Source organism: Lactuca virosa, chromosome 2, assembly GCF_052849685.1.
Source record: "Lactuca virosa cultivar CGN04683 chromosome 2, Lactuca_virosa_CGN04683_v6, whole genome shotgun sequence".
NCBI classification, from domain to species: domain Eukaryota; kingdom Viridiplantae; phylum Streptophyta; class Magnoliopsida; order Asterales; family Asteraceae; genus Lactuca; species Lactuca virosa.
The window spans coordinates 110,761,292-110,833,380 of NC_136427.1; the positions used below are offsets into that span (position 1 = coordinate 110,761,292).

Sequence of the window (72,089 nt, forward strand, 5' to 3'; positions counted from 1 at the left end):
TATTATGCCATATGTAATCAATCTTATATCCGAAGCATATGGGACTTTGATTCATAATGTGTTACATAAAGACCTGATACTTGATCACTCTCTTGCTATAATATTTCCATATATCGAATTTCCTATGTTGAACCAATTCAACACAATATTCATATATGTCCAAGACTAAGTTTTATTAAAATTTCAATCTAAACTTTTAGATTTGAAATGAAGTATGAATGCCCTCTCCCCTAAATATTTCTGCGGCAAAACAATTTCCAAACTTTGCAACTTGCAAATTTGAAATCTTTGTTTCCTACAATTAGTATTGCCAATCTGCAATACTTGGCATAACAACTATGCTCCCAATAGCACAACAATTATGCTCCCACTAGCTTTGACATGTATCCAAAAAGCAACTGGACTTCTAGAAATCAATACTGTTTGACTTTCTTACTAAAGTACAAATTTCTGATACGTAATGCTTCGATAAGTCTTTAGTCAGACTTCTCAAGCTTATACACCTTTCATTAGATAGCATATGTGTGTGTTGAAACCCTTTCAGAACTTACAGCTATAAGTCCTGAACGTTCAAACTGTACCTTGCCTTTCTCACAATTTGAACTATGAAAAGAGATGTCGTAATCATATTGTGAATTCGAGAATGCAATTATCATAACTACTGACCATAATGATATTAATCAGATTTAAAATCTACTAGCGAAAATGTTTCCTCATAACTATTTTCATGAATTAGAGAGAAACCTTTTGCCACTGAGATTTTTTGGTGTATGTGTTCCCATCTGTGTGAATCTATCATTTCCAGCCTACAATCATAAGACAAGTTTTATGACAAATTCAAATTCTAATTTAGCTTTCATGGATTGAACTTTACTTGTTCTTAATTTCTTGTCTTCTGGTAGCACAAGGGCCTTACCAGTGCTTCCATGTTGCTAAGAAGCTCACCCATATTGATCAATGTACTTTCACTGACCAACGTGCTCTTCCTTTTGCAGTCAAATGTGAACCATAGAACTCATAAGAATTTCCAACTCAACTGGAATGGGCACATAAATAAGAATGTTTCAATTTAACACGATAGGTTATCAACCTCAGGTCGTGTGCTAGTGATAACTAAAAAGGTTTATTCTTGATTGACTCCTGAAACTCTTCAAGATCAATAAGACTCCCACTGACTTCTTGACATATAAGTTTCTTTCTTCAAGGAACATTCCTTGACGAACTAAAACAAATATTCAAAAGTTAGTGTGAATTCCCATCAACACTTCATATAATTGGTTTTAGTTTCTCCTTTGTTTTAACCAAAACATCACAACTGCCAATTCCAAATGTGCTAGAGTAAGAAAACATTATTACTCCACATTTCATGAGGTGTTATAAACCTAATTAGTACGAAACAAGCTTCAAGATACGATTTATAGTTACTAGAGTATGACTCTAAAATTTTAATTAAATACAAAGTATGACTCATCTCATGATTAAACCATTTCAACAATATCTGATTCCTCTTCTTCGTCAAACAATCGTACTAAGATGTTCTTAGAAGATCAATTTGTGACATAGTACCACAATCATTAAGATGATCACAAAACACGATACTAAAGTACTCTCCTTTCCTTTCAGATTGGAGAAACTTTTATCTTTCTGCCTAATAGATTCTCTTATTCTTTCTGCTACTCTTTGAATCTTTTTAAAGTGTCAGAATTATGCTTAATCTTATAAACACAACCATGTTTACTGAAGTATCAGTAAACCATGACGAATAAAGTTATCATCCTTTGTGGCGGATCTGAATAGTCCACACCAATGTGTACTAGATCCATTAGTCCTTCACTTGACTCACATAAATATGTGATCAACGAATTAGTCATAATCTTCCAAAGATCCTACAAAACATCAAAATGTGATCATCACATCATGTATTAAGAATATCGAATAGGAACTTACTAAAAATAATTGAGTTAGATAATGGATCTACCTGAAGTGGAGCCACACGACTTGACCTCACCATCTCTGAGATCCTTCAGGTAGTCAGGGCAGCTTCGCAACCAATGCCCCTCCAATTGGCCATAGAAACATATGGACTCCTTGGGGTTAGCACATGGAACTATCTCAGAGCTAACCTTTCTCTTTACTATATGGTCAAACCGTTTGACCTTGGCCGATCCCTTTCCATTGGGAAGAGAAATCTGTTCTGAACTACCATTGTTGCCATTGTTAGTGTCCATAGAAATTTGGGAGACAGATCCTTCAAACACTTTTTCTTGACTTGTGCTCTTAAGCATTTCTGCTTCAGCAACAATCAACATATGTGTCAGATCAATTAGGGTCACGTCGTGGTCTCTCATATAGTAGTCTTTAATGAACTGACTATATGACTTAGGAAGCGAAAGTACAACAAAGTCAATGGCTAGCTCCCTTGGGAAAACGACACCCAACATACCCAATCTGTCAATGTACTATTTCATATTCAGAACATGCGTACACACTGATTTTCCCTCTTGATGTTTTCATGCCAATAGGGCTTGAGTAACTTTGTACTTTTCAATTTGAAGGAAACATGACTTGGGGAGAGTCACTGGAGGAGGAGGTGGAAGAGTTGAAGAAGCATGTATTCCATTTCAACCATTGCTTGAAGAAGGGAACATTCTTTCACCTTGATCAACATGTGGAAGATCATCTTCAGAAGAACGAGGAAGACTATTGTTGTCTAAACTTGACATCTAAAATAGGAGAAAAGAAAAATTCAAGTTATATGATTTTAATCCTTAATTATTAACCCATAAATTTAAATTAAGGCTATGATCCATATTTTCGATTCAAACTTTGAAGAGGGATGTCGTAATCAAATTTGGATCTGTTTTAGGTAGGTAAAGAATTTACCAATTTCAATCTCATGAAACTCCAAGATCATATGAGATTCATTGAATCTAATCAATGGCATGTTTAATCTCGATTATGCTCTCACTTTTTGACTGGGATGCTGAGGATCACAAACGAGATGTGAATAACCATGCAAATTAGCTTGGTACTCTCGATGTCATTTATCATCTAATCACTGTGTCGGTTAACCACACACGCCCCATTAATCAACGATAATTTTCGAGACATCTGTTACCACCCTTTATTAGTCCCATATTAGTGTGCCGGTTAGCCACACACGCTCCACTAACGAATCATAAAGTGTAATGTGAAATTTCATGGATTAGCATACAAATTCACATTTTCCTAAAGTAACTAAGAGTGGGATTTAAAATAATTTAGTTACTTTATACTTTTAATGAGATTAATTTGTCCGATCAAACCCGTTCGGCTAACGACCCTCCACCAAATAAGAGAGTGGTGGGTAAGAATGGATACCCAATGACGGTCATTTTATAGGCCGCTTCCTTAAACTCTCATTATAGTATGGCTTCGTGAATGAGGCGTACTAGCGGTTCGACTGACTTGTCTTATATATATATATATATATATATATATATATATATATATATATATATATATATATATATATATATATATATATAGTAGTATTAAACTTTTAATGTTACATATAATATAAGGGTGTATTTTAAAACATTTTAAAATAGAAAGGGTTTAATCTTTTAATAAATTAAACTTTTAATTTAATTAAATATAAACCAATTATGGATTTATTAATCATCCTTTAATTAATCAATTAATCAAATTAATAATAACATTCACAAAGATAATTAAAATAAAATAAATTCATCATTATCTAATGAGTAATTATCTCCAAACATTTAGGTCTTATTTAATTATCTTTGATTACCAAAATTCGGATTATGGCAGATTTAATAGAAGATAATTACCAAATAACAACCAAGTAAATCAAGTTAGGCAAGAAAATCTGAAAATAGGATCTGACAGCAAAACACGACGTGTTAGAAGATCAACATGTCATGTTGCAGGCCAGCACTCCGTGTTGCAGTCCAACACTCTGTGTTGGAGGCCAACACTCCATGTTTGAAGAACAGAATGACGATTATGTTTTCTCCTCTTTGTTCAAGTTCACCATTGTATCAATTCAATAGAAAACTAAACCTAGGCTCTGATTCCACTGATGGGTTTTGAGCATAACAAACAATCATATGTGTGCATGCAATCCTAAATAATTTGATCTACGTTTTCTCTAATTGAACATACAAATTGAACAACAAAACATAAACCCTAGCACGCTTCTATAAAATTTCAAAATCAATAAATAGGGTTATAGAATCATACCTAGATTAATATGTAGTAATAGTAATCTTAATCCAAGCTTGAAAACCTTTGGTAGCAAGCGCCACAAGTGTCGCGCCTCTAATGGTTCACACTCAAAACCTAGCAACCAAGGAAAACTATAGAGAGAGAGAGAGAGAGAGAAGAGAGGAGAATTTCAACCCTAAGCCTCTTGTAAGAGTATGTCATGAAATTCTAAACCATAATGGGTTTATATAAGAGTCTAGGAAGGTGTTGGATATGGAAGATATCTTCAAGATAACCCTAATCCCTTAGCTTCCTCCCTAAGGCACCCAAGGCACCCTTAGAGCCCAAGAAAACCCTAGAAAGCATCTATAATTCGTCCACCCCTTATGGGAGGTTCTAGAATTTCTCAATGCTCAATTATTGAGCATTGTCACCTTTAGACCTCCTACTTTTAATTAATCCAATTAATCCCAAAATTAATCCAATTAATTTCTGATTAATTATTAATTAAATAATATTATTTCCAATTAATATATTATTTTCATAATACATTAATAAATCATTTATTTTGACTTCTAATTAATTTATTAACCAAATAATAAATTAATAAATCAATCTTCTCTCTCTAAAAGTCATCATATTCAATTGCCAGGTTTGAGGGCAACCCAAAAGGATTGTGCTACCATCAATTCAAGTTTATACCAGTTATAGTTAATGGCTTAGATACCTAATCCAACACAGTACCGTTTCCTCTCAGGGTTGTAGTCATTCGCATGGAGGAGAGACATTGAGATTCAGACACATGTGAGAGAGAAAAGGAAAACCCCGGTTCAAACTCAGCCTACAACAAAGTGGTTCAAGCCCGCCGATTCATGATCTAGAGGCCAGAGGTGCCGCACTTGTGGAAAGTGTGGGAATACACATGAGGGAGCGTGTCGATCAGCGACTGGGTGCCACAAATGTGGCGATGATGCCCATTCTGCGAAGGAGTATCGTCAGCGGTTTTCGCCACCGAGCTCCAAGATATGTTTTCATTGTAATCAGCTTGGCCATGTGAAGGTCAACTTTCCATTGCTCATTTCTAGACCAGTGTAGGCACCAGCTCCGACTACCCTTTCGGATCACGGATGACCATCAAGGGAGGGTTGAGGCCCCGAATACCAGGGTCGTGCATTTCAGCTTACTACAGAGGAAGCCAGCACGGTGCCTGATGTCGTTACCGGTATGTATTCATTTATTATTATCTTAAGTTAAATTTTTGTATGCTTATGTTTGTGTTCCTGATAGGTATCTTCTTATTGAATTCCTTGCCTGTTCTTGTGCTTTTTTACTCGAGTGCGAGTCGGTCTTTTATATCTCAGCCTTTCAGTAGGGATTTTGATATGATCCTTCGGGAGTTGGAATGTCCGTTGCGAGTTTACATCGCCAACGAACACAAGGTTTCTGCATCGATCGTTTTTTGTGATTGAACTTTGGAGATATTGGGGGTGCCCTACCTGATTGACCTGATTCACATCCCTATAGGAGATGTGTGCATAGTCGTAGGGATGGATTGGTTAAGCATATTTGGAGCCATGATTGATTGGAAGAGGCAGTTGGTGGTGGTTCGAACCCCAAGTAGGGAATAATTAACCATTTATGGCATGGGACCAGGGTTGGTTCAACTTTTTGTTCAGCTTCTAGGACTAGGCAGTATATCCAACATGGATGTTCGGGTTATCTCGTGTATATGGTTGACACTCTAGTTGATAGGAAGAAGTCGGTTTTGGATGTGCCAGTGGTTAGGGAGTTTCCAGATGTTTTTCCGGAGGAATTACCCTATGTGCCTCCGGTGAGGCAAGTAGATTTTAGGATTAATCTAATCTCAAGTGCGGCCTCGATTTCTAAGGCGTCGTATTGTCTCACGCCACTAGAGATGTGGGAGTTTTCCTCTCAGGTCCATGAATTGTTAGGCAGGCAGTTTATCCGACCGAGCAGTTCACCTGGGGATCGCAGATTTTATTTGTGAAGAAGAATGATGGTTCTCATCGGATGTGCATAGATTATAGGGAGTTGAATAAGTTAATGATGAAGAACCATTACCCACTTCCTAGGATTGATGATCTTTTCAATCAGCTAAAGGGTGCATCTTGGTTTTCCAAGATTAATTTGAGGTCGGGATACCACCAGATGAGGGTCCGAGAGGATGATGTGGAGAAGACAGTTTTCAGACTCGTTATAGGGACTATGAGTTCGTGGTGATGTCTTTTAGGCTCACCAATGCACCTACAGTATTTATAGATTTGATGAATCAAATCTGCAGGCCGATGGTCGACCAGTCGGTCATTATCTTCATTGATGATATTATGGTCTACTCCAAGACCATTGAACAGCAAGAGGAGCACCTACGAGAGTTGTTGGGAGTGTTGAGGAAAGAGAGATTGCATGTTATGTTCTCCAAGTGTGAGTTCTGGTTGCGATAGGTCTAGTTCTTGGGACACATTGTCAATCAGAACAGGATTTTGGTCGATCCAGCCAAGATTGAGGCAGTTATGCAGTGGGAGGTCCTGAAGTCTCCATATGGCAGTGGGAGGTCCTGAAGTCTCCATATGATATCTAGAGTTTTCTTGGATTGGCAGGTTACTATCAGAGTTTTATACAGGATTTGTCCAAGATTGATGTTCCTCTTACTCGTTTGATGAAGAAAAGTGTGGGTTTCCATTGGGGGCCCAAGCAGCAGGCTGCATTCGAGACTCTGAGGCAGAGATTATGAGAGGCCCCAGTATTGACCCTTCCAGAGGGTGTTGAGGATTTTCTGATATTTTGTGATGCTTAAATCACAGGTTTGGGGGCGGTATTCATATATCAGGGTAGAGTCATTTTTTATGCTTCCAGGCAGCTTAAGCCTCATGAGATTAGGTATCCGACGCACGACTTGGAGTTGGGGGTAGTGGTGTTTGCCCTCAAGATTTGGTGACACTATCTTTATGGGGTAGGTTGTACCAATTACACGGATCACATGAGCTTGAGATATCTTATGAATCAACTGAATCTGAATATGAGGCAGCGTAGATGGCTTGACCCGATCAAGGATTACAATTGCGAGATTCATTAGTGTGACAACCGTCAAAATTCGAGTCGGTTCTATATTTGACTAAACTTAGGTGCACATATAGGCACGACACATACTTACTAGACTTAGTAACTAGATGCTAATTTATAACCTACTAAAAACTAGGAAACAATTATAAACGATTGACAGTGTACTTAGATTTCACATTGATATGTGAATTCTACAACTACTTAACTGTAGTGACTATACATATTCGGGTCGCTCTTTTACTCGAACGCCTTTTCATGAATCATATACACACATCATACACTTGACCTAGTAGTAGAAATTAGGTCCGAGTCTCGTAGGAACTTAAGTTAAAGTTGAAAACTATGACTAGTATACTTGGTTCCTCCATATCACTTGAATCTCATAATCACTACATAGAATGCCAATAAACCAATAAAAATAAATTACAAACATTATTTCTAACTTGAATAAGAATTATGAAACTCTAAAATAGTTTGAAGTCTCAAAGTTTAATTAATTTTGATATCTAAAGACTTACAAACTCCTCAAAACCCTAAAAAGCCCTAAAAACTCAAATTTATAAATTTTAACACCCAAAATTCCATAAAATTTGTTATGAACCACATAATATCAATTTAATATAACTAAATTCAGGAAAAATGAAATCAAGGAAAATAAAATTTTAAGTCATTAACATTCACCCTTAATTTAAAAGTCAAAAATCAAGGTTTCATGAATAAAAAGTATGTTAGGGTGTATATTTTATAAAAATTTTAATAATTTTATAAAAGAATGGAATTTTTTATAAAAGTAAAAGAGAAAGAGGGTATTATACCTCAAAAATTTCGGACCTCTCTCCTCTCTCTCTTACATGAAAACCCTAATACTCTATTTCCCCAAAAATATAAATCATTTCTCTTTTTCTCCACACTTTATTTCTCTCTCACACTCTCACACATATTTTCTCTCTTCCTCCCCCTAAGAACCACGAAATTTTCTAGAAAACAAACCCAAGAACACTCCTCAAACTTGAAATCTTCATCATATTGTGGTGTTCTTGAAGGTAAAATCGATTTCTACTTCACTATTCCTTCAAGTTTTACTATTTCTTCTTCTCCATAAACACTTTTCTTTGAGATTATTCACATGCATGTTCATAACCACGATTTTAATGATTATGGTGATATTATTTCACCCAAAAACCAACATACATGTGATGATCTTCAAGCTTAGAGGCTTGATCATCAAAGTTTGTTGTTAAAAAGCATTCAAATGGGTTCATAAAGGATTTATTCCCAAATAAATATCTAAAACTTATTTTCTGATCAAATCCGATTTTTCCCAGAATTCCATCAACAAAACGAGATGTTCTACAAATTTTCAGAAAATAATCCAGCTTTCTCGAATTATTATAATTATTGCAAGAAAATAGGGAAATAATTCATATAAAATTCTTTCTGAGGTCTATAAATCCTAGGTAAATTCGTGGATGACCCCTAAAGTGAATGATGACATTTCAGTGAGTTTCATCGATTTTTGTTACTGTTTGCTATGATTTTGAATTTTCTTTTTGTTTAATTCAAATAAATCATAAAACTACTTTAAGTAATGTGAAAAGGCTATATACGATTTTTCGCAGATCCTACCTACTGTGGAGTACTCAGAAAAATATTTGCAGAATTTTTCATAATGAATTCCTATTTTTCCCCTATTTTTGTATTTATAATGGACTAATAATGGGAAAAACATTTGTACTCATCCAAAATTCATGACAATTTACCAGAAGACCTTAAACTATATTAGAACTCTAAATAAAAATTTTGATGATTTTTCTATTCAGTATACTATTTTTCTCCTATTTTCTAAGATTAAATACACTTAAATCCACAAAATCGGATTCCAATAGATAAAAACCACCTTTGGTATTTTTCCCAGATTATTTACACTGTAGATGGAGCTTACAAAAATTTTGGTAATTTACTTTAACTATTTGGTAATTAATCACCATTTAATGATTATTCAAGAGCATAAAACAAAGAAAAATAGCAAAACTAATTAAAAAAATATATTTTATATTTTTCACAGCTTCTATATGTATAATAACAGTGTTACAAAAAGTTTGGGAAATTTTGTAAACTATTTTATATTTATTTCAATTTTTATTAGAATAAATGCACAAAAATCATAAAAATGGGTTAAACAGTTCAGAAATCCATTTTTAGATTTTTCCCAACTTAAGTAGGTCTGTCGAAAAAACCCGAAACCCGTTCTACCCACCCGACCCGTTCCGAATTCAGGTAGAATGGGTCGGGTAGAACGGGTAACGGGTATGAACATTCGGGTAATAGGTTAACCCGATAATAATATAGGTCAGGTTTTAGGTATGAATATTTATTTTCGGGTATACCCGAATACCCGAATTCGTTTTTTAAATAATACCAAATATACAATACAGTCACGTACGCACACTTCAAATAAAACAAAACCCTTCGTTTCCTTCTTATGAACGACGACTCGACAGTCGACGCAAACTTGCAAAGGGAATACGACGCTGAAGCTGAAGTCCTGAACCGTCATCACAATTCTCAGTTTCTCTCTATCGCACGTAATGGAATTAAAAAAGTACATAACATATTATAATGATTTGTATTGTTATTATAGATGTACTTGTTAATTGTATGGAGTATTTTCCTACCCAATTCTTTATTAAACCAACCAACATGTAAAAAAAATATCAGTAAGTGTCATTTAAGAAATTTTCGGGTATACCCGATAATTACCCGACCCGACCTCAAACCCGAATACCTGAAACCCGAAAACCCGAATTACAATATAGGTCGGGTATCGGGTATTATTTTCTTAAGGAAATACCCGTTCTACCAGAAACCCAAAAATTTTACCCGTACGACACCCCTAAGCTTAAGTATGTTCAATGGCAGTATTATAAAAAGTTTGAGAATTTTTATCATCTGGATACTATTTTTCACGAATTTATATTGTTATGAAAGCTTAAAAATTTGGAAAAGTAGTTAATCACATCAAAAATTCAAGGGAAAATTTCTGGAAGACCTATACTGTATTTGGAATGAAAATGCAAAGTTTGATAAATTTTGGAAACTGTTTGATAATATTTTGGATTTTTAGGAGCTTAAAACACCTTTAAATGTGTTGAAATACCCTCAATTAATATTATAAAAATCTGGAAATTAATATCCAAAAACTGTCTTAATCACATGAGTTATAAATTTTCACCATTTTAGAAAAATATTTGTAACTTATCAATATTAAATTTTGACACAATATTGACATAATTCTATTGTAGTAATAAGTATATTAGCATTAGATTTCGACTAGAGACTCACTAGCGTATACCATTCGTGTAGGATTCGGTAGTGGTACAAGTGGAACTTAGATCAAGGCATAATTTGCATCATCTCAATGCATTGTGAGTATTCATGACTCCCCTATTTTCGGTTTTTTTTAAATGTTTTCGGGTGGAAAAGCATGTCCTAAACTATTTATGTTCATTGTATTTATTTGACTCGTATAAACTTGGTTGCTATATTTTGCATATTGTGAGTATTCACAGCCCCTATTTTACGTTTTTAATGTTTTGGGGTGGAAAGCATGCTACAATTTCTATGAACATTATTTTATGAACTTGTGCTATGAACTATATGATATGAACTTTGTTGTATGAACCTTGTATTATGAACTTGTACTATGAATTTGGTGTTATGAACTTGTATGATTAAGTCCCCGGAGAACCGATACAACCTATTAACTCATATTCGATCCGATAGTCTTATGGATAGCGCTATTTGGGGTCTACAGCCCCCACTCGCCCGGAACCGCGAGTGCATATTTCCATGAACTGACATCATGGGAACCATGGACATGATGGAATGGGGCAAGAACGGTCATTAGGCTTGGGTTGTGAACTCATGAATGGAAAGTTGATGCACATACGAATCTTATATCGTATTTTAGTAACGAAACTTATATAATCATTTTAGCAACGAACTTTGTTTCTCATTATAGCAACGAACTTTTATTATTGGAAACTTATATACTTGATTTAACAATAAAATTGTTTGCTCCTTGTAACAACGAACTTGTCTGCTCATTGTAGCAACGAAACTTGTTTATTCGTTTTAGTAACGGACTTTATTTCCCATGAGAATATGAACGTTGCATCTCATTTGGGCAACATACTTTATCTCTCATGATGACAATGAACTTTGTTTATGCAAACTTATTTACTCATTTTTGGAATATATTTTCATTTGTGGAAACTCTTATCAGAACTTTGAGTTCAATTCATGAAACTAATATATATATATATATATATATATATATATATATATATATATATATCTGTGAGTACTCACCAACTATATATATATATATATATATATATATATATATATATATAAGTGGCACTTAGGGACACTTCACTTTTAGGAGCATTCACATGTGTTGTATTTCAGTTTATATTGTAATTTCTTTTAAAATTGTGTTCAAACTCATTGTAAATTTGTAATGCTTTTTTAATACTATGGTTGGTGTTGTCTTTTAACTTTTGCTATGAAACCCTTTGTACTGTCACGCCTCGTGTTTCCGCTTTAGCGGGGTGTGACAATTAGCATCTAGGGAAAGCCAATGTGGTCGCCGATGATTTATGTATATAAGTGTTAAACATAAGTTATCTTAAAAGAATTAAAGTAATATGGTTTAAGAATAATAATTATATTTTACATTACTAATAGAAAGTTTTTATTTTGTAGTTAATGACATTAACTTAAATAATTTTAACGATATATATTTGTTGTTAGTTATCTATATAAATATATTATTGTGCAACACACAGAGATTTGTCTAGTATATAAATATTGTCATGTTGATTTAAACACATGGCTTACCCCTTCTTATTTGTTATAACGGCTTTTGTGAGATAGGTTTTATCATTTTAGTGGTCTAAAATGCATAAAAATAATTTGAGGAACCTTTTAAAACAATATCTGAAAGTTAGTTGGGTTATAATGGCATTAACCCTAACTAAAAAAATAGGCCGGTCCAAACATATATGGGGCCCGGGGCGAAAAGAAAAAAAAACCCCTTAAAGACAAATATAATAAAGATTCAAAACAATATCATTTATTTTTCTCTATAGACGTGTTCAATTAACAATAATAAGCTAGCCAAATTGTTTATTTTTTGAGCTAATTTGAGTTTGAACCAACTTTAGGCCCTAAAAATCATTTAGGTAATAAATTTTTTTTATATATATATATACACTACATAGCCCATAAATTTTGGCCCCCCTAGAGACGTGGGCAGCGGTCGCCCGGGTTGCCCACCTTCTGGACCGGCCCTATAAAAGAACCATACATCTATTTTTTTTAAATATCTCTATTAACTTTTTAACAAATATGCATCTTTTTTATTATTATTATTATTATAATTATTATTATATATATATATATATATATATATATATATATATATATATATATATATATATATATATATATATATATATATATATATAGGAACAGTAAGGTTTTGGACTTTCAACAATTGGCCACATAATTTTTCAAATTTAACACATTCACCACATTACTTTTTCATTTTGGAATTTTGGTCCCTTCAGCGGTTGGTCAAATGGAAAATGGATGGTCTGAATTAATTGCTACGTGTTATTGTCTGCTCCCGCCTCCCATTGCTACCAATTACATACGAAAACAAATGATCTACCACCACCTCAATACGCCATCAGGCTGTGTGAGACCGGAAGAAGAGAGGTACGCCATATTATCGCTCTTGTAAGCCCCTTTCAAAACTCAAATTCCCTTCGACTTGGTCTCTCTCTCCTCTTCGGTATCTTCTTCTTTTAATGATTCTATTCAATTTCTTTTGCAGAACCTTACCCAGCATGTGTTTGATAAATTGCTTCTGTGAGAACCGGGTTACTGTGTCTAAATTGAGCCTGTTATAAATACTCTGCCTCCACAACCATTGACCACATGTTCTACTTCATCTTCGGTGGTCTTCTATTTGGTGTCATTGATCGCCTATTCAACTCTCCGATCTCCATGGATGTCTGACGGTTTTCCGGTCTCTTTTGAAGCCTGGATATGGGAGGGCCAGATGGAACTCGAAACCAAAAGAGAAAGACAAGGAAATAATGTGAAATTAAATGTTGCACTCTAATTTGTCCACATGTGTTTGCTATTTGGGGTTATTGTGTATATGTTTGAATGACCTAATTTTCTATTTAGCTTTAATTAGCAGTGGTTTTCCTCCAGTTTTTCATCATAGTCGACACTCCAGGTATGTTGTGTTTTTAAAATTATCCCCTTTCTTTCGATTTGTTTCCTCCATGTCTTTCTCGAACCCAAAATGTTATCCACGTATTTATGGATTTCATACATAGGGTGTAACAACGTAAATTTCCAAAACAATTTTTCATTTTTAAACCATACTTTTAATCATCAAAACAATATCAAAACATAATGTATCCAATGTCATCATACAAAAAGAATTCCCAGGATCTCAAACGTAAACTCTATGAGTGTGTACGGATCATGTCGGCGCCTTCCCGCGATCCTCACTGGTACCTGAAACACATAACACAACAACTGTAAGCATAAATGTTTAGTGAGTTCCTCAAAATACCACATACAACACATATGCCTTTCCAGGCCATAACTCAGTGGGACCTTCCGGTCTAAGTGTCTCAGGGGACTTCCGTCCCGAATCCCGGTAGACTTTCCAGTCCTACCCGTATCGACCTTCCGGTCCATATCATCTTGACCTTCCGGTCCTTATCATACATAGCATACATAACACATATATATCACATAACAGTATACAGCACATACATCTCATAGCATATAAGACCTTCCGGTCACACATAGGTACCCTTCCAGGTACAGTATAGTGAGAAGACTCACCTCAATAAAGACGGATAAACTCTCGTGCTCAACGTCCCGACCTAGCCTCCTCCTATTATTCAAATAACATTCGCGATCAATATTCTCTCAAAGTCTCATCCCTAAGGATTGGGTAGAAGACCATTCTACCCTTCCCTGAATTCTCTTGAATCAGTCTTGACCAAAACCCTAAGGTCAACGGAAGTCAACAGTCAAACTTTGACCCGACTCGTCGAGTGCACATGGGCTACTCAGCGAGTCCATGCGGGTCCTCTGAATCCTTCCAGCCTCTCATGGCACGTCGAGTCATCCCTCCACTCGACGGTTCCTCCTGTCACGAATCGCGGGGCAACCCCGACTCGACTCGTCGAGTCCCCTTATGAACTCGGCGAGTTGCTTCCATGATCATACTCAAATGACCTTCTGAGGTCAGATCTGCTTCTCTAACCTATAGATCTGACCTTCACAAGCATGGAAATTACGTAAAGGTTCGAACTTTAGGTCCATGCATCACACTATCACCTCTATATGCCAAAATAACCCTTAATATGATAACCTAAGCCCCAAACTCATAAAGGACTGCATAAAGCTGGAGAATAGGGACTCTCTGGACCTCAAGGTCCAGATCTGAAGATATTGACACAAGGGGACATCACATTCACTAGATCTCTTACCAAAAAGAAGAGAAAAAGCCCTAGATTCATGAAATCTATTACTCAATGAAAATGGACATGAATCCTTACCTCCCACAGCAGCTCTGCACCAAATGATGGAAGATTTGAGTCCCACAAGACTGCTTAGCTCGAAATCCTCCCTTCCCTTTGCTAAAACACACCAAATAATGATGAATTAACCCTCCTCTTGCACTACAAACGTTCTCTCTGCTCTCTAGGGTTTCTCAGGGGTGTAATGGCCGCAAATGAAGGCCATAAAGGCCTTTAAATAGGGCACTGACCCCAAGATTTAGGGTTTCCGTCGCCAGCGCAGACTCGTCGAGTCACCAAGCCGACTCGTCGAGTCCAATCATTAATCTAGTCAGCAAAACGCGATCTTACTCGACGAGTCTAGGCGTCAACTCGTCGAGTCCCTCCTCAAAACTCAAAATAAATGAATAACATAGAATACCTGGGAATCCGGATGTTACAATTCTCCCCCACTAGAATCAGACTTCGCCCTCGAAGTCTCGCTCGACAAACAACTCTGGATACTGCTCCCGCATCTCTAACTCCGGCTCCCAAGTCAGTTCGGACCCTCTCCTATGCTGCCACTGGACCTGAACCAGGGGCACCTCCTTGTTCCTCAGAACCTTGATCTTCCGATCCAGGATCGCGATCGGTCTCTCAACATAATTCAATCTCGCATCCACCTGAACATCCTCCAGCGGCACTAATGCTGACTCGTCGGCTATACACTTCCTCAACTGAGACACGTGGAAGGTATCATGAATCTGGCTCAACTCCGCAGGTAGCTCCAAACGATACGCTACCCTGCCCACCCTCGCGGTCACCCTGAATGGCCCAATGTACCAGGGCCTCAGCTTGCCCCTCTTTCTTAATCGAATCACTCCTTTCCAAGGAGACACCTTCAGGAGTACGAAGTCTCCCACCTGGAACTCAAGCTCGGATCGTCGCCTATCCGCATAACTCTTCTGGCGACTCTGAGTCGTCAACAACCTCTGCCTAACCTGTTGTATCTGCTCGGTTGTCTGAAGCACTATCTCAGTGCTGCCCATCACGCGCTGCCCTACCTCTCCCCAGCAAATGGGAGTCCGACATCTCCTCCCGTACAACAACTTGAAGGGAGGCATACCAATACTCGAATGGTGGTTGTTGTTATAGGAGAACTCATCCAATGGCAAATACGTGTCCCAACTTCCCCCGAAGTCCAACACACAAGCTCGGAGCATGTCCTCGAGCGTCTGAATCGTCTGCTCACTCTGTCCGTCCGTCTGTGGGTGATAGACGGTACTGAAATGCAACCTCGTACCCAACTCATCATGGAACTTCTTCCAGAATCTGGAAGTGAAACGTACATCTCGATCTGACACAATCAAGATCGGTACTCCATGACGTGATACCACCTCTCTCACATACAACTCGGCCAACCTCTCTGCGGAAGAGCTCTCACTGATAGCAAGGAAGTGAACGCTCTTCGTCAGCCGGTCAACAATCACCCAAATTGCATCGACACCCCTCGCGGTCCTTGGCAATTTGGTGATAAAATCCATGGAAATCTGTTCCCACTTCCACTGGGGAACCTCAAGTGGCTGCAACTTGCCATCCGGACGCTGGTGCTCGGCCTTAACCCGGCGACAGGTCAAGCACCTCTCAACGAACCACGCAACATCCCTCTTCATACAGGGCCACCAATAGTCTTTCTTCAAATCTAAATACATCTTAGTGGCTCCAGGATGGATCGACAACCTCGATCTATGCGCCTCCTCCGTCAGAATGGTATGTGCCCCGCCTGCATACGACACCCAAATCCGACCTTGAAAGGTCATTAGCCCTCGGCTACCGGTAACGAACTCAGACACCTGCCCGATCACCCGCTCCCTCTTGTGGTTCTCCGGTATCACGGCCCCTGCCTGGGCCTCCCGAATGGTGTCCAACACCGGAGTCATCACCGTCAATCGCATACAAGTGTCTCGAATCGGGGCACTCTCTGCCCTTCGGCTCAGAGCATCAGCTACAACATTAGCTTTCCCCGGGTGGTATAGGATCTCACAATCGTAATCCTTCACCACATCCAACCATCTCCTCTGGCGCATATTCAGGTTGGGCTGATCCATCAAATACTTCAAACTCTTGTGGTCTGTGTATATGGTACACCGAACCCCATACAGATAGTGACGCCAGATCTTGAGAGTGAACACCACTGCCCCTAACTCCAGATCGTGGGTGGGATACCTCGCCTCATGAGGCTTCAGCTGCCTCGATGCATACGTTATCACGTGCCCTCTCTGCATAAGCACCGCACCCAATCCCGATATCGATGCATCGCAGTACACCACAAAATCCTCCATTCCCTCTGGAAGGGATAACATTGGGGCTTCGCACAACCTCTGGAAAAGAGTCTCAAACGAGGTCTGCTGCTCCGGACCCCATGAAAAAGCAACGCCCTTCCGGGTCAACTTGGTGAGGGGCACGACAATCTTGGAGAAATCCTTGATAAATCTCCGATAGTAGCCGGCCAACCCCAGAAAACTCCTGATCTCGGTGGGGGACCTCGGCACCTCCCAACTCATCACAGCCTCAATCTTGGCCGGATCGACCAATATCCCATTCTGGTTAACGAGATGTCCCAAGAACTGGACCTCTCGTAACCAGAAATCGCACTTGGAGAATTTGGCGTAAAGCCTCTCCGACCTCAATACTCCGAGGATCTCTCTCAAATGCTCCTCATGCTGCTCTCTGGATCTCGAGTACACCAGTATATCGTCGATGAACACGATCACCGAATGATCCAACATCGGTCTGCACACCCTGTTCATGAGATCCATGAACGCTGCCGGTGCGTTGGTGAGCCCGAAAGGCATCACCACGAACTCGTAATGCCCATAACGAGTCCTGAACGCCGTCTTCTGGATATCCTCATCTCGCACCCTCATCTGGTGATATCCAGATCTCAAATCTATCTTGGAGAACCAAGATGCTCCCTGCAACTGATCGAACAGATCATCAATCCTCGGTAGTGGGTAACGGTTCTTGACCATTAACTTGTTCAACTCCCGATAATCAATGCACATCCGGTGTGAACCATCCTTCTTCTTGACAAAAAGGATCGGCGCTCCCCAAGGTGAGCTACTCGGCCTGATAAATCCTTTCCCCAACAGCTCCTGAAGCTGTGAGGATAACTCCTGCATCTCCGGTGGCGCAACGCGATAGGGCGCCTTGGCGATAGGCGCCGCTCCCGGAACCAAATCGATGCGAAACTCCACTTGCCTCTCGGGAGGCACACCCAGCAACTCCTCGGGGAAAACATCTGGGAACTCACGCACTATCGAAACATCATCAACCGAACTCGGCCTCCCCGTGGCCACTCGTGTATCCATCACATAAGCTACAAACCCACAGCAGCCCTGCTGTAGACTCTGTCTCACTCTAGCTGCCGAACAGAACGCTGACCCAGATCGGGTACCCTCGCCGTACACCGTAAGCACTCCCCCACTAGGGTCTCGTATTGTCACCAACTGTCGCTCGCAGTCTATAACAGCCCCAAATCGGCTTAACCAATCCATGCCCACTATGACACACACGTCCCCCATCGCAATCGGGACTAGATCTATCGGGAACTCAACCCCGAAGATCTCGAGTACACACCCTCGAATCACATTCGTAGCATACACCGCTCACTCGTCAGCTATGGAAACTCGTAGAGGTCGACTCAACGCCTCCCGCTGGATACTGATGTGCTGACTAAACGCTAAAGACACAAATGACCGACTCGCACCCGAGTCAAATAACACCAAAGCAGGTACAGAACTCACAAGAAAAGTACCTACGCATACCATAATATAAGCACAATATCTCAAACTCAGCATAAGTAAATGAAAGAATACATACCAGCCACTACATCGGGAGCTGCGCGGACCTCCTCCGCTGTTAACTGGAAGGCTCTCCCGCGAGCCTTTGGTGCCTCGGCCTTCACCGGCCGAACCTCAGTACCTCGCACAGCAGCAGGGGCAGATCCCTGCGGTGCTACCTGTGGTGTCCCCCACAGCTGCGGACACTCGGCCTTCCGGTGTCCGGTTTGGTTGCAATGAAAGCAGACCATGAACCCCTTGGGGCAATCCTTGGCTATGTGCCCTTCCTTGCCACATTTGTAGCAAGCACCTGATCGACAAACCCCATCATGTCCCTTGCCGCACTTCCCACAAGTGCGGCCCTTCTGGCCTCCAGATCTCGAATCGGCGGGCTTTGCCCTCTTGGCTGTTGGCTGAGACTGTGTCGGCCGCCGATCCATCCCCTGAGACTCGGCCTCCTCCCTGGCCTGAGTCTCCAACTCAATCTCCCTCTTCCGGGCATTTGCCTGGAGCTCACCAAATGTCCGGTAAGTCGAGTTCGAGACGAACTCCCAAATATCCCTCCTCAGAACGCTCAAATATCGGCTCATGCGTGCCTGCTCGGTAGACACCTGCTCAGGGCAGAACATCGCCCTCTCATGAAACTTCCTGGTGATCATAGTAACAGAATCAGTGCCCTGCTTGAGGGACAAGAACTCCTGAGCCAGCCGCTCCCTCTCCACCGGGGGAACATACTCGTCTCTGAACATGGTGGTGAACCTCTCCCAGGTCACCTCTGAAATCTCTGCAAGATTGAAGCTCGCCGTCACAAACTTCCACCAGTCCTTCGCTCCCAAGCGAAGCTGGTTCAGTGCAAACCGAACCCTCAGATGCTCCGGACACGAACAGGTGTAGAAGCATCCCTCAATATCAGAAATCCATCTCATCGCAGCAATCGGATCCTGCGTCCCATCAAAGTCTGGTGGCTTTGTGTTGCTGAACTCCCAGAACAGCAATGAGTCACCCCCTGAGGTCTAGCAGCAACCACAGCAGCAGTAGCTGCAGCAGTCGTGGCCTCAGTAACTGCTGTGTATCTCTCGTCAAAGGTCTCAATCAGGGTGGTCTTGATAGACCTAAACATCTCCGGTATCTCTGCGCAGATAGCTGCAGCCACCTCATCGTGGATCATCTGACGAAGCTCCTCGTCACTCACGCCGCTGGTCCCTGGTCTGTGGCGTGTCCCAACCATGATGTCTCTGAAATACAACATAAAATATCAGAGATTCGCTCGAGCATGCTCGCACTCGATAACTCAACCCTACTCGTTCCCTAGTACCCTAAGGATTCTTACTTGAACTGCGCACTGATCCGGTATCTTCAGTAGTACGGGCCCTATACTACCGTCCACACCGCATCAGTATTCACCCCAAGTCCTCCTCCTAGGATCCCAGATCACAAGTACTCTACATCTCGCATAGGCTACCCTTCGGTAGACCTCTCATAAGCTCCTCACTGCTACCTACTCACTCTCAAGCATCTCAAAGCAGCAGAAATCCTCCTAGGCTAAGGCATCACAAATCAGGCCACTCTAGTCCTAATATGAATACCTAGCCTACTCTAGCATGCGTAACATATCATAACCTATCTCATAACACATAATGTAAGGGTATTTTGGGAAATCACCGTTCAGGCGCTGGCTGACCGTACACACTGCTTCCTTCTGCTTTTCCCAAATTCTTTTACTTTTTAGAAAAATTGTTTCCTTTATGAAAAACTTTCTCAAATCCTTAGTTTGAGTTCAGATACACCCGAAGGTGCATCCGAATCCCTCAAACCAAGGCTCTGATACCAACTTGTAACAACGTAAATTTCCAAAACAATTTTTCATTTTTAAACCATACTTTTAATCATCAAAACAATATCAAAACATAATGTATCCAATGTCATCATACAAAAAGAATTCCCAGGATCTCAAACGTAAACTCTATGAGTGTGTACGGATCATGTCGGCGCCTTCCCGCGATCCTCACCGGTACCTGAAACACATAACACAACAACTGTAAGCATAAATGTTTAGTGAGTTCCCCAAAATACCACATACAGCACATACGCCTTTCCAGGCCATAACTCAGTGGGACCTTCCGGTCTAAGTGTCTCAGGGGACTTCCGTCCCGAATCCCGGTAGACTTTCCAGTCCTACCCGTATCGACCTTCTGGTCCATATCATCTTGACCTTGCGGTCCTTATCATACATAGCATACATAACACATATATATCACATAACAGTATACAGCACATACATCTCATAGCATATAAGACCTTCCGGTCACACATAGGTACCCTTCCAGATACAGTATAGTGAGAAGACTCACCTCAATAAAGTCGGATAAATTCTCGTGTTCAACGTCCCAACCTAGCCTCCTCCTATTATTCAAATAACATTCACGATCAATATTCTCTCAAAGTCTCATCCCTAAGGATTGGGTAGAAGACCATTCTACCCTTCCCTGAATTCTCTTGAATCAGTCTTGACCAAAACCCTAAGGTCAACGGAAGTCAACAGTCAAACTTTGACCCGACTCGTCGAGTGCACATGGGCTACTCAGCGAGTCCATGCGGGTGCTCTGAATCCTTCCAGCCTCTCATGGCACGTCGAGTCATCCCTCCACTCGACGGTTCCTCCTGTCACGAATCGCGGGGCAACCCCGACTCTACTCGTCGAGTCCCCTTATGAACTCGGCAAGTTGCTTCCATGATCATACTCAAATGACCTTCTGAGGTCAGATCTGCTTCTCTAACCTATAGATCTGACCTTCCCAAGCATGGAAATTACGTAAAGGTTCGAACTTTAGGTCCATGCATCACACTATCACCTCTATATGCCAAAATAACCCTTAATATGATAACCTAAGCCCCAAACTCATAAAGGACTGCATAAAGCTGGAGAATAGGGACTCTCTGGACCTCAAGGTCCAGATCTGAAGATATTGACACAAGGGGACATCACATTCACTAGATCTCTTACCAAAAAGAAGAGAAAAAGCCCTAGATTCATGAAATCTATTACTCAATGAAAATGGACATGAATCCTTACCTCCCACAGCAGCTCTGCACCAAATGATGGAAGATTTGAGTCCCACAAGACTGCTTAGCTCAAAATCCTCTCTTCCCTTTGCTAAAACACACCAAATAATGATGAATTAGCCCTCCTCTTGCACTACAAACGTTCTCTCTGCTCTCTAGGGTTTCTCAGGGGTGTAATGGCCGCAAATGAAGGCCATAAAGGCCTTTTTTAATAGGGCACAGACCCCGAGATTTAGGGTTTCCGTCGCCAGCGCAGACTCATCGAGTCACCAAGCCGACTCGTCGAGTCCAATCATTAATCCAGTCAGCAAAACGCGATCCTACTCGACGAGTCTAGGCGTCAACTCGTCGAGTCCCTCCTCAAAACTCAAAATAAATGAATAACATAGAATACCTGGGGATCTGGATGTTACATAGGGTTTGCAGAGAAGATTCAAAACAGAAGGAACAATTTCGAATGGGATGGTAAGTTTAATTAAATGTTAGAACCGTTTGCTCAACAGGTATTTGCTAAAAGTTATCAGTGAACTTTTTGAGAACTTTGGTGTTGTTTTCATTACTCTTATATAAACTGAGGTTAATTTATTGTGTTCTTCCTTTTATATTTTAAGGGTTGTGCCTCATACAAACACCTCCACTGATGCTTGAAAACGGCCTACTCGAGGTATATCATCTATAATGTTTGGAGTTTTGCGATTATTTTTATGTAATTTGCTACTTCTTTACTTATTACTGCTTTTTGATGTTTTGTTAGGATTAAATTACTAAAAACTTGAGTATGCGTATGAATGATTTAAGTCTGTTTGTGATTACATGTCTCTCATTTAGTTCTTTACCTTATCTTCCCACTGTTTTATTGAAAAATTGCATTGAATTCATTATTCATGTTAGTACGTGTAAACACCTTTTAAGCCCTACATGGTTTTTCATTTAACAGTGAGGGTCTAATTATTTAATGTTTGTGGATTTAATTTCTTATTTATACTAAAGTTATTAGATGAGATAACAAAAATATAGCCTATGAATTTAATGTGCAATTTTAAATAGATTGATTCTATGCTTTCGCCCTATAAATCTTCTTAACAATGACACCACAGTTCATAATTCTACAGTTTTATATAGATTGTCTCTCTTTTTGAAATCATATACCCTATTGTATTATGTGTTGGAAAAATGTCCCACAACTACTCTTTACTTCTCTAGGTCCATTTCATTTCTTTTTAATGCTAACCCAAAGTTAAAACTACCAATTGATTGAGTTTATTAATGCATATTTTCTGAAAATTATCTGATATTTATAGGGTGCATCAACAACTAGCTATGTATTAGTCTATTCTAGATTGGAATGAATGACCATCAACCAAGTTTAAAAATTAGTATCGACCCTGACTAGGTGATCAACCTGTAAGACTGACCGTTCTCCATTGCTATTATTTCTATTTAGTGGATTTATAAAGGAAAACAAGGAAGTATTGTTATTTACATGAAGTTTCTGATGAAGTTTGTGGTGTATAAAAATAATATGAATGATTTTCATGCTCTTCAGCTCTGGCATGAATGTCGATGATGTGGTTGTGATACGTGTGGAATGTACTAGTTTTAATCCTACTAACTTAGACACAAAGACAAACACACGAAAGGCAGTGTACCTATCGATTAGCAATATAGTTCAAGCAAGTAGGGTATCGAACACAGGGAACGGTAACAATTAAAATAAATACTACAATTACCTAAATAAAAACAAGTAAAAAAAGGGGTCTTCTCTAGTTTTGCAAGACTAGAAACTTAAGCAATCAAATAACACTTAAACAAAAGACAATTAACAACTTAAGGGAACAAAAGACAACTAGATTCAATAAGATAAAGAGACTTCTATTCACTTATTCCTATGGTTGATTTCGTGGCAAGTACAATGGATTAATATATCAATGGTTACCGATTTCTAATGTGAGTAGGTTCATGTTCACTATTACTAATCCTTTAGCAAACAAGTTAATTCAAACAGTGATCAAGTGATTAAACTAACAAGTTTCCTAGTGTTCAGTTCGAATCAAGTAAGACTTGTACTATTAGTTAACAAAATTTGTCAATTCAATCAACTCATATGTGGTTGTTCATCTCACATGCTCACATATTAACTTATTTATTTTCTAGTTAACCCTAGGTTCATGTTCACTAATACTAGGCATACAATCTTGTTTTCACAAACATATATGATTCAAGCAATTAAGAGATATTCATACAACTCAATAAACTTGATAATTAACAGAAAATAATCATCATTAACATGCAAGGATCTTTTAACAAGCTTAACAAGATAAATAATCAAGTCAAATTAATGCAAACCACTCAATCAAACCATATTCATAAGATCATCTACATTTAAACAGAAGTATGAAGCTTTTAGCTCATAACTACAGCAAATATCATCCTAAAATCAAAATCTAATGATTCAAACATAGTTCACACAAAAGATTAAGATAAAAGTAATGTTTGTTTGCCTTTGATCTCTTCAAGATTGACTGCTAGGTTGAATTCTCGAAAACCAAAACACCCAAGAACCCTTCTGATCTTCAAAAGTCGCCAAAAGCCTCCAGAATGTGTTAGGGTTTCGGGAATAAACAAAATATGTATAGATTTCCAAAATTCAGCACCAACTCGTCGAGTTTTTAAGATAAACTCGTCGAGTTTTTCACTTAATACGCGTGTACGACAAGGCATCCTTGTATCAGGAATCTTCTAACCTACTCGTCGAGTTGATGGCCAACTCGTCGAGTTTTTCTTCATTTAAGCCTTCTTTCTTCAAACTTCAATTTCCAAGCTTCCAATTGCTAGTTCTGCTTCCTTTTCCGTCCGAGCATATCTTTATTACTGAAATTTAAATATTAAGCTAATTAAGCACATTTTGTCCATAATATGGGATAAAATCAACATAAAATATTAAGATAATGCATGATTTTTATGACTAATTATGCCCATATCAGGTTGTAATTATAAGAAGGTATTTTTTTTGTTTTTATTATGAAATGAAATTCGTAAAAAAATATAATTTTTGTACCCTCATGTGCATTTTTCTAGGTGTTGCTAACTCTTGATGTGAATAAGAGACTTATGTTGACTTGTCACAAGTTGTTCTTAGGAATGACATGAATGAGTTGCAGAACATTTACTTCACTTCTACATCTACATTACAAAACCTCTCATTTATGAAGAATCCCAAAATGTTTGTCATAAGGCAGGACGAAATTTAAGTTTCCTAATTCATTCTTCCTATGCGAACTTCTTGGATCATTTTAATTTTGGGCTTTTTTTAGAAAAAAAAATTATAAAATTTTACTACTTAAGGAGAAAAATGAAAATGAAATGTTGTTATATAAATTAACTTTGTTTGTTTTTATTGTGTTGGACCAAATGACCATTTCTAAAGAATTTGTTTTCAGTTCTTCTTATCGTTATAATGTTTTTTTAAAGTGTCACAAATGTCCAAACTGAAGAACTGTAATTAGGAAAAATGGTCAAAATTACCAAATTGACCAAAAAGGTAATAATTACCACTAACTTTATACAATAAAATGACAGTTTTGTCCTTACTTTGCATTTAATGTTCCATTAAATGCTTAGTTGATTAAGTAATAATGAGGGAGTATTTTGGTAAAAATATTATTTATTTTTAGAAGTGAACTATTATTTTGGGACAAACCAAAAAGGAAAGATAGACTATAATTTTGGGACAGAGGGAGTATTAAAGATCTACAAGTATGAGTTCACCTTTGTCTGGTGGTTGGTCTTGTTAGATCAAGGTTCCTATGTATGTGTAAAAGGTTTGAAATAAAATATTAGAAGAAAACCTTACTCTCGATATAATATGGGCAACGCATTTTATCATTTGTATGTTTGGAATAATATTTGTTTGAAACCTACCCAATTTGTATGTTTGGAATAATATTGTTTAAAAATGTAATATATATTTAATTAGTTTACATACAGTTTACTTACAATTTTTTTTTCTAATCAACCTATATGGCACACGGGTCTCACACCTAGTGATATAACAAATGAAGTGATGTTGGAGAGGAGAAAATTATACAAAATATGTGATTTGGAGCGAGATTGAAGTTGCCTTTACAACCTAACGTCATTGCAAGGTTTTCTCTCGACCCTTCGACTTAATGATGCACATTTTAAAAGTTATTTTCTATTGTCTTAACAATTTCTTCATATTCAACAAACCCTAAATTTAAACACCCTGAATTTCTTCATATTCCACATCTTGAATAAGAGGGTGTTTGGTTTAGCTTTTGTGGGACAAAAATATTTTTTGTAAAAGGACTTTTTACAAAAGTTGTTTTTTAAAATGTGTTTGGATTAGCTTTTGAAGGGAAGCTGGGGGGTATAAAGGTAATTTAATGTTTTAAGTGGTTGAATTGATGAATTGATTAGGGTAGTTGGGGGTATAAATGTAATTTAATGTTTTAAGTGGTTGAAAAGTTGGAAAAGTCACGTTTACGTGACTTTTCAAAAAGACACGGTTTCCTCTATTGAAAAAGTTTATTACAAAAGTCATTTTCATTTTACCAAACATCTTTTTGACTTTTAGAAAAAGAGAAAAATGAAAAGTCATTTTAAAAGTTATGTCAAACACCCTCTAAAAGCAAGCTTATATAAACCTCGACAAAAGTTGTAATTTATTTTAATTAATATGAAGTTAGAAAGAATGCATTTTTGTAATTTAAAGAAGAAATAAAAAAATTGGAGTATTCTATTTGTTTATTATTTGTATATCAAACATCGAATGATATAACATTTTGTAAATTATAACAAGTTAACAATGCTTATTTTTTAAAAGGTGGACCCATCCTGACCGGACACACTGATTTGGACAATGTGAGAGGTTTTTTGGGCCATAGTTATGTTTGTTATGTGGTGTGTTTTAAAAATCGGTTCTTTAATTGAACTGATATGGTAATTGATGTTGATTTAACCGGTTCGAACGTTGGTTCAACCAGTTTTCTAAATATTTCATGTTTTTTTTTCTTATTTTCCCTCACACAAACATAAAAACAAATTGTAGATTATTCTAAATACATTAAAAAAACATATAACCATAAATTTTACATCAATCCATACAAATCAAAAAGAAAATATAATATAATACCAAAACAAAATATAATTTTAGATGAATACACACGTTTCAAAAAGATTTTATAACATTTACCATATATTTTTATTCAATTTAAAAAAAATCTAAATAAATGTGAAACCCACCAAGGTTTGTTATACAAAGGGATAATGAATTAAAAGGGTAATATATTTTTCGATTTGTATACATTTGGTCACTGAGTTTTTTTTTCATCCACATTTACCTCTTCAACTTGTTAAATTGTATACATTCAGTCCTTATGACCGGCTACTCCAGGTTACCCGGTAAAAATGACTTAATAAGGTAATATATTTCTCACTTTGTACACATTTAGTCCTTAATATTTTTGTACACATTTAGTCCTTTTTTTTTTTTTGCAAAATAAGTCATTTTTTTGTACTCATTCAGTACTTATTAATGATTTTTTAGTTTTTTCTCACGAAATCTTATATGGGACATTCATTAATGAGATGTATGGGGCTTTTGATGCTTATATCCATCGCGATCTCGACTACTTGGTTGCTTAGATCATGTGTTCTGAACGTCATAACTTCTTCATATGATCTCGGATTTTAACGATCTTTATATCCATGCGTTCGTATTTTAGTCTACTACAACTTTCATTTAGATTACTCCCATTAAAAAATAATATATTTTTACTTACGATTTTTATATCCATACGCGGTGGCGGATTTAGTATGGTCCCGGTGTTGCACCGACAACACCTGTTTTTTCTGTTTGCAGTGGAAGATTTTTCGCTTTTTTTTTTTTACGTTTATACCTATTTTTCATGTATCGGCAACACCTATTTCATCTCGGCAACACCTACTATGTATTATTGCGTCTTCCCCTGTTCATACGTTTTTTATGAATGCATGTATGTATATTTTTTTAATAAAATCGTTAGTAAAAATATATTACATTTTAACGGGAGTAATCTTAATGAAAGTTGTAGTAGACTCAAAAAATGAACACGTTGATAAAGATCCTTAAAATCTGATATCGTATGAAGAAGTTGCGATGTTCAAAATACAAGACCTAAGCCAAACCACAAGATTTACACCACCAAGTAGTCAAGATCGCATTGGACATAAGCATCAACAACCCCAAACACCTCATCAATGATTGTCTAACGTAAGATGTCGTGAAAAAAACCTAAAGAAATCATTCATAAGTACCGAATGAGTACAAAAAAAAAAGACTTATTTTGAAATAAAAAAAATGTTAAGGACTAAATATGTACAAAAATATTAAGGACTAAATGTGTACAAAATGAAAAATATATTACCCTATCAAGTCATTTTTCTCGGCTAACCTGGAGTAACAGGTCATAGGGACTGAATGTGTACAGTTTATCAAGTTTAAAGGGTAAATGTGGACGAAAAAAAAACTCAGTGACCAAATATATACAAATCGAATAATATGTTACCCTTTTAAGTCATTATCCCTTATACAAATTGCTTCATTTCAATGTGTTTTTATTAAGGTTCTAAATGTTGTGAGACGTAGCTTGGCAGAAAGGTCAAGCCTCCAGCCATGGCGAGCCACAATATTTTTCAAGGCGTGAAATTTTTATATACATTAAAAAAAATCACATAATTATATATTTATATCAAATATATCAAGTTTTTAGAAGTGTTATATTAACACTTAATATGAAAAAATTTAACAAAAACTAAATTGTTTTATAGGCCGAATAAGAAAAAAAAAAAAAAAAAAAAAAAAGAAACCATGCCTTGAAAAAAACTCGCTCCATATCGCGCTAAGGCGCGCCTTGACACGTTATTTGGATGTCACGCCTAACAAACCCGCCTTAGACGTTTTCGTAACGGCTACACTACACCTAGCGCCATGATACGCCTTTTAGATCCATGGTTTTTATTCGGTTTAACCAGTTCAACCGGTTTTTTGTAAAAATCGGCCGTTCCGGTCCAAAAATAAGCATAAAACCGGTGCTAGTCGAACCGCTCACTTGACTGGTTCCGGACCGGCCGATTCGGACCAGTTTTTAAAACGTTGACTCTAACAAGACTTATCAAGTCAAGTTAGTTAGTATATTAAGTGCAGGATCATTAAGTGAGATCATTAAATGAGTAGTCAGTCTGATGAGCGTTGAGTAGAAAACACAAGGAGCAAACTATTTCAAACAGACACAACCAAGCAATGAATACAATAAAATACAATACAATACATGATAATCCATCTACACATGCAGGCAGGCAATAAAGCTACACAAGATTCTACTCTATTCTATTCTATTCAGTCAGTCTCGCTGACAAGAAAACCAGGCTGCGATCGATGTCGGTCATGGCAGAAGAGTAGCTAGCTGCTCTCAACATCTCCCAGCAGCCACGACATTACTGTATGGTCACTTGCCGGAAAGATTGTTCATTCCCTTTCCCGCTGGACCCATTTTTTGCAGATTGGTCCAAAAGGCTAACAAGCGAGATAAATATTTCCATCCTTGACACGTCCCTGTTAGCCTGCTTACACAGATAATATCATATCAAACTAATTCTAATTCAACAACATTCCCAAGGTAAGCCAAGCAAGGTTACCTCTACAGTAAAGTAGGCCCATATCTTGTCATTCCGAGATTCCATTACCCCCCTCAAGATTGTCAATCCCAATCCTTCAACCACATCTGCTATCTCCAAAAATGAACCTCTTTCTTCACAAACCATCTACCACATAACCAACACACAGACATATATATATATATATATATATATATATATATGATGATGATGATGATGATGATGATATATGAAAACAGAACATTATATATACACAGGCAGGCTGTCTGTATACCATACCTCCACAAGCATTTGACGAGGGGAATTCAGATCCTCCACTATAATAGGGCACACCATCGATTGTGAACCAACCTCATATGCCCATGTTGCCCCTCCTTCAAAGTTATCACTCAGTAATACCCCACCCTGACCCTCCTTGCTTGCAATCTACAACAATTAATTGCCACAAAAACTTACACTTGAAACACATGGATGCCCTTGCCGCCATCGAAAGCTTGTGTTGTGTGGTGGTAACATAAAACAAGAATCCATTATACAATACCTTGGATTTGGATTCCCCTGTTTGTTTTAGCTTGTCTGCATGCTTTGTAACACTTTGCAAGAAAAGCATATGCTTGATGGTTTGTTCTAGCAAAGCATCGATGCTACACTGTTTATAAACAAACACAACATAAAAAAGATTTCTATTATCTGCACCAAACCAACAACAACCACCAGAAGCTTGGTATGGTAGCTTCTGTTTTTTTACTTAATGAACTTCAGGGACAGGGACAAGATTTAAGCTTATCAGCTATTTATGAATGTTCCCTTTTAACTAGGTACATAAAAAGCAAGTGAGATAAGAGCGTATTTGTGTATTACAGCATCCTACTTTCATTTCTTTCTATCTGATAACAGTATTGTACTTCCAATTTTTCCCTTGCTACTTTGAAAAATCTAGTAACAGTGAAGATTGCTTTGCATTTTGGATAGCATTGCCACAGTAAGTAAGAAAATCATTAGTCCTAACTTTTTATTTATTATTATTCTTTTCTTCTATTCCCAAATGTGCCCTCATTTTCTCAAATGCAACTAGAACATAATAAGAAGCTATTGAAAAAAGTTTGTTTTTTTTTTTTTTTTTTAAATTACCTTGGCAGCATTTGGGACGATTTCTCTTAATTCTTTTACACGATCTTGGATCATCTGGCGATCTTTGGGTCTGGGTCTGGGATTTTGTCCCGGTTTAAGCCTCTTACGATTGGATTTCCCAATTTCATCATCGGGCCTCTTACTCTTATTATTAGCATACTCGGTTTTTCCCAAATCTTCAGTCCAAGAACCGATTTGTGATGAGATGATAGAAGAGTTAGTATTCCCATTACCCACCAAGTAGTCTCTTTGCATCAAATTAATCCCTTCGGATCCCATGTTAATGTTATCATCTGTAATAATTGGCTTTGAAGATGAGGGAACTTTCGAGACGACTGCATCTAAAAGATGGTCGTTAGGTATTATCGATGAATAAATAATGCTGCTGCTATTATTGGATTCTCCTTCATATTCATAAGCCCAGTTATTCTGATTTCCATTCAAATCCATACCCACGATATCAAATAAGTCGTCCCTTGATGGAATTGGAGGTTTTAAATGTTCTGCTTCTGAGGACATAGTCATAGACAGAGCTTCAAATAGTTCATGTTCCAGCTTTCCATTCACCTGCTTGCCTGCAAGATCAAGTGTCTTAAATCCCAGTAGTATCGTTTCATTGTATTATGTTTGCAACTGATGTTAATGTCACAAAATTTGCAAAAAGTAGGACAGTGACTCATCATCAAAAATATCACTAAAAAGCTTGTTTAGTGTCTGTCAAAAAAAACTTAAACATGATTTATCCAGACAGACATCCTGCCCTTTCTTTGTAAGTTAATGAGATTAATGGGTTATGCATTAAATCTGGTAGCTATACAAAACATGGCTTTTTGTTTTTGACTTAATACTTAATGGGTGAAGCTTCATGTATTAAGACACTAAACCTTTACATATTAGAATTTAGACAGACCTACTTCTTTTTTCCTCTTATGTTAAATGTAAAGAATATTGTGAGATTTCTTTTGGAATGTAACTATGGGTAAAATGGCATTTAGTTTCAAATCTTATGCATACAACATTCAGTCTAAGGGTAAAATGGCCATTCAGTCTAGAAAAGAAACAAATCTTATGCATACAACATTTTATGCGGTCACAGCCAAGATCTTTTTGACTTAATGCAAGAAAGAATGACTGTTAGGATCCCACAGTACTATAAGTTGGTGGCTTATAAGTAAGTCTAGGTGTCCACTCCTCCTCCTCCTCCTCCTCCTCCTACAAGCTGGCTTTTGGAGTGAGTTCTGTTCTACACTTGGGCTTATGCCATGATATTGATACGGGCCTGGTATGGGATGGGTTCGTATCAATGACACAACATAACAGAGAAAAACCTTCCAACATTTTACCAATCTGCCCTCGTTGTTTTTCCACAGTTCCATTTCCCCAAGTCTGCTGTCATTTTCTCAAAATATTTTTTTAAACTCATGGAGACAAAGTAAAATAAAGGCCTTACCAGAGAAGTGAGCATGAGGTGGAGTGTGATTAATATGAATATTATGATGATGATGATCTCCTTCTGATAAAATACGTTGCTCCATTGGCTGATAGTTGCCCAAAAATGAGCCAAAACCAACTTCTTGATCGTAGCAGGGGATCTTTTCAATTTGTTGACTTTTCAAAGTCAAACCATCTCCAGTATGTACATGCCTACTAAAAGAGAAACAACTATGCCCACTGCTTCCCGATGAATGAGTAGGCGCTTCTCTTTTCATGTAGTTTTCTGATATTAATGCACCGGGAACACATCCAAGTTGACAAATTAAACCTTTCACATCATTCACAAATCCCACATTCTCCATAATCTAAACATCAACAAAAATCATCAAATTTCACATATTTAAACATTATTATATGTAATTTCTAAGGTTAAATGCAAAAAATAGCAATGTGTTTTTATTGATTTGTTTATTTATAGCATCTTACTTCCCATGACAGCATTGTACTTTGAAAAATCTACCCAATTATATTATAGCAATCTCGTCCACATACAAAGACTTTTTAACTGCTAAAATTGGATAGATTGTTCAAAGTATAAGGTCCTAAAATGTTATAATTCCGTATATTTTACAAATTACAATACCTTAATAACAAAATTTTGGAAGTATACTGATGTAATGGAGCGAAATGAAAGTAGGATGCCATATATAAAAGTACATTGCTATTTCTTGCATTTAGCTCTAACTTAATAGCAATGTACTTTCACGTACCTGTGTACAATGACATCCTACATTATTTGTTTTACAAAATTTTAAAAAAAAAAAATTTGTACCGAATAATAGCAAAGTTATCCAAGTACAAAGCAACTCTCACTGCTATAATTGGGCAGAATTTCCAACTTACAATGTCCTAATAAGAAAGAAAAAAATGGAAGTACAATGCTATAATCGGTAGATTCTTCAATGCACAATGCCTAAAGAAGAAAACTAATTGGTGACAATGACAAGGTGCTAGAATAGAAAGAAAAAGAAAAAGAAAGCAGGATGTTATAATAATAATAAATGAAAGTACATTGCTATTTCCTGCATTCAGCTCTCATTATTAAGGATGCATCACTAAATAATATGACATAAAAAATAAAGATGAACTTACAGTTGATGATGAACCAAGTTGAACAACCCCATGAGGATGAACCGGAATAACTGCTATAGTCTGTTACCAAAAATACAGTACAATATTATCATTTTTCCCATGATGTGCAAAAAATCTTTTGAGAAAATGACAACACACTTGACGAAATGGAGGAATAAAATTAAGGAGGCCAAATTTGTCAAAGTTAGGAACCAATATAGAAAAGCAAAAGCCTCATTTCCCTAACCTTCTCTATTAAATTGTTCTTACTGCATTAAGTCAAAAAGAAAAAGCACCTAAAATTACTTTACCTGAATGCCAGCCGAGAATTGTGTAAACACCTCATTTGATACCTGTAAGGCATATAGACATTTGATTTGTCCGAATTTCTTTCTTTTAAAGACAAGTACTAAACTTGGTATTCAGAATAATGCGGTATATACCTCCGGTGGATGGACACCTGGCAATTGCAATTTGTTATCCGAGATAATCCACTGATGATTTCGAGTGAATGCAACCCTCCCAACCAATCTAAAAAAAATTGATAAAAACAAGGAAATTACAAACTACATAATATATACAGATATATATATTTGGAGACAAACCCTTCTCCTAAAAGATTGATGTAGTTGTCCTTCATCATTTTGGTTACGAGCAAGTGGACTTTATTCCCTCCATCTCCATGTCCAACATTTGAATATATAACAGGTTCGTAATAACATTCTTCCCATATTAGAAATCTACAATAAGAAATGAGAAGTTAATAGTTAGCAAGTAAACAACAATTAGTATATCGCATATCACAATCATTTGAAAATTGGGCTAAATGCTAGAAATGATAATGTACTTTGATTTTATTTGTGTATTATAGCATCATCCTACCATTTATTTCTATTAGAGCATTGTCCTTTGAATTTATTTTCTCACTAAGACATTGCTATTATTGGGTTAATGAAAAAGTAGGATGCTATAATAACAAATCAATGAAAGTACCCTTGTACCGTTGTCTAGTGTCCTTGCAAACATAGATGGAATTACAACACATGGACTCAGGAGAACAATACAAACAAAAATAGACAATAACACTAAGATGCACCACGACAAAACAAAACAATCTAAACATATGAATCCAAGACCAAACACAGCACAGTCAAAAAGCTATAAACAAGACAAACACACTCTACCCATATAGAATCAATGGCAAAATTATTACCAAATTCCACCAGACATGATTCACCAAAGGAACTAACCTATAGGTAGGGGATTAATTTCCATGCCCTCAAGAGTCAAGACAACTAAAACGCTACTTGGTTAAAATAAATACGATAATATAATATTAGCAGAAAAAATAACCTAAAAGTATACAATAAAACAAAAGAGAAACCAACTGAAGAGCGAGTAAGGGGAACTTACTTAGGGTTCTGGCAGCCGATCTTCCAGAAAATAGCATATGACCACTGGTTGACACCGCATAGGGTTTTCAATGCTTCTTTTAGTAGATAACCCATATCGAAACCAGGAGTGAGATTAAGAAGGAAGGTCTAGATAACGAGAGAAGACAAGTTGTTGATTCCGGAACTCTAACTGCCCCGGCACGACCCTCTTCCGGCCTGTTTAGTTCTCAACCCACCGCTCCTTTTTCTCTCCGGATCCAAATTCCCCCCCAAAATCAATACCCATGTGATTCTAGACATGTAGAGTAGAGAGAGAGGTCAACTATTTCTATTTCTTGGTTGAAACAAAAACAACAGCAGCAGAAAAGCAGTCAGAGGGGCTTTGTTACACTATTCCGCAAGCTTTGAGTTCGTAGTTTTTCACAAGTCTATCCATGGCATCAAATTATAAATGTCAATTCGTATACAGCTTTTGGGTTTTTCGATTTCGATGACTGCTGGTGGAGAGAGAGAGAGAGTATTGAACTGGTTCTGAATGTGTTTTTTCTTTATTGTCTTGTGCATCTACTTGTGAGAATATTTTTATTTTTATTTTTTTATTTTTTTTGTGGGGGTTGGGTTGTTAAAGTGGATAGTGAATTGTTAAATCAACAAACCATATAAGATTCATAATTTATATATATATATATATATATATATATATATATATATATATATTTCAAGATAGGTTATCTATTGAATCATATTGATTTAAAATTCTCAAAATCTTCAACTTATATGACTTGAATGACAATACAATAAAAAAATTAACTTATAATATTTAATTGGTATTTATGATGCGTGAATTGTTATTATTGAATCATATTGATTTAAAATTCTCAAAATCTTCAACTTATATGACTTGAATGACAATACAATAAAAAAATTAACTTATAATATTTAATTGGTATTTATGATGCGTGAATTGTTATTAGATATATATATAATTTATATGCATACATGATTATATTGATAGTGTTTAGAGAATGATTTGGACAGAAATATGATTTGAGAACATATAAAAGATCTATTTGTGATGCATTTATTTATATCGAACGAGAAAGAGATGGGTACAACTTTTCAAGCTAACAATTTGTATAAGCTAAGTCATTTGTTAATGGTTTTCATTATGTTCATGTCAATATTCTTAAAAGTTATATATTCTTTTTGTTATATGAAAATTATACGATGAAAATGTTGAATGTAACTAAATAGGAGTTTGATCATTTCTTTTATTGTGTATATATATTTTTTTAGTTCCTATATGTATTGTTTCTTGAGAAAAAAAAATGTGGATGTTGTATTTGTAGTTTTTTTTCATTGATAATGCATTTATCTGCAACCACATTAATTTGAAGTTATAAAATATTAAACTTCTTTATTATTCTAATTTTAAAGCTAACTATTTAACTTTTAATAAACATGCTTAATTTATTAGTTTCATAAATTTTGAACTATTGACATAATATACTTAATTTTATAATATGTTGCAATTACATTGTGTATTTACGTAATTGTTGCAAACTAAAATTCTACAACCTTAAGTTTGTAATATAATTATGAAATTGTTGTCTCAAATATATAACTTTGTATTATATATTTGATTAATATGTTCGTAAAGAAAAAATAACATACTGTAACACCTCATTTCCAGATCTATTCAACTTTATGCTTCAAGGAGTCAAAGGCCTGGTTTTTGGATAAAATTTGGGCTCATGACGTGACCATTGAAGGGTCACGACGTGAGAAGTGATCAATAAAGATTTTGATTTAAACTGAGCTTATGACGTGAGCATTAAGAGCTCACGACGTGAGATGCGTTGCGGCCCAAGCCCATGATCTTTTATGGTTTCCATCGTATTTAAACCCCCATAAACTTCATTTTAGGGTTCCAAACCAGCCTCATTCGTCCCTAAACTCAATAAAACCCTAACCCTAGCCTCTCTTTGTGTTTCTTGAGCTTTAGGCGGAGTTTTGGTGACTTGAAGAGGAAGGAATCATCATGGAAGCATAGTTGTAGCTTGGAAGTTTCATTTGCATTTAGCTACCCTTATGGACCAATATGAGTAATAAATATCCAAGCTTTATGTTTCCTTGTTGTTAGATCTAAGGTTTTATGCATATTTATCCAAGATAATAAGAGTTAGAGTGTTGGGACTCCATAAATTTGGCAACTTTATGGGTCCTTAGGGTCCCTAAATGCTTATATGTCATGGATCTGAAGTTTAAATGATGTTGGAGTTCATGCATTACAATTTATCCTCTTTTTCTCCATGAATGACCCATTTTGAGCTCATGTCTTTTATTGGACATACAAAACCTTAAAGCATCGATTTTTATGATCGTTGGAGTGTTAGGAAGCCTCCTGGAACAGATGGATTAGTGGCTTAATTGATTAAGAAGTTTTGGAGAAATATGGCATTCAGACGGATCTCACGACGTGGAAGATGCATGTCACGTCGTGAGGGTGGTCAGACTCGATTATCTTGTCCTGTAGTGGCTCACGACGTGAGCCATAGATGGTCACGTCGTGAGGGCCTACTAACCGTTTACTTTCGTTGACCGTTGATTTTTTGACCAAGTTTGAATTTAGGTTAAACTTGAGGATTTTTGGGCTATTGATTGAGATTCTATCTGGTTCTGGTGTTAGTGGATTCGCGGGAGCAAGAAGTGCTGAAAATGGGTCATATCGCAGTGTTCAAAGTTCCTTGATTTAGGTGAGTTTAGCCTCATTGTACCGTGGGTCGAAGACACCAATGTCGGCCCACTAGTTTTGGTTATCTTTCAATAGAAGGATGCCTTAGGGACTGTATATAGTCATGTAGGATAGACTGAGGATTCTTGGTCTGGGCTATCTTACATGTTCCTTGTTTGGTTGTGGTTCTAGAGTAGGACCACATGTCCGGATGGCTATCTCACCTCTAAATATATACAGTCATGCATCCCTTGGATTGTTGATACTTAGGATGTTGTTATGGTGTAGTGATTTGTTAATCGGTATCATGTTATATAGGATGTTGTTATGTTGTAGTGATCTGTTAGATCGGTATCCTGGTATATAGGATGTTGTTATGCTATGGTGCACTATTGGACCTATATGTTATATGTACTTGCTAGTTATCATCTAGTGGAGTGCCCTAGGGACTGTATGTGGTCATGTAAGATAGCCTGAGAACTCTCTAGGATTTCTTGCTTTCTTGTTTGGTTGTGGCTCTAGAGTAGGATCATCTGTTCGAGTGGCTATCTCACCTCTGGCTACTTATGGTTACGTATATCATGGAGGTTAGTTGGTAGTGGTATTGTGTGCTATGAGAGGACTATTAGGCAGGAGTGAGCTGTATGATTGTTGTGTGTATGTATTATGTGCCTACTTTATCCTTGTTTGTTTCGGTCCTACTTTATGTTGTAGGCCAAGATACCCGTTGCGGGCTGGCTGTAAGCCGAAGGCACGGAGGCTCTGGTAGAGCAGTTGGGTTGAGGTGGTAGGCCAACAAACCTTGGGGTATTCCATCATGAGGATGACTAGACCCGGAAGTTGACTGGGCCTGGGTATTCCAACCCGATGGTTGAGTGGACCTGATGCATGCTTGTATGTTTATTGTATGGGGTATATTGGGGGAAACTCGCTAAGCTTCATGCTTACCCAATTGTTGATTGTTTCAGGTATCATCAGTTATCTCTGAAAGGCGAAGGCGTGACTGTACACATCCATCAGTAGCAATGAAAACTCCACGTTTTAAATATTACTCTGGTTTTAATAAATGTATCTGACATAAACGTTTTCTTCATAATGGATTTATAATCGGGAAGTTTTACTTAAATAAAAATGAAAATTTTTTGTTGTGAAAATGGGACGTTACACATACACTCTTATATAAATAAATACACACAACATATTTGAGACACACAATTAAGTTTTTAATAATTGGTTTGAAAGATTTTGGTATAATATTTGGATTAGACATTAGATGATTACATTATTCATTTAATTGAGCAAATATAATTTAGAAATTTTAATCTTATTTAATTAAGTCTCATAAGTTTCAATTAAATATAACTAGTGAAGTATCCCCACTTTGCAAGGGTTGGATTAATGGGTGATACATCGCTATTTTTGGTTAAAAAAAAGTACAACTACATTGCTATTACATGTTTGTACATTAGCAGGAGTTCCAAAAAATATCCTTATAGTTTTCATTTTCCATAGCATCAAGTTCATAGGGATAAGATTGTATTTTTTTACCTGAAACACATATAAACCATTAAATTTTACGTGATAATTGCAAATCGTGCATACGTAATTCTAGAATTTATTGTTATGGTGAGCAACTTAACAAAAAAATTTGTCATGACGAAAAAAATAGAAATGCATTGTATCATCCCGATTCCCAGGTATGATAATTTTCATTAAAAAGGCCATTTTTCCTTGGAACTCGTCGAGTTTATGGCCTCAACTCGACGTGTTGAAAGTCTTTGGGTCGTGCATATTTATGGACCAACTCGACGAATTGGAGAGGAAAACTCGACGAGTTGGTGGCTGATTAAGAAACCCTAATTTTTAGGGTGTTGCACCCTATTTAAAGGCCTTATATCCTTTGGGTGGCCTCCTTACCCGTCTCCCCTGTCCAGAAACCCTAGTCTCGTACTTTCTTTCCCATATTTGAGTGTGTGTGAGCTTGAAGAGTGTTTTCTTGGTGTTCTTTTGAAGAGCTTGAAGTTGGTGGTACATAGCTTGAAGGGGGGGAAGCTTTAGATCCAGAATCTTCTTGAGTTTAGCTACTCTTTTTAGGTAAAAAGTTGAAAACTTTCTCATCTATTGCTTAGATCTCTTCCTTAGAAGTTTATTGTCATTTTTGGCTCATTTTGGGATCATTCTTGGGATTGGGCATTTCATGAAGTTATTACTTCAGATCTGGACGTTTTGTGGCCTCTTTGGGCTTAAAGTTTCAAGCTTTATCAAGTTCTAGGCCCCCTTCATGCTTTAGGTCCCTTATTAAGCCTTCTTTGAGCTTTGAAGCCTCTTGGTGACATGCATGGACGTAAAGTGTCACACCCCCAAACCGAAACGGCGGAAACGTTCGGGGGTGGATGACGTCATATGTAGTATCACAACAATTGCATCATAGTAATCAAAGTAAACACAACTATTACATTGAATATATATAAAAAGGTATTTACATCTGTTTGATTCATATTTATATACATCAAAAGTAGCAAAAATAAAGACGTGACTCTAATATGCTCCGTCTTCTCAAAAGCTGCGAGGATACCTGTCTACTGATTTCCTGAGAATACAAGCGGTTTTGAAAAGAGTATCAGCATTAAGTTGGTGAGTTTATAAGCATGTTTTTGTAATGAAATCCTGTTAATGAATCAGTGAAAAAGTTTGTATGTTTTCCAAGAAAATCCAATATTTTCTAACATATGTGTTTGTTACAGTGTTCCATGAAGTATTAGTTTGAATGCCTGATTACCACTAGATGAATTGTATATGACGGTTTTGAATGTAAAACCCATTTTTATATGAAAACCCTGGATAACACCAGTATGTATATTAGTCTTATTAATTAAAATAAACCGTGAATTGAAATCCCTGGAATCCTCCAGATGTATTATGAAATAGTTCTATTAAAGAAAATAAAACTAAAGAATAATGAAATCCCGTAAACAAAAGGTTAGTTTATACTATTGTGAGTCGTATAACCGTGCTTGATATGACCTAGTGACCTTTACGACGTTCTTCAAGTGTCGGATATATGATATTTGTCACCCCCAGGCATGCCTGCCTAACTGTAGCTAGCAGTTCAGGTGTGGGATTGTCAGTCCCGAATATATCTATTCACAAATCTCACGCTCTCCCTCCAGGAGACTCTAGTTATACTATGATAGGATTTAGTTCAGTACCCTGAAGGGTACAATTTGAAGAGTGGTCTCACAATACTGTATTAACTAATTTACGTGTAGGTTCTGTGTTGATCTATTGTATTCAAACCTGTGTGTATACTTTATAGAGTAATAATTATACTTAAATAATTATGTAATAAAGTATCATTGTTACCCGAGAATATCATAAACTAAGTATGTCATAGTTTATATGTTTAGCAATGTATAAGCTCTGAATTTGTAATACTGTATATTGAAACCCCAAACTATACCTATTATAGTTTGCATGAATATTATGTATTTGGTTCATGAATTGATCTGAAAACTATGCAATTTGGCAGTAAGTCAAAAACGTCCCTTATGCTCAGCATAATACAAAAGGGATAAAATATCTAAATATTTTTATGAAATGTGAAAACCGTGTGACTATATCCATTGCATCAGTTTTAAGTGTTTTGAAATCCTTTTGTATAAATTCACAATTCATTTATGTTTGGCTTGTACTCTCCCCCTGAAAACGTTAAAACCATAAAAGCATAGGGGTACGAACTCACGGTTGGTTGCGTGAAATGTCGGACAACGAAACTGGAAATGAAGACCCTCGGGTTGATGTACGCGGTACTTAACGGAATCCGGGACTCGGTTGAATCAGAGAAAGCGGTTTCAGCCAAGTTCACGACTTGGGAAGGTTTGCGGCCGTGAAGGGGATTACGGTCGTGAACTATTCTCGGCCGTGAACAGCCCCTTGAAGGGTTTACGACCGTGAATGGTGTTCTTGAAGGAAATATGAATGTTTGAAGGGTTCACGGCCGTGAACGGATTGCGACCCTTGAAGGTTTGAAGATTTGAAGGGTGTACGGCCGTGAACTCAAGAACAACTATGTTTGAATCGACGAAAAGGTTGGTGTTAGATGCTCCCAAACGTGTTTTAAGGTGAATGTAGTGTTAGATGAAGATAAAACTTAAGAAATCTCAGGTTTTCGGGTGGGGGATTTTAGAGAGAGGAAGTGTGTTCGCGGTCAGAAAAGTGTAAATGAGGGTAGGAGTCACGTATATATAGTCTGGGAGTATGGTCGGTGGTGGGGTCCAGCCATGAACAGATTTACGGCCGTGATCGGGTTCACGGTCGTGAACACTAGTCAGGCTGGAAACTGCTGATTTTTCGAAGGAAACTCGGGTTTTCGCGCGATTTTGGTTCCGACTCATTTATAAAATTCAATTATATAACTTAAATGATTTCCAAACCAAAGGAATTTGATGGAAATAAATAAAATATGAATTTATTTAACGGAAAACGGTTAACTTTAACGGAAAAAGGTTCGGGTTGTTACATAAAGTTAGCAACTTTACGTGGTTTTCCAACTCTTGGGTATCAGATCTACATTCTTAAGTGTTAGAATTGATGAAAAATGACTGAATGAGTTAAGCTGGGAAAACTCGACAAGTTGGCTCGGGTTTTCCCCAGTTTCTCTGAGTACTGTAGTAACTCGACGAGTTGGGTCAACATGGACTGTTGACCTTGAGTATTGACTTTGACTTTTACCATGGTTGATCAAGTTTGACCTTGACGACATTTTGGGTATTTTGGGGTTTTGATAGAAATGGTCGCATGGTGGTTGTAGGCTTTTGAGTTGGGATCTGAGTTTTGTAGTTGGATTGTGTAATGGTTGTGCTAATCCATTTACAATGGCCAAATATCAAAATTCCATGTTTATATGTGTTCATATGTTCTTGAAGTTTTGATATGATATTCATGTTCTTATGAATTATTGTTAGATCATAGGAATTACTTGCTAAATTGTTTATTAATTAATTCTTGATCATTTATGTGTTTTAATGGAGTCCATAATTTGTCCTCAAGTTATGGATTTCCAAAGGTCACTTTCTTTTATGCACATTTAAAACACATAAGTTACATAAAAGTGAAGAGTCTTCATTTTTATGAACCATTAATTCATAAGTTATGAAATAAAAAGTTTTGAATAGTTTCAAAACTTGTACTCAAGTTTTGGAATTTGTAAAGTTGCACACACTTTAATATACTTTAATTCCAACCCTTAGAGTTTTAAAAGTTAAAATTCAACCCTTATACTATTTATAACATTAATGGTTAGTAATTATATATATGTATAAGATCAAGTTGTTTTACCGTTAGTAGGCCTCATTCACGAAGCCGGTCTATAAGGGGGGTATAAGGTTGTTGCCTATAAAATGGCAGCTTAATGGGTGTCCACTCTCACCCACCGCTTCCTTGATTGGTGGAGGATCGTTAGCCGAACGGGTAGGACAATGACTTTAATTCTCATTAAAAGTATAATGATTATTATAAAGTAACTAAATGTTTTAAAAAATCCCAATCTTAGTTACTGTAGGAAAATGTGAAATGGTGCTAACCCATGAAATTCGCACTTTGTACCTTACCAAGTCGTTGGTGGAGCGTGTGTGGTTAACCGGCACACTAACTTGGACTAGTAAGGATAACAAAGGGTGACTTAATGTTTATCATAGATCGGTGGAGCATGTGTGGTTAACCGAAACATCGATTAGGTGATAATATTAAGGGTACCAAGTGAATTTGCATGGTTATTCACACCTTGTTTTGTGATCCTCGGCATCCCAGTCACAAAACCTGAAGGGCACACTCGAGATTGAAACATGCCATTGAAAAGTTCAATGAATCTCAAAAGAATCTAGGAATTTCAAACCAATTAAACCTAATAATTCATTTCGTTTTCTTGGTGGAAATTGGTGAATCGTCATTCACCTACCTTCAAATATGTTATAGCTTAGATTACGACATCCCTCTTCTAAGTTATAATATATTGTGTTGGATCCTAGCCTTAATATTAAATTTGGGTGTCTTATTAAGGACTCTATTTATATCTAATCTAAACTTGTTTTCTTCTTTTCAGATGTCTTCCAACAACAATGCTTCGGGCTCTAACCCTACTGGCTCCTTCTCTCTCATGAACCTTTGTGGGAGAGTCATCTTTGATGGTTCCAACTTCATGGATTGGATCCGGAACATCGGGATGGTTACTCGTTACGAGGACAAGGAATATGCCCTCGATAAGGAGCTAAAGGAGCTTGATGAGTCTACTGCTACTCCTGAGGAGATCGCTGAATTCAGGACGCATTAGAGAGATGCCACTAAAGTGGCATGCATCATGATGGCCACGATGACATCCGAGCTCTAAAAGTCCTATGAGGACTATTACCCTTTTGAGATGCATCAAGACTTGATGGAAAGGTACCATCAGAGTGCTCGTCAAGAGCGGTATGAAATAATCTCCTCCATGATAACAACCCGAATAAAGGATGGTGAACCCATCACGGGCCACATGCAGAAAATGTAAAGGCATGTGGACCGTTTGCAGAAATTGAATGTGAACTTCCTTGAGGAGTTGGCAATTGACATCATTTTGCACTCCCTACCCTCGTGTTATGATCAATTTTGCATGACATACCACATGAACAAGGAGGAAGTTACACTCAGCAAGCTTCAGGGACTTCTGAAGACCGCCGAAAGTGGTCTTAAAGGTAAGTCGGTTGTTACTACTCCTACTCCTACAGCTACCCCTGTTTTGGCTATCAGGCAATGCAAAGGAAAGAAGAGGAAGACACCTTCGAAGGGTACCAAGGGAAAGTCTCTTGAAGGCTCCTCATCTGGAACCAAAAGTGGTTCTATCACTCCTTCTGCCATCCCTAAGGATGATGATTGCTTCTACTGTCAGAATAAGGGGCACTGGAAGCGAAACTGCCCTAAGTACTTGCAGGATGTCAAGGATGGGAAAGTGAAACCATCCCATGCAGGTATTTACACTATATTGTCTAATAACTCACCATATTCTAATTCTTGGGTGCTTGATACAGGATGTGGTATTCACATATGTTCTGATTTGCAGGGCCTAAGAAGAAGTGAGGATGTGGAGCACGGGAAGATAAACCTGATCATGGGGAATAGGAAGGCTTCACCTGTTTCCAAGATTAGAGTTTATACTTTGTTGCTAAGTAGTGGGTTAAAGTTAGATTTGAATAAATGTGTGTACTCGTCAGAAATGGCAAGAAATATTATTTCCTTTCATGCTTTGTACAAACAAGGGTTTACCTTTTCTTTTGATAATGAATGTGGTGGAATAAATGCTTTCTTTAATAATGTTCTTTATTTTAAAGCATTACCTTGTGATGGTGTGTATGAAGCTGTGTCGGTTGTAGATAATTTAGGAAATAATGTGTTGTGTATTGATTCTTCCACTAGGTTGGATAAAGCATCATTGTGGCATTGTCGTCTTGGACATGTAAGCAAGAAACGCATAGGCCAGCTCCAAAAGGATGGAGTCTTGGAGTCATTCGACCTTAAGTCGGATGATAGTTGTGAATCTTGTCTACTTGGAAAAATGACAAAATCACCCTTCACTGGTACTTGTGCAAGGGGTGAGGGTTTGTTGGACCTTATACATACTGATGTATGTGGACCATTCAAAACCGCCACAAGGATGCCAATCGCTATTATGTGACTTTTATTGATGATTTTAGTAGATATGGTTATGTCTACTTAATCAAACATAAGTCAGAAACTTTTGAAAGTTTTAAAGAGTTTAAACAGGAAGTAGAAAATCAATTGGGCAGGAACATTAAGATGCTTCGATCCGATCAAGGTGGTGAGTATCTTAGTACTGAGTTCCTCGACTATCTCAAGGAGTGTGGGATTGTCTCACATTTGACACCTCCCATGACACCACAACTGAATGGTATGGCTGAGAGGCGTAATCGAACCTTGTTGGACATGGTTCGCTCTATGATGAGTCGAGCTTCGCTACCAATCTCTTTTTGGGGGTATGCCTTAGAGACTACTGCCCACATCCTTAATCTAGTCCCTATAAAGAAGGTTGCCAAAACACCTCATGAGATGTGGACTGGGAAAGTTCCCAATTTGGACCATATCAAGATTTGGGATTGCGAGGCTTTCGTGAGGCACGAGACTCATGATAAGCTCGAACCCCGAAGTGAAAGGTGTATTTTCATCGGCTACCCACAGAAATCCTTTGGTTACCTCTTCTACAGACCTAGTGAGAATGTGGTCTTTGTGGCAAAGAGAGGGGTCTTTCAAGAGTCTGTACGAGTCTGTACCTCCGAGGCCTTGAAGAAATTCAAGAGTCAATTGGTGAAGGAACCTCAGACACTAGCAATCAACCTGAGAAGGAAACTCCTGTTGAGCCAGCTGACGAGTCTGTACCTCCGAGGCCTTCCACAAGGGTTAGGAACACACCTGAGTTTTATTATGGATTTCATATTACTACGAAAGGTGATACATTTATCAGTGATAGTACACTGGTAAATCTGGATGAACCTAACAGTGTTAAGGAAGCCATGGCAGGCCCGGAGTCTGCTGAATGGAAGGAGGCTATGGACAGCAAGATACAGTCCATGTATGACAATCAAGTTTGGAACTTGGTTGACAATGTACCAGGCCGTAAGACAGTCGGGTGCAAATGGATCTTCAAGAAGAAGACCGATATGGATGGAAAAGTGCACACTTATAAGGCGCGACTGGTTGCAAAGGGTTTTACTCAAACTCAGGGTATTGACTATGATGAAACCTTCTCACCAGTAGCGAAGATTAAGTCTATTAGAGTTATGCTAGTCATTGATGCATTTCATGATTATGAAATATGGCAAATGGATGTCAAAACCGCTTTCCTTAATGGGAAGCTGGCTGAGGATGTTTACATGAGTCAGCCAGAGGGTTTTGTCAGTGTAGAATACCCTAATAGAGTATGCAAGCTTGAGAAATCTATTTATGGATTGAAACAAGCATCTCACATCTGGAATTTTTGTTTCGATGAAAAGGTCAAAGAGTTTGGCTTCTCGAGAAGTGAAGACGAGTCTTGCGTGTATGTCAAAGCTAGTGGGAGTATAGTCAGCTTTTTGGTACTGTATGTGGATGACATACTACTCATAGGAAATGACATCCCAACCTTGCAGGAGGTTAAGTCCTGGCTTGGGAAGTGCTTTGCTATGAAGGACCTTGGGGAAGCTGCCTATATCCTAGGGATAAGGATATTAAGAGACAGGAGTAAAAGACTAATTGGACTTAGTCAGAGTACTTACTTGGATAAGGTGTTGAAAAGGTTCAACATGCAGGATTCCAAGAAAGGAGAGTTACCTATACAAAGCAATGTCAAGCTGAGTAAGACTCAGAGTCCGAGTACAGAGGCTGAGATAGCTGAAATGAGTCGACTACCATATGCTTCCGCTGTTGGCTCGATCATGTATGCTATGACTTGTACCCGCCCTGATGTGGCCTTTGCTTTGAGCATGGTCAGCAGATACCAAGGGAACCCTGGCAAGGCTCACTGGACTGCGGTAAAGAATATTCTCAAGTACCTGCGGAGGACTAAGGATTGGATCCTTATCCTTGGTGGGAGTGATGACTTGAGGGTAGTAGGGTATAGTGATGCTAGTTTTCAGACTGATAGTGATAACTTCCGCTCTCAGTCGGTCTGGGTCTTTACCCTAAATAGAGGGGCAATCACTTGGAAGAGTTCCAAGCAGGAGACGATAGCTGATTCGACTTGTGAATCAGAGTACATAGCAGCGAGTGAAGCAGCGAAGGAGGCGATATGGCTGAAGAACTTCATCGGAGACCTTGGAGTTGTACAAGCTATTAAGGAGCTTGTGGAGATTTTCTGTGACAGCAATAGTGCGGTTGCCTTAGCCAAGAAACCAAGAGATCATGGCAGATCCCGACACATTGACAGAAAATATTACTTCATAAGACACAAGATAGAAGGACTCCTCGTGGCAAAGAGGGTATCGTTGGATGAGAACCCTGCGGATCCCCTTACGAAGGGACTGACGAGGGTTAGGCATTTGCAGCATGTGAGGCGCATCGGGCTGAGGGACGATATTAGTTTTACAGATTAGATAGTACTGAAACTTGTAAGATGTAATCGACGTTTGATGATGAATAAAAGTTGTGATTTATTTATGAGTAAGGTGTTGCTATCATTGTCAATTATTTACTATTGTTTCAGCTTTGCATGTTTTGACTTCCTGAATAATAAATTTATTCAAATTCTCCACAGTCGGTCATATGTCGGAAGTAGGTATGAATCAAGACTGTCATGAATTGGGATTGTAGATGACTAAATGTGTTTAGACATAGCAATGGTTGCTACAACATTCATGAGTGCTCATAATTTATGAGTATTGGAATAAACCCACGCTCACTTGTATCACTTCATGGAATTTATCTCGAGTGATCGTGAGACGGTAATATCATATAAGTCCTCAAACCTAGAGATATGACTTGTTACCTATGAGTTGGTTATACATTGATTGTACGTAAACGCATTGGTAACTCAATGTTATAAAACGTGCCTTTGTGTATGATTCAACAAGTAGTAGAACAAGCATATGAGTCGAAGTTTATCTGTTCCTTCTTGGATTAGAAGCGATATCTGGGCCCCTCGATGATTTTGTTTTGACCTATGTACCGGGCCTGGTCAGAACTAAATTGATGTGTTCGATTAAGTTCTTTGTCAAACAAATCGGAAATCGGGAAACAAACTGCTGGACAATAAGTAAGACACTGTTCCATGTATTTTTCCGGCTGATATCATGAGAACAGAGGATTATATGATCACTTATCTAAAATGGCGCTTTATAGTTCAATAGAGTTTTCGAGAGCTACGATTGCCGGTTGGTTCCTGAAGTTATATAGGCAAATACAGTTATTAGACTTATCCAAGTGGGAGACTATTGGATAAGGTGTCTAAGTCCATAACTTATTTGGTATATACTTGACCCGAGCCGGCATGGTCCATTTGAGTTGCACTTCACCCGAACTATTTATATGGATAATATTATGATAATAGTAAGTTTATGATTTATTAATATATTATAAGTTATAATATATTAATATGAAATCGTATTATTTAATTAGTATTGATCTTAAATTAATTATGAATTAATTTAGTGATAAAAAAGATGACTAATTAAACATGGGCTATTATATTTATATGGTGTAGGGTAACACTCATTAGGAAATGGGCTAAGCTTGCATGGGAGTCCATGGATGATCCATGAAGCTTTTAACCCATGGATCCTTGGAAAGGAAAAGACATGGATTATTAAGGTTTACATGGTTCATAACCCTAATCATCTACACTATATAAAGAGGCTTGTGATGCTTGAAATGACACTATGTGTGTGTGCATAAGAGTGGCTGATTTCTAGAGCAAACATACTCTCTCATAAAGTTTTCCAAGTTTGTGGTGTTTTGTGATTTCCATTTGAGGCATTAACATTATTGGTGCTTGGCTCTCAAACTCCTAAAGAATCAACTCACTACTAAAGGTATGTAATTCTTCTAGTTTCTTTTATGTTTAAAAGTACCCCATGCCATGCTAGATAGGATTATGAACCTTGGAAAAATTATTTTGCATGTATTTTAGACAAACATAGATCCAAGGTTTTCTAGGGTTGTCTGTACACTTAGGAGTGTTAGAATGCTCAAAACCCAACAGGTTTGGGGTTCTGTTCGACAGTCAGGGCTCGGTAGTATATTCAACATGGGTGTGCAGGTTATTTGGCTTATGTGGTGGATACGCAGGTTAGGGATCAGGTGTCAGTTGTTGATGTTCCAATTGTCAGGGAGTATTCGTGGAGGAGTTACCCGGTGTGCCTCCTAAGAGGCAGGTCGAGTTCAGGATCGACCTTATGCCAGGTGTGGCCCCTATTGCCAAGGCGTCGTACCGATTGGCACCGCCTAAGATGTAGGAGCTGTCATTTCAGCTGCAGGAGCTACTAGGCAAGTAGTTCATCCGTCCGAGTAGATCTCTGTGGGGAGCGTTGATTCTTTTTTGTCAAGAAGAAGGATCGCTCGCATCGGATGTGCATCGATTATAGGGAGCTGAACAAGTTGACGGTGAAGAACGTTATCCCCTTCTGTGGATTGATGATCTCTTTGATCAATTGCAGGGAGCATCTTGGTTCTCCAAGATAGATCTGAGGTCTAGGTACCATCAGGTCAGGGTGAGGGAGGAAGACTTGGAGAAGACCGCGTTTCGGACTCGTTATGGGCATTACGAGTTCGTGGTGATGCTGTTTGGGCTCACCAATGCGCTAACAATATTTATGGATTTGATGAATCGGGTATGCAGGCCGATGCTCGATCGATCAGTTATTGTGTTCATTGATGATATCCTGGTGTATTCCAAGACCAGGGAGCAGCATGAGGAGCATCTTCATGAGCTTCTGGGGGTTTTGAGGCAAGAACGACTTTATGCTAAGTTCTCGAAGTGCGAGTTTTTGTTGCGAGAGGTTCAATTCCTTGGACACCTCGTTAACCAATATGGGATTTTGGTTGATCCGGCCAAAATTAAGGTCGTGATGCAGTGAGAGGTTCCGAAATCTCCCTCGGATATCAGGAGTTTTATGGGTCTGGCAGGGTACTACCGGCGATTTATTCAGGAATTCTCCAAGATTGCAGTAACCCTCACTCGTCTGACGAGGAAGGGGTGGATTTCCGGTGGGGCCCTGAGAAGCAGTCAGCATTTGAGACCTTTCGGCAGAGACTTTGCGAGGCCCCAGTCTTGACCCTCCCGGAGGGTATTGAGGATTTTATGGTTTTTTGTGACGCATCCATCACCGGCTTGGGAGCAGTCCTCATGCAGAGAGGACGAGTGATAGCTTATGCTTTGCGGCAGCTGAAGCCGCTTGAGACGAGATATCACACGTATGATCTTGAGTTGGGAGCGGTGGTTTTTGCTCTCAAGATTTGGAGGCATTACCTCTTTGGGGTCCATTGTACCATCTACACGGATCACAAGAGTTTGAGGCATATTATGGATCGGCCGAATCTAAACATGAGGCAACGCAGGTAGCTGGACGTAGTCAATGATTATGATTGTGAGATCCTTTACCATCCGGGTAAAGCGAATGCGGTGGCGGATGCCCTGAGCCGCAAGTCGGCTGGATCTTCTGTTCCGATGACATGTATGAGGATATATGTGGATTCTCCACTTGTGGGTTTGATTAGGGAGGCTCAGACCGAGGGTGTTCGAGAGGAGAATTGGAAGATTGAGATGATCAGGGGTGAGATTACCAGATTTGTGTCAAACAATTATGGTTTTTTGACCCGTTGTGGTCGGGTGTGGGTTCCTGTGTCTGGTGGGTTCAGACTGATTTTGCTGGAGGAGACTCATAAGTCTCGCTTTTCTATCCATCCGGGGGCCACCAAGATGTATCGGGATCTGAGATTGAGTTATTAGTGGCCATGCATGAAGAGAGATATCGCTTGGTATGTTGAGAGGTGCTTGACCTGCAGGATGGTCAAGGCCGAGCATCAGAGGCCGCATGGCAAGTTGCAGCCTCTGGAGGTTCCCATGTGGAAATGGGAGCAGATTTCGATGGATTTTATCACCAAATTGCCGAAGACGGAAAGGGGTTTTGATGTTATTTGGGTCATCGTGGATTGATTGACCGAGAGTGCCCATTTTCTGGCAATTCGGGAGAGCTCGTCGACCGAGAAGTTGGCCGATGTGTATATTTGCGAGATCGTTGCTCGCCATGGGGTTCCGGTCTCTATTGTTTTAGACCATTATGTTCACTTCACCTCCCGTTTCTGGCAGAAGTTCCATGAGGAACTGGGCACGAGGCTGCATTTCAGCACATCTTATCATCCGCAGTCCGATGGCCAGAGCAAGCGGACCATTTACACTCTTGAGGATATGTTACGAGCCTACGTCATTTATTTTGGTGGGCGCTGGGACTCCTACCTACCTCTTGTAGAGTTCTCCTACAATAACAGTTTCCACTCCAGTGTTGGTGCTCCGCCTTTTTAGTTGTTGTATGGGCGGAGGTGTCGTACCCCAGTCTGTTTGGGCGAGCTTGGTCACAGGGTCATGGGTCGGACCAGGGTGGTTTTGCAGACTACAGAGATGATTTAGCAGATTAGGCAGCGATTGCAGACCGCTCAGAGTTGACAAAAGAGTTATACCGACCGACGCCAATCTGAGTTGGAGTTTCAGGTCGGCGACATGGTGTTGCTGAAGGTCTCACCCTGGAAGGGTGTGATTCGCTTCAGGAAGAGGAGGAAGTTGGGCCCTCGATATATCGAACCATTCCGGATCATGGCTAGGGTTGACAAGGTTGCGTATAGATTGGATCTTCCGGAGGAGCTCAGTCAGATTCATAGCACTTTCCACGTTTCACAGTTGTGAAAGTGCGTACTGGAAGAGGATGAAGTGGTATCATTGGATGACATTCATGTTGATGAGCGCCTAAACTATCGTGAGAGGCCGGTGGCTGTTCTAGAAAGGAAGGTAAAGGTTCTGCATAATAAGGAGGTACATTTGGTAAAGGTACAGTGTCACACCCCAAAACCTAAGAACGGCGGAAACGTTCTGGGGCGGAGGACGTCATGTACAGTATCACAACAATGAATAGTAGTAAACAAGCAACAACATCATCCATTACATTAAAAGTAAAGTTTTAATACAAGTGTGTTCTGTCAAGTTATATAGACACCAAAATATAAATCAAAATGAAAGATGAGTCTTTAACAAGCTCCATCTTCTCTAAACCTTGCACCGGCACCTGTCTATTGTTGACCTGAGGATACAAGTTATTTTGAAAGCGAGTATCAGCTTTAAAGCTGGTGAGATCATAAGTATTTTAATGTATGTATTTGTAAGAAAGTGCTTGAAAGTATGTACTATGTAAGTATGTAAAAGTTTGTGAATGTTTTGAAAAGGTTTGAATCTCCTAGAAAACCATATGTTTCCTACTAAAGTAGCCTTCTACCAAGGCATCTAGTATCTGTGTGTGTGTCTCTCGTAAGAGTGTGTATTTTCCCAAATCCGACTATCATTAACCAAAAATATAGTTTTTTTTTACATTACCATACATCGTGTGAATGTTCACGAAGTGAATGTAAAGGGAAAAATATTATAGTACCGTAGTATTGTATTAAGTAACTACTGCTGTACTATCTACCTTAAACCAATTGCTATTTAAAGTAACATGTGATCGACCTGTACCCTGCTACCGACTCAATAGTAAAACGACGATGTAAGATGCCGTAAGAAATGACATTTGGCACCCGTAGACTTGCAAGTCCCACTATAGCGAGCAGCAAGGTGTAGGATAGTCAATCCAGTATAGATCTATACGCAAACTCATACGCTCCCCAATTAAGGAGATTCTGGATACAAAAACGGTCATGGCAGGTAGTGCCATGCCCCGTTTAGTGGCTCACATAACTATAATAATGTTCTAGTATTTGTATGCCTAGCTGTATTGTGTGTTCTTTCTCTATCTAGCCTGTATGTTCTCTCTGTATAGTATTGTAATGTACTGTGTGCTAGCTGTATTGTGTGTTCTCTCTCTATCTAGCATGTATTGTAATGTTATGTGTGTACTAGCTGTATTGTGTGTTCCCTCTCTATCTAGCATGTATTGTAATGTTCTGTGTGTACTAGCTGTATTGTGTGTTCCCTCTCTATCTAGCATGTATTGTAATGTTCTGTGTGTACTAGCTGTATTGTGTGTTCCCTCTCTATCTAGCATGTATTGACTCATGAATGAACTGACTCATTGTATGTTTCATTGTTCTAGTAATAGTATTAGTAACTTCCTAAACTACGCATATCGTAGTTTACTAGTAATATGACTTGTACGTATGAACATGACAGTATACCCTTGCTACCCAAGGGTATTGAATTGACCGATAGAACTTTTATGTCTATACATGTATACATAATATATAACTAATATTTAGACGACCTTCGGACGAATAACCGATGCCCTAAAGCCACATCCCAACGAGGAAAAGGAGATAAAGCGAGCTAGCCTTCCTAAGTCCTTTAAACATTACTTATATAACTATACATATATAGGCATGCAATTGACAATATAAAAGTATAAAAGAAGTTTTGTAAAAATCTTATAAAAGTTTAACAACTAAGAAAAGATGACTTGATGTCAGTTTGTAAAACGGTTTGAAAACAGTTCATTTGATAAGAACAGTTTTAAGTATAAGGAAAACCTTTGTTTGAAACATAATTGTAACGGAGTTTGAAAAGAATCATTCAGTATGTAAGACAGCTTGATAAAGAGTTTTAAACAAGTAAAAATGTTTTGGAAAGCCATTTGAAGTAATCTGTTTGGTAAAACAGCTAAAAGTGTAATAAATCCATTTGTATGCTAGTTATTAATCACATGTGATTGATATAATAACTAGCATGATTCAACTTGCATCCCCCCCATAAAATCATTTAAAAACAATTTAAAAGGTTATTTAAGGGGTATGAACTCACCTGTAGTGAGTGGTTTGGATGAACGGACTGTATAGGCTGCTAAGTGTCAAGTAAAGACTTGAGCACACACAAGGATTCTAGTTAACATATAATGACACATATATGTATCCAATTAGTCTTTAAACAACTAAATAACAAAGTTTAAGACATCCTAGGGCATGTTAAACACCTTATATAGGTGTTATAAGTGCTAAGGATTGCATCTAAGAGTTGTAGGACATTGCTATTGAGTTTAGGGTTCAAAGGAACCCCTTTCATGAGTTTACGGTTTTAAGACCATCACTCATTGAGTTTACGGTCGTAAACCCATGAGTTTACGGCCGTAAACTCAAGCCTCTTTGACCATTTGGTGTTTTGAAGCTATTCAAGTCATTGGGAAGCATCCTACTTCAAGTATAAGCCTATGGAAGGGATTAGGGCACCAATTCACCCCTAAATGGAGTTTACGGCCCTAAGACCATTTCCCCTTGGGTTTACGGCCGTAAACCCTTATGGATTATGGTATTTTGATGTTTTCAAGTCCTTAACATATCAATGAAGGGATCTATGCTAGTTACCAAGGCTTAGGATAGGCTAGGGCACATATTGGTACCCTTTTTAGGGTTTACGGTCCAAGAACATCTTGGACCGTAAACACCTTGATCTTGGTGTTTCTTGGGTGATTTCTTGATATATGGATGTATAAAAAGCTCTATGATACTCTAGGATAGAAGTACTTACAAGATAGAAGCTTGAAATGAGCCAAAAGTCCAAGAACACTAGTGTGTGTTCTTGGTGTTCTTGGTGAAACTTGAAGATCTAGCCTTTTGGAACATTTTTACGGATGGAAGTGTGTTAAAACACTAGATTAAGTAATATACCAACTTAAAAGGGCTAGAAACACTTACAAGTTGATGATCTTGAAAAACTTTTGGATGATACTTGAGAGAGAAATGGATTTGGATCTTGAGTTTTGTGAAAAAGGGTAAAAAATGACAAAGTGTCATATATATACCCCCCATTTAGGGTTTACGGCCGTAAACACCCTTGTTTAGGCTGTAAACTCCAAACTCTTGAAGCTTTGGGGTATTATTGTTGCACAATAAACCCCAGAGTATCCCCTCTCCTGATATCTCCCTAAGTACTAACTCTTAGATACTCAAACTTATTCCAAAAAAAACTTGAAAATTAGCAGCAACTGTTCTGACTTCTATTGAATTGAAATGTTGTACAAAATAGAAATTTTGGGTTGTCACATCATCCCCCCGTTAGAAGGAATTTCGTCCCGAAATTAGGATTTAGGTAAAGGAGTAGGCATGAATAATCGAGCCAAGAAGTGGGGAATACTTCCTAATCGATTGATTTTCGCGCTCCCAAGTGAATGCAGGTCCTCGGTTGGCATTCCAGCAAACCTTCACTAATGGGAAACGGCTATGAACCGTTCGCATGACCTCTCGGTCCATGGTCTCTACGGTTCTTCTACGCAGGTGAGGCTCTTGTGGAACTCGATCTCTTCGAGTGGGATTTCAAGAGTCTCTTCGGATAGATACTTTTGCAAGTTCGAAACGTGAAGGGTAAAATGTACGTTACTAAGCTCGCGGGGTAGATTGAGTTTGTGAGTTACAGGGCCATTCTGGCAAGAATCTCGGAGGTCCTGACTATCTTGAATTTAGCTTTCCACGCTTTACGAAGCGTATTAAGCCTTCCCAGAGTGAGACTTCCAAAGGATTTGGTCTCTCACCTGGAGTTCCAAGGGTTTCTCCCTCTTGCTTCTCTTCCCAGTCAAGGGTCGCTCCCTTCTGGGTCAAAGTCGTAAGGGGTTCCGTAATTTGCGAGGAGTTCTAAATGAACTACGACAGTAGGCCTGTGAGACCTAGAATCTGGCGAATTCCCGACGGCGTCTTCGGTGCTGACAAATTCTCAACGGTTTTGATAAATTGAAAGGGTCCTCAAGAATTCCCACATCACTAATAGCGTGTCTTAGGAATTTGACTCTTCAATTACCAAAATCGTATTTAGAGAACTTCACACAAAGCTTCTCTGATCGCATTGGTTCCATGGTTTGTTGTAGATACTATTTGTGATTTCGTTCTTACTACGAGAGTAGATAAGTAAGTCATTTACAAAGTTAATGACGAACTGATCCAAGTAAGAATGGCGTACCCTATCCATTAAGTTAATGAATACTACGGGCGTATTGGTCCTATCCGAGGGGTATCACTACAGACTCGTAGTGTCCGCATCGAGTTCGGAAGGTCGTCTTCGGGACATCCTTCGCTAACACTCGTACTAGTGATATTCGGATCTCAGGTCCATTTCTGAAAGGTAATTCGTTCCTTGCGTTTGTTCAACCAACTCGTCTATGCGTGGCAGAGATAATAATTTCCAATGGAAATCTTGACGAGGTCTCCGATAGTCGATGTACTTATGATACAATCCGTCTATCTTTTTGTAGAATAAGACCGGAGCTCTCCAGGGCGAGAAGCTTGGTCTTTCAGTTCCATTTGTTGTGTAGTCGTTAAGCTGTCCGGACGGTTCTTGTATCTTCGCAGGTGTTAGACTGTAGGGCGATCTTGTTACAGAAGTCGTACTGGGTTCTAAGTTTGTTCGCATGACGATGCGATTACTCGTAGTCTTGGGCAGTCTCCGTCCTGAAGTTCATATTAGAATTCATACATGGTTCATCGATCATAGTCTCGTGTATACGAGTCGTATATAATTAAGATTGAAAAGGTAGTCGAATAAATGATTCTTCTTTAAGCTCACATCCCAACGAGGAAAAAAAGTAAAAGGGGAATCATTAATTCTAAACCTGTAGAACCTTGATTATATACCACCCTTGTGTATACATTCTTCATCGATAGATTAACCGTAAGAGTCCTTGTATTGAACTTGACGTACTGTACGAGTGGTACTTCGGGGAGGTTTGCTAAAGTTTCTCCGGAAGGGATAAGAAACATGAGGCACTCTACGCATGAGTACTTCGGAGTTCTGAAATGATGGCTTTGCTTAAAAAAAACGTCTACGGAGAAAGGGATGTACGTACGAAACTGGTATTGTGCGGATCGAATTGAATCAAGCTGTATGATAATATCGGACTCACTTGGGAATAAAGACATTAGACTTGATCATAAAGGCGTTACAGACAAAATCCAACAGCGCAACTTTTAACAGAGTTACAGTACTATAGATTCACTACAAAACCATTGCTGCTAACTAGGTATACTACAAAAGACAAGTATACGCAGCACGAGCATCCCTTTACTGATGGGATCTCGCAAAAGATAAGACTCAAGTTGTACTAGTTTCTAGCAGTTTATAAGTCTACTATTACAAAGCGCCTTAGTATTTCAACGTGGGTCCGGAGTAGTCTCCCCTGCAGTTGTGATCCTTAGAATCTTCCCGTCTGCGCCAGAGTTCTTTGCTATTGGACAATCCTTCTTGGGATGTCCAATCTCACCACATAAATGACAAATCTGGCTTGTACCAGCATCAGTGGTGGAAGTGAAGTGTCGAGTCGGAGTTATGTGGACCCGGTTGCTTTCGTTGATCTTTCCCTTTGGACAATTTCTATGATAGTGCCCTGCCTCACCACAACTATAGCAAACTAAGTTGGCTCCAGTGGTGGAGGTAGTCCTACAGAAACGAGCAATGTGCCCCATTTTGTTGCAATTGTTGCATTGCAATACTCGGCAAATTCCCTTATGGTGATAGCTGCACCTGTTACACTTCGGGAGTGTTCCCTCATATCACTTGACCGGCGCTGAGGTGGCAGGGGTCGCCACTGGTTGCCGTTGCATGGCAATCCTCTGAATCCGCTTGCGTTCCACCTGGGTTTGACGCTTTCGTTTCTTAAACTCTGAGTTGTGGCCTTGAGTGTTTGCAACCGTTATCATCTGTTGACTCCCAGGGTTGTTACTACGATCGGGATTGTCAACCCCCTTGTCAACATTGCTTGCGTTGATAGCGCTGCGGTTTGCAAGGACAGCTGCCACGGCAGCCGTCACGGCAACTGTAACTGCGGCTTGGAAAGTAGCGGCGTCCATAGGAAATGCAGGGGTTTCGTTGTTCGGCCGACTACTTCCGGATGACGACATGATTCTGTAACACGAAAGATAAGGAGTTTGTGAGTGAATATGGTTGACTCTAGATGTATTTCGATCGTTCATGAAAAGAGTAGAAGTATGTTATCGAAGGTTTGACCTACATCCCTATGATGCAGTCCTTAGTACGGAGTAGAAGTAAGTTCATAGAATGGTCACAAGATGTTTGACGTCTAAAACAAGGTACTATCGGTTGGTAAATAAAATGATCGAACTTTTGATAGAGAATTGGGAATGATCCCTGAGCTAAATTTCCCTAGTCCAGCAACTTGACCAGAGTGGGTTTCAGATAGACTTCCATGATAGCATGATGAAAGTATTTGAATAAAGAATGACACAGAAGTTAGCCGACTGTCAATATCTTTGATATTCATGACGCAAAAGTTCGGGAAAAATTGACCTTGTAGAAGGTCTTACATCATATCCAGAGTAGAAAGGTTTTGGCCGCATAAAGGCCTAACTAAAAGTACCTATAGTACAAGATAGTTTCATAGAAAAATGCCACATATGACATAGACAGGAAAAACAATTCCTTTTAACAGGGAAAGAAAGTAAGACATCTACTGCTGGTGACGGTCATCCCTCTGGTGAACTCTTAGTTCAGCCAGTTGACGTTCCATATCAAGCAGGTGTCTTTCGTACACCCTCTGGCGTACTCGAAGTTCTATGACTTCGGCTCGTGATTCAGCCAGTGCTTGCATCAGGGTTTCATGGTCTCTCTCAGATCTCTCACGAGCATCTCCCAGACGAATGGTGCGAAGGGTATGCATTCTCGCATTAGCGACAACTTCTGTGATTTGATGTAGGGCTGTCCTGCCTTGAATCTCATTCCGGGCCACTCTGCGGACCAGGATTGGCAAGACTCTGTCTGCTGAGCCCCCTTCGCTCAGGTCATAAAAGCTTCGGTCTCCATTAAATGGCATGGGTTGATCCTGTCCTTGGCTCCATATTTCCAAGCTTTCTACCCATGGAGGCGTCGGACCTTGAAAAGCCGAACGATGGTTAGGATTCGAAACAAGAGCCATCGGGGGTAGGTTCTCAACCTCAGGCTCGGAGTCAGAACCATCTCCAAAGCCTTCAGCCTGGTGACCATCCACAAGGATTGGGTGGTCATTTCCTGGATCAGCTTCAAACCCGCCTTCATTACCTTGGTTAGGGAAGTACAAGTTTCCGTAGGGATGGAATCCAGCCATATTATCTACGCGAGAAAAGAGATATAAGAATCTAGCACATAAGTAGCTTGTAGTAACACAAAATACCCCTATAGTATTTTAAGTTTAGGTTCTATTGTTCTCGTTGTGGTATTGTGGGTAAGTTTTTAGACTTGTTGCAACCTCACCACCACACTTAGGCACATGCTAGTCAACCCCCGGATAATATAGTTGATCAGGCTATATCTTCCCAGTTTTGACTATATGTCTCTAAGTCTACTTGTGCTGCCCAACAATCGTAATACTTTTGTATTGTCCTAGTGACACTGTTTTTAGTATGAATGCAGGCACGTATACTTAATTAAATATTTTATTATTTAAAGTATAACTCTTTGTTAGAGTATTTTAATCCCATTGTATTTATAGTCTGTATATCTTTTATGGGTTGATATACTCAATTCACTATAAACAATGCTCTGATACCAATCTGTCACACCCCCAAACCTAAGAACGGCGGAAACGTTCTGGGGCGGAGGACGTCATGTACAGTATCACAACAATGAATAGTAGTAAACAAGCAACAACATCATCCATTACATTAAAAGTAAAGTTTTAATACAAGTGTGTTCTGTCAAGTTATATAGACACCAAAATATAAATCAAAATGAAAGATGAGTCTTTAACAAGCTCCATCTTCTCTAAACCTTGCACCGGCACCTGTCTACTGTTGACCTGAGGATACAAGTTATTTTGAAAGCGAGTATCAGCTTTAAAGCTGGTGAGATCATAAGTATTTTAATGTCTGTATTTGTAAGAAAGTGCTTGAAAGTATGTACTATGTAAGTATGTAAAAGTTTGTGAATGTTTTGAAAAGGTTTGAATCTCCTAGAAAACCATATGTTTCCTACTAAAGTAGCCTTCTACCAAGGCATCTAGTATCTGTGTGTGTGTCTCTCGTAAGAGTGTGTATTTTCCCAAATCCAACTATCATTAACCAAAAATATAGTTTTTTTTTACATTACCGTACATCGTGTGAATGTTCACGAAGTGAATGTAAAGGGAAAAATATTATAGTACCGTAGTATTGTATTAAGTAACTACTGCTGTACTATCTACCTTAAACCAATTGCTATTTAAAGTAACATGTGATCGGCCTGTACCCTGCTACCGACTCAATAGTAAAACGACGATGTAAGACGCCGTAAGAAATGACATTTGGCACCCGTAGACTTGCAAGTCCCACTGTAGCGAGCAGCAAGGTGTAGGATAGTCAATCCAGTATAGATCTATACGCAAACTCATACGCTCCCCAATTAAGGAGATTCTGGATACAAAAGCGGTCATGGCAGGTAGTGCCATGCCCCGTTTAGTGGCTCACATAACTATAATAATGTTCTAGTATTTGTATGCTAGCTGTATTGTGTGTTCTTTCTCTATCTAGCCTGTATGTTCTCTCTGTATAGTATTGTAATGTACTGTGTGCTAGCTGTATTGTGTGTTCTCTCTCTATCTAGCATGTATTGTAATGTTCTGTGTGTACTAGCTGTATTGTGTGTTCCCTCTCTATCTAGCATGTATTGTAATGTTCTGTGTGTACTAGCTGTATTGTGTGTTCCCTCTCTATCTAGCATGTATTGTAATGTTCTGTGTGTACTAGCTGTATTGTGTGTTCCCTCTCTATCTAGCATGTATTGACTCATGAATGAACTGACTCATTGTATGTTTCATTGTTCTAGTAATAGTATTAGTAACTTCCTAAACTACGCATATCGTAGTTTACTAGTAATATGACTTGTACGTATGAACATGAAAGTATACCCTTGCTACCCAAGGGTATTGAATTGACCGATAGAACTTTTATGTCTATACATGTATACATAATATATAACTAATATTTAGACGACCTTCGGACGAATAACCGATGCCCTAAAGCCACATCCCAACGAGGAAAAGGAGATAAAGCGAGCTAGCCTTCCTAAGTCCTTTAAACATTACTTATATAACTATACATATATAGGCATGCAATTGACAATATAAAAGTATAAAAGAAGTTTTGTAAAAATCTTATAAAAGTTTAACAACTAAGAAAAGATGACTTGATGTTAGTTTGTAAAACGGTTTGAAAACAGTTCATTTGATAAGAACAGTTTTAAGTATAAGGAAAACCTTTGTTTGAAACATAATTGTAACAGAGTTTGAAAAGAATCATTCAGTATGTAAGACAGTTTGATAAAGAGTTTTAAACAAGTAAAAACGTTTTGGAAAGCCATTTGAAGTAATCTGTTTGGTAAAACAGCTAAAAGTGTAATAAATCCATTTGTATGCTAGTTATTAATCACATGTGATTGATATAATAAATAGCATGATTCAACTTGCATCCCCCCATAAAAGCATTTAAAAACAATTTAAAAGGTTAATTAAAGGGTATGAACTCACCTGTAGTGAGTGGTTTGGATGAACGGACTGTATAGGCTGCTAAGTGTCAAGTGAAGACTTGAGCACACACAAGGATCCTAGTTAACATATAATGACACATATATGTATCCAATTAGTCTTTAAACAACTAAATAACAAAGTTTAAGACATCCTAGGGCATGTTAAACACCTTATATAGGTGTTATAAGTGCTAAGGATTGCATCTAAGAGTTGTAGGACATTACTATTGAGTTTAGGGTTCAAAGGAACCCCTTTCATGAGTTTACGGTTTTAAGACCATCACTCATTGAGTTTACGGTCGTAAACCCATGAGTTTACGGAAGTAAACTCAAGCCTCTTTGACCATTTGGTGTTTTGAAGCTATTCAAGTCATTGGGAAGCATCCTACTTCAAGTATAAGCCTATGGAAGGGATTAGGGCACCAATTCACCCCTAAATGGAGTTTACGGCCCTAAGACCATTTCCCTTTGGGTTTACGGCCGTAAACCCTTATGGATTATGTTATTTTGATGTTTTCAAGTCCTTAACATATCAATGAAGGGATCTATGCTAGTTACCAAGGCTTAGGATAGGCTAGGGCACACATTGGTACCCTTTTTAGGGTTTACGGTCCAAGAACATCTTGGACCGTAAACACCTTGATCTTGGTGTTTCTTGGGTGATTTCTTGATATATGGATGTATAACAAGCTCTATGATACTCTAGGATAGAAGTACTTACAATATAGAAGCTTGAAATGAGCCAAAAGTCCAAGAACACTAGTGTGTGTTCTTGGTGTTCTTGTTGAAACTTGAAGATCTAGCCTTTTGGAACATTTTTACGGATGGAAGTGTGTTAAAACACTAGATTAAGTAATATACCAACTTAAAAGGGCTAGAAACACTTACAAGTTGATGATCTTGAAAAACTTTTGGATGATACTTGAGAGAGAAATGGATTTGGATCTTGACTCTTGAAGCTTTGGGGTATTATTGTTGCACAATAAACCCTAGAGTATCCCCTCTCCTGATATCTCCCTAAGTACTAACTCCTAGATACTCAAACTTATTCCAAAAAAAAAACTTGAAAATTAGCAGCAACTGTTCTGACTTCTATTGAATTGAAATGTTGTACAGAATAGAAATTTTGGGTTGTCACATACAGTGGGAGCATCGGAGGGGATCCGAATGGACCTCGGAGCCGGAGGCTGAGATGCGGGAGCATTATCCGGATGTGTTCACTGCAGCAGGCTTCGAGGACGAAGCCTAGTTCAAGTGGGGGAGAGTTGTAACATCCTAATTCCCAGGTATGATAATTTTCATTAAAAAGGCAATTTTTCCTTGAAACTCATCGAGTTGATGGCCTCAACTCGACGTGTTGAAAGTCTTTGGGCCGCGCATATTTTTGGACCAACTCGACGAGTTGGAGAGGAAAACTCGACGAGTTGGTGGCTGATTAAGAAAACCTAATTTTTAGGGTGTTGCACCCTATTTAAAGGCTTTATACCCTTTGGGTGGCCTCCTTACCCGTCTCCCCTGTCCAGAAACCCTAGTCTCGTGCTTTCTCTCCCATATTTGAGTGTGTGTGAGCTTGAAGAGTGTTTTCTTGGTGTTTTTTTGAAGAGCTTGAAGTTGGTGGTGCATAGCTTTAAGGGGGGAAGCTTTAGATCCAAAATCTTTTTGAGTTTAGCTACTCTTTTGAGGTAAAAAGTCGAAAACTTGATCATCTATTGCTTAGATCTCTTCCTTGGAAGTTTATTGTCATTTTTGGCTCATTTTGGGGTCATTCTTGGGATTGGGCATTTCATGAAGTTATTACTTCAGATGTGGACGTTTTATGGCCTCTTTGGGCTTAAAGTTTCATGCTTTATCAAGTTCTAGGCCCGCTTCATGCTTTAGGTCCCTTATTAAGCCTTCTTTGAGCTTTGAAGCCTTTTGGTGACATGCATGGACGTAAAGTTAGCAACTTTACGTGGTTTTCCAGCTCTTGGGTATCAGATCTACATTCTTAAGCATTAGAATGGATGAAAAAGGACTGTATGAGTTAAGCTAGGAAAACTCGACGAGTTGTCCTGACAACTCGACGAGTTGGCTCGGGTTTTTCCCGCTTTTCTGGATACTGTAGGAACTCGATGAGTTGTCCTGACAACTCGGCGAGTTGGATCGGGGTTTCCCCAGTTTCTCTGAGTATTGTAGTAACTAGACGAGTTGGTATGTGCACTCGACGAGTTGGGTCAACATGTACTAGTGACATTGACTATTGACTTTGACTTTGACCGTGGTTAATCAAGTTTGACTTTGAGGGCATTTTGGGTATTTCGGGGTTTTGATAGAAATGGTCACATGGTGGTTGTAGTCTTTTGAGTCAGGAGCTGAGTTTTGGAGTTGGATTTTACCGGTTCAGCACTGCTTGTGAGGTGAGTTTTCCCCACTGTACTATTGGGTCGAAGGCACCAATGGCGGTCCTTTTTGGATGGTTATCCTGGTAGATAGGATGTTGCTATGTTGTTATGATCTTTTAGATCTGTATCCTGGTAGATAGGATGATGTTATGCTTATTGATTTGTATGATATGTGCTTGCCTGTTAATTGATTATGTAGTTATGAGTTATGTATATGTCGACATGTGTGTGTGTGGTTGGGTTAAGGCGGTCCTGCTTTGTGCTGTAGGCCAACAGACCCAGGGCGGTCCGGATAGATTGAAGGCCTGCGAGGCGGTCTAGTCAGGCCGAAGGCCCGTAAGCGGTCTGGATAGGCTGTAGGCCCTACGAGGCGGTCCAGTCAGGCTGAAGGCTCATTTATGCTTGATGTTGTCTGTTATGTTATGTGGTGGTATTTTGGGGAAGACTCACTAAGCTCTAGGCTTACAGTTTTTGGTTATGTTTTAGGTACCTCAGATGATCACGGAAAGGCGAAGGCTTGATCGTGCACCTCCTCGTATTTGTTGTTACGATTTCTGGGAAAAACTCTGATGTGAAACCTATTTTGAAAACAATATGTAATAAATGATGGTTTTTGGACTTATGTAAAAGTTTTAAAATATTCAAAATTTTATGGATGTTACATGTATTTTCTGAAAAAATTAAACAGAAATGTAAAAAAGTAAATTTTGATAAATATGAAAATTAAATAGTACGTTGCTATATAGTACTTATAAAAGAAAGAGCCTATGAATAAGAGACTAAAACTTTCAATCTTAACAAATACACATACTGGTAAATCAACATCAACTGTTGAGGTTGCTTCTACTAGGCAACAAAGATTTGGACTTGCCTAAGTGAACTTTTACTCGGCAACCTTAACACATAGAGAATGATATGAATTACATTTTGAATAAAAAAGGAGATTGTAAATATAAGAAAATTGAATAGCAAAAAAATATAACATTCAAAATTTGCAACATAGTTAAATTTCCATAAAAATATGAATCGAATGTTCAAGTGTTAAGATCTTTGAATAAAATTTCAGTTGCATTCCATCAAACACTATGTATGCAATATAAAAAACATCAAATCCCACATCCTTGTTATCATTACGTATAATCAGGTACAAATCATCCAAGCAAATGAATTTGTTATAACTATTTGAAGCAATTTGATATGTTGAAATGTAATTCAATGATAAGCAATTTCATATCTAGCGATTAGTTCTTGCAGAAACTATAATAAGTGCATGATCATCAACATATGGGAAAGTGAAACCTTATGTTCATCACTTTGGCTGCTTAACATGTCTTACCCCTCAACTTCCTTTTATTCCTATTTGACCATAACAATCTGACTTCATCAACCAACCAACTTCAACATAAGTAATAATATTTAGGTAATCTGATTGTTTAACATTACATGACAACAAAATTAGTTTAAGGTGGGTTTCCATGAAGTTAATTTTGACAGCTAATACGTCATTCATCAGATATAAGAACACTTCAAAATTTCAGAAGACTAACTTTGCTATAGCATAAAATAAAAAAAAACCAAAAAAATCAAAGAGTATTTACCTCATAATTGGAGTGAGTTTTGTACTGAAATTTAACCACCCCACCCATATCCCTCTAAAAAATCTTCTTTTAAGCTTCATCCACCTTGATTCGTCATAACATGCAATGGCGAAACATTTTAATTTTGGATCTGATCTAAATAATACACCTAAACATAAGGAACAACATTGTAATTTACCCATAAACAATAAATGAATATGCATTTCTATTTCTTTTGGTTAACACTTATCTTGACTATTTCTTACGATGTTGATATTTTTTCCATAAATAACTTCTATGGAAGTAGGAAACATGAAAGGTATACTCTTAATAAAAGAAGGAAATACAAAATTAAAAGTTAAGCAACTCCAACATATCAATATGAAAATTGATAATGTTTAAAAATGACAACTTTAAACACTCTTTGTAGGAAACAAATGCTTTAGGGCCAAAAATTTCATAAAAATGTATTTTACTCTTCTATATTGTTAGAGAACCTTGATTTAGTACCTGTGAACTTATCCCTAGTTGTCACTTTAGGTGGGTTTGACTGTGAACTTATGCCCTACGTCTTTAGATATTAAATAAATTTAGTAAACTTAAAGTACCAGATGGATGTTGTACAACAAAGGAACCATCTTCACGACCTCCAGATGATCAGATTCTGTTATTTAGCCCACCATTTTATCCTGATAAAAAATATAAAGAAATCAAAATTGTAAAGCATATTAGTCTAACTATGACTACAAAAATATAATAGAGTGGCTCCGTATTTTTATTTTGGTAAGATTGGCATGGTTGTTTTTTTACTATCTTTCCCGATATGTAGATTAAGTAACTACACTAAAATAGTTGATTGCTTTTTATTGCTACTTTCTCCACTAACTATGTGCATCTGATAACATGTTTTGGCCATATTTTTGTATCTCAAAACTAATTGCCAATGTCCGGATGAAGCTCCAGCTCATCATAGATTAACAAACAAAATAATAAGAAAGAACTAAAACATAAGAAAACACCTAATTTATAGATATAAAAAGAAATTAAGGAAAATGTAATAAAAAAGAAGCAGCTCGAAACCAACATCTAACGTTAAAGAATAATAATCATTGTAACATCAATAACATTATAATGATTAAATAAGAATATTATTTAAACCTAATAAACTCAAGATCTATGTAGTTAACAAATCGAATTTAAATTAACACCAAAGATTTAATCCATAGTAAAAATATTACCTGGTGGTCTTTGAAAGAGGCATGTGATTTTTGCTTTTCTGGAAACTTCCTTTACGCTGATTAAATCATCTTCAATAATGGAATTAAAAATATAGTCAAAACCAAACTTCCTGCAAACATCACAAACTTTTATAAGTTAAGATTTACACCTGCTAATCAAATAACCATATATTTCAACCAAGCCACTTTAGATGATTATATATTATATCTTACCAGATAATGCATAAACCATAATATTTTCATCCTTACTGCAACTTTTTTTTTTGTACTCGTCATTGTCTCCCTTTGTACATGTTTTTATCATCGTAAAGATAAACCGAAAAGATGAAGAAAGAACATAGATCTGCTCCCCTTCTTCCCCCTTTGAGTCTACTGTCTCTCCCTTCGATTCTTATCTGCAAGCGTATGTATAAAAGAAAAGTAAACAAAAAAGGTAAAGGTGGGATCAGATATCCCTTACTGCATATATGTGTGCAAGAACTTCTATACGACTCTCTTTTAGATGTAGTTAGTGGTGTTAAGATTAGGATTCGGGAGACAAAAGAAAGGGTTAAAATCTACCATGGAAAATAAGGAAAAATAAACTCAAGAAATCGATGTATACAAAGATCTACTTCTAAATGGTACCTCCATATACCAAGATCAACCGCTTCCTCGGATTTCATCATCATAACATGGATTGTCATCTTCCAAAAATTGAAAGAAGACTTGCAAGTGACAAAATCGAACATTTCAAAAATCAAAAACCAAATCACGCGAACGGTCGTAAGTCGGAAAATAAAAAATCACTCTGCAAGGGATGACATTAGAGCGGATATGACACATCGACGAATTATTTATGGATTAGAAAGAAAGAGATGACTATTTATGTGAGTTTATGAATAACTTCCCATCAAAAGCCGAAAGATAGACAAATCACGTAATTCATAATTTGGAATCTTCGCAAATTGGAAATGACGATGTATTTGACCACCATCAAATTGTTTCAGCCCTAATTTTTAGGCTTAGAGGAAAGTGATTGTAGAAAGAAGAAAGGCGGCCGGAAACATGGAAGAACAAATGGCAAGATGGCTTTTCACAGGGCGATGTATAGTAGGGAAGGAGTTTTATGGGAGAATTTGAATACGGTAAAGCAACGAAGATAAGGTTCGTCGTTAGGATGAGAGATGAGACCTGGATTAAGATTAAGATCTCCTGTTACGTTGGTGAGGCAACTATGTAACACGTAGCACCTACAACCGATGACTAACCACATTGGCGGTGGAGAAGAATGAAGATGAAACGTGGAAGGATAAGAAGTGGAGTAGGTGGGAATCACAGGACACGTAGCTAGGCATCGATCAGTGAAAGGACCAAACTGACAGATTTACAAAAAAAAAACAAAAAAGAAATTTTGACCAACGAACAACAAAAATTGTTCCTAAAGGGGCTTCTCTTTTAATATATATATATATATATATATATATATATATATATATATATATATATATATATATATATATATATATATAATTTAGCGGTGGAGAAGAATGACAGTGAAACGTGGAAGAAGCGGAGTAGGTAGGAATCATAGGACATGTAGCCAGTCATCTATCGGTGAAAGGACCAAACTGACAGATTTAGGAAAAAAAACTAAAAAGAAAAATCAACCAATGAACAACAAGAACTATTCATAAAAGGGCTTCTCTTTTAATATATATATATATATATATATATATATATATATATATATATATATATATATATATATATATATATATATATATATATATATATATATATATATATATATATTATATATATATATGTCACACCCCAAACCGGAACGACGGAAACGTTCGGGGGGCGGAGGACGTCATGTTTAGTATCACACCACATGCATCATAGTAATCAAAGTAACAAACAACCATTGCATTAATATGAAAGTGTTTACAAAGTATGTGATTCACAAAAGTTAGACTCCAATAGTAAATAACAAAACAAGACATGAAGCTACTATACTTCATCTTCTGAATCCGAGTGTGCGTATCTGTCTACTAGTTTACTGAGAATACAAGTTATTTTGAAAGAGTAGATCATCATTTAAGCTAGTGAGTTCATAAGTATTTTAGTGATGTAAAGTAAACTGAAAGTTCTTTTTAGAAAAGTTCGCCTATTCCTTCAGAAAATCCTATATCTTCTGATGTAATGAAAGATAAGTAAAAATGACTCTACAATTCCTTCTATGAGTACTAAAGGGATACAAGTTATATACAATCTAGATCAAACAGAAAATCGGTTGTGTGAATCTGCCCTAAGCCCACAACCAAACAAGGAACAGGGAATGAGGCGGAAAGCACACATCCCATTGTTTGTTAGATCTTCATTGTATACAACCCTGACGTATTCATTTGGTACTTACGGAGTTAACTGTAATAGTTCCTTTATTTGATGAAAACATTCTTTAAGAAAATCATATATTTCCTTTAGTAAAAATCGTAACCACAATAGTTCCTTCTATAATCACTTAGTTTATACTAGCTATATATAATCTAATATCGAACGGATAGTTAGTTGTGTGAATCTGCCCTAAGCCCACAACCAAACAAGGAATAGGAAGTAAGGCGGAAAGCGCACATCCAACTACCTATCGGATATTAATTATATATAACCCTGATGTATAAACTAAGGTATTATAGAATTAACCACTAAAGGTCCTTTAAGTTAAACTGGTTTAATAAAATGGATTAAACCCTTTTTCTGATAAGTTTCTAGTTTAGCCTACTAAATATTCTATCTGAAAAGTATGTTTTTGTACTAGAAAACAGTATATTGAATTTGTATACTATGACCTGACCTATACCTGGTACTCCTTATGATTACTTGGTGTATACGGAATATATATATATATATATATATATATATATATATATATAGCTAAGATTGAATAGATAGTAGACTGGGTGCATATGCTCTAAGCCCACAACCAAACAAGGAACAGGAAATAAAGCGGAAAGCACACATCCTACTGTCTGTCGGACCCGATTAATATATATCCTTGATGTATCTACCGAGGAATCATAAAGTTAGCATTATAGGCCCCCTTTTTACTGAATGTACTAAGACTCGACTGTACTGTTTGTCTTTTGTAATGATGTAAGTTTTCCCAAGTTTAAGACTATCTTTACTAGAAAATAGTTTGCATTACCTTTTATGTGAGAAGATCACAATATGAATGTAATGGTAAAATGAAAGTATTCAGTAATATTGTATAAGTAATTACTGAAGCACTTACTACCTTAAAACCAGTTTGTTAATTAAGGTTAAAATGTGATGTGGTTATAACCATACTGATATGACACCTGTTTAAAACGACGACCTAATGGCGCCGAAACTGATGTGATATTTGTCACCCGTTGACTTCCACGTCCTACTGTAGCTAGCAGCAAGGTGTGGGGTGTCAATCCCGTATAGATCTATACACAAACTCATGCTCTCCCTCCAGGAGACTCTGGTTACAAAACGCAACCTAGCAAGTATATTGCTAAGCCGTGAAATAGTGGCTCACATTAATGTTGTAGTATTCTTGTATTTGTATAGTATGTTCCTCCCTGTTTCTCTTTATAGTATGTTCCTCCCTGTTTCTCTTTATAGTATGTTTGAACTCCTAAACTATACCTATTATAGTTTACTAGTATTTTTGTTTGAACTGTCTCTGATTTGTAGAAAAGACTCGATTATCTACTGAGTTATGATTGTACTTTAAAAACAAAGTTTATAAACAACAAAGTAATATAACTTTAGAAGAGTTTTTGAAATGAGTTGATCACTTATAAAAGCATAAGAAATCTTTTAATGTGATGGTTATCACAAATAACATTTACACAATTATCATTGTGTTCAACTTGTATTCCCCCCCCCCCCATTAAAAGCATTTAAAACATTTAAAAGATTGATTATAGGGGTATGAACTCACCTTATGTGGGTGATTAAATTGAAGGTTCGCGTAAGGATGAGAAGTTCCACGAATGAATTCCCTAGACACAAACGATTCCTAAATGATATATAATGGCATATATAGGCATGTAATTAGTGTTTAAAACGACTAACATGCAAGGAAACTACCTTTGGGACTAGGAAACACTTGAAATGAAGTGTTAAAATCACATGTGATTGATCAAAGGGAGTTTACGGCCAAAGGAAAGTGTTCACGGCCATAGAACACATGGTGTGTTCACCGCCATGTATCAATTCATGAAGGGTTCACGGCCCTATGAAGGGTTTACGGTCGTGAACACCTCAAGCTCATGAAGATGGTGATGAATTATGAAGAATCAAGGCTAGGATCTAGTAGTCTTTTAAGTATAACAAGATAAATGATGAAACACTTACGATTTGGGATCCCTTGGGAGTTCACGGCCACCAAGAACAAGTGTGTGTTCTTGGTGAAAGATGATGATCTTGAAGATCTAGACAAAAGTGGTGAATTCATGGATGAAATCATAGGGTTGTACTAGATCAAGAAGGATATCAAGGAACAAATGGAAGAATCACTTACAACTTGGACGAGAAATGGAAGTAATTCTTAATGATACTTGAGAGAGAATGGAAGTTCTTGAGTTGGGATTGTGAAGAATGATGAAGAAATGAGGGAAATCTATACATAATAGGGAAAGATCACGACCAGAAGAGAGTTCATGACCGTGAACTAGGTTTGCGACCGTGAACCTTAAGTTTTTGGTTCTCTGGTTCGGGTGCAGCATTCTGATCTCGAGTTAATACTCCCTAACACTCAACCCTTGAGTGTACTAGGCTTAGAGCTCATTAGAATGACCCTTAACAAGGCTAAAAGACAATATAATTAAGTCTGACTTTTGGTTGATTGGCTGGGCTTACAAGATAAAAATTTTCGGGTTGTCACATCATCCCCCAGTTAGATGGAATTTCGTCCCGAAATTAGCTTTCTAAGCAGTACTCCTGGGGTTGTGCTCCTCTGATTGGCAAAATACCCACTCGTAGACCTGGCAAATTTGCCCTTACGCTTATGATAGGATTCATACCTGGTCCATCTATCATCACCTCGTGTATACAAGTCGTATAGAACTAAGATTAGTAAGATGGTCGGATGTGCGACTCTGCCCCAGGTCCACAACCAAACAAGGAACAAGAGATAGGGCGGAAACACACATACTAAATCTGCATAATCATAATTATATACCACCCTCGCGTATACACTTAATAGTGATAGGTGAGCTGTATTCGTCCTTAGCCTCTGTGCTTGAACTTGATCTGTTGGACGAGTGGTAGTTCGGGAAGGTCTGCTGAGTATATGGTCGTCAAGGTTTCGAAGGGCAAGGTACTCCTCTCATGAGTACTTCGGGGTTTAGAATACGAGGTAGACGATTCTGAGGTCTGGGTTGGGCTGTCGTTACGAATGAC

The 72,089-nt window shown here is 37.9% G+C and overlaps 1 protein-coding gene across 1 annotated transcript; it reads right to left on the reverse strand.

Moving 5' to 3' along the window:
- Positions 1–29,073: 29,073 nt before the first annotated feature.
- LHW (transcription factor-like protein) lies at positions 29,074–35,116 on the reverse strand. Its single transcript, XM_079078319.1, has 11 exons — positions 34,580–35,116; positions 33,772–33,906; positions 33,610–33,697; positions 33,478–33,519; positions 33,188–33,247; positions 32,052–32,400; positions 30,602–31,176; positions 30,012–30,119; positions 29,750–29,896; positions 29,492–29,617; positions 29,074–29,416 (listed from the first exon to the last, which is right to left on the reverse strand). Exons 1-11 carry the CDS (start codon positions 34,672–34,674, stop codon positions 29,291–29,293), a joined length of 1,851 nt encoding a protein of 616 aa, XP_078934445.1. The 5' UTR covers positions 34,675–35,116; the 3' UTR covers positions 29,074–29,290.
- Positions 35,117–72,089: the final 36,973 nt, after the last annotated feature.

What these genes read in the sequence shown, in the direction of transcription:
- LHW (XM_079078319.1), bottom strand. Translation starts at nt 34,674, where the DNA reads ATGGGTTATCTACTAAAAGAAGCATTGAAAACCCTATGCGGTGTCAAC. An exon ending in ACCTCATGCTCACTTCTCTG is followed by an intron (nt 31,177 to 32,051) that starts GTAAGGCCTTTA and finishes TTGATCTTGCAG; the next exon opens with GCAAGCAGGTGAATGGAAAG. An exon ending in GGGCCTACTTTACTGTAGAG is followed by an intron (nt 29,417 to 29,491) that starts GTAACCTTGCTT and finishes CTGTGTAAGCAG; the next exon opens with GCTAACAGGGACGTGTCAAG.